Raw genomic sequence first — 72,089 nt, 5'->3', positions numbered from 1 at the left:
GTTACACAGAATACAAATTTCGAAACCCCAGGGCGGTTGAGTGTGCCAATATTTTAGGAGTAAAAAACTTGAACAATTTTGGATGAGGATCCAAGTAACATAACCTAACAAAAGAAAATCTCTTGCAGCGGACCTCAGTGTGTTGTCTAATAAAAATAGACATAAATGTATTTGAGTATAATTTAAAATTTTACATTCACTTTTTTTTTTAAAAAAAGATAAAACTATAAAGGCAATAGCAATACTCTTTTCAAAGCCAGATATTTCATCGGCATAGTAAAATATAGTAAACAACTTCTGGTGAAAGGGAAAGTGTCCTGCCAAAACAGTATAAAAAGCCTTTATCTCAACAACTTATGGATTCGTATACCTGAACTTGAACAGGCTCAACGAAATACTACAAGAATGGCAGCACACTCTCCTGGCCAAGTAAGTTGTCTTTTTCATTTACCTTACTGACTTGTTAAGATAACATTGACAATTCTAGATTGCTGGAAGGTTTTCCAACGACAGGTTAAATCTCCACTGTACTACCAAATCATTACCAATCATTTAGGTTTACATTTGTCTCTGTAATTGTTTCATTAATGATTTAATAAGTTTGCTATGTCCCGTGTTTAAATATTTCTGCTTAAGCTACTAAAATTTATCATCAAGCAGAATGTGACATTTGTTTGTAGATTTATCATTCATGAATAAAATCATGTTAGCTAACTGTTCATCAAATCTTTCATTTAAACATTACACACATATCTATAATAATTAATAATTAATAACCTTTATTTAAAGAGACAAAACATGGATTCGAAGTATTTCGTTACACAGAATACAAATTTCAAAACCCTAGGACGATTGAGTGTCAATTTTGTTCTAAGGGCGAAAAACGTGTGTCCTTCTATCCAAAATTGCTCAAAATTTTGGCTCATATAAAAACATTGACACTGCCAATCATCCTGGGGTTTCGAAAGTTGGATTCTGTGTAACAAAATACGTCGAAACCATACCTTGGGGTTCCGTGCACAGAACTTCCATTTTCTGTATGTGTGTGTGGTTGTGTTATTTTAAATTAAAAACATACTTCACCAATTTTCCTCTATCCTTAAAGAGTTTGGAGATATAGTCATCCCTTTTTAACAATTTCAACCCCGACTATTTTTCTTCCCTTTTTCTCACTTTATAGGGAAAATATGAATAAAGAAACCTTAAATACATTTTTAGTTATTTTACATTAAAAGTTTAAATACCAAATTCCATGTCTCTAACTTGAACAGATTTCGAAATATGATATCCAATTATAATAACTGTAACCCTATCCCTTTTCTGCCCTTGTAGAGCAAACATAAAAGGACTGTGACATTCGTGTCTAATTATTTTAAATTGGAAGTTCAAATATTGAATTTCACGTCTCTAACGTAAAGCGATTCGGAAATATGGACAGTTTAAGGTTATAATTGCCACCGAATTTCCAAAAATCCTTCCTTAGTGGGACCTTACATCACAAAACCTATGTCCTATCCAAATCCTATCCAAATATCAAGTTTCTAGCTTAAGTGATTTAGCCTGGGTTTTGATCAATCAACCAGTCAGTCAATCGTAATTTCTTTTCTATAGAGAGATTAATTATTCCAATAACTTTCCGTACATTGTTTGTCCGGATTATTCTAGTATCGATTGAACTATTTGTTTTACATTGTTTGAATATTGATTGCACAACTACCTTTCCTTCCAATACTTGAGTACTGATCGACCGAATATTTTTTTTTCTGTTGTTCAAATATTGATTGCCCGAATAAATATTATTTTTACTTTGTTCAAATACTGATTATTCGAATAACTTTCTTTTTATTGTTTGAATATTCATTGTTGAGCATCTTTTCTTGTATCGAATATTGATTACTCCATACAAGGATCTTATAAAATAGAGGATCTGCCCTTACAAAAAATCTTGAAGCCATACGTCACAGTTTCGCCACCCCTACTCTGCCCACTCCGCCCAATAAGATAGCAATGTTTTGAGCCAACAATCATGGCGGAAACGAAAGTAGCCAATCAGACGATGGCAGATACGAGAGTAGCCAATCAGACATGCCGATGCTCGGTTGCTTTTTGGCTTCATCGATTTAATAGGATGAAGATACATATGGGCAGATCCTCTATTTATAACATCCTTGACTCCATAGGACGTTCATAAAAATCGATCAATCATTTGTTTTATGTATGTGTCAAGAAACAAAGAGGAGTCGACAAGAAAAAAAAAATGTAATAGGAGCGAAGCTCCTTTTAAATCGACTTAGGCGTTTGTTTATTCGAATACTCGCGTGAATCATTCATAACCAATTTTGATATGGTGATTAGAAAGCGTGCCATGAGTGTCGTAAGGGGTCGCATGTCCAGATCGGACATAACATTAAGAGTCTCCATCCCGGTGAAATTAAAATACCGCTAATTTTACAGTAATTATGCGATATCTTCAAATAGATAAAATGATAATCGAAATGTGGAACAAGAGCGCCTTAGACAATATTATTTTACATCAGAAACCGTTATCACGACTCACTTATCTGCTTTAGATTTCGAGCCATTTTGAAAATCGGCATTTATTTTAACGTTTCTAAACAGCTGAAAACGGAAAGCCACTAGGTGACTTGTGATAACGGTACCTCATGCAAAATAATATTATCTAGGGCGCTCTTGTTCCATATTTCAATTATCTTTTATCTATTTGAAGATATCACATAATTACTGTAAAATTAGCGGTATTTTAATTTCGTCGGGATGAAGACTCTTAAGGAATAAACATCGAATAATGGGATGCCCATAAACTTAACATTGGAAAAGCATTTGGCGCGTGAATTCTCATTGTAAACAATGGAAAACAGAATTTTCAGCATTAGAAATAGGGCGAAGCCCTTTTCATTTTTTTACGAACATGGTAATCAGTAGGTCCACGTCTCATATAGCCTCGTGCTGAACGGGACTTTAAACTCAAAATCAACTCATCAGCTGAACAATTTTTCAAAGTTATTATGTTTTTTGCTGATATGCCAAGTTGAACTATTTGCATATCGTGTTCGTTCACGGAAACAATTGATGCATTTAAAAAAATCTATGAATAGTCAATAAAGGCGATCACTTCGCTCCAAATTTGCAATTAATGCATATCTAGTTAAATTTATTGTAATACGTACAACGTATCTGTAGCAATATGGTTGTTATATTGAACTTTTCTTTTACCCAAGAGTTAATAATATTTTTTAAAGAAAATTGTATTCTATAGTGGCAACTCTGCGAGAATAGTTTTCGTTCTTTGGAAGATGAATCTGGTGTTTATGCTGCTTGTTAAGACTTATCGTCAATATTTTTCCTTCTATCGCCAGTCTCCCTCTCTCTCTCTCTCTCTCTCTCTCTCTTTCTTTCTTTCTTTCTTTCTTTCTTTCTTGTGGAGTGGAAACTTGTGAATAAGGGATTTTACTTTACTGACTCCCTATCGCTTCGTTTTTGTCTGCCTTTTTGAGCTAATGACGAAACTTGTGCCGCTAGGGAATTCTGGGAGTTTCCTTATGGCTACCATGGAAACTGAGGTGTAACTGCAAGAAACACGTGGAACCATTCACTACAGCCGCTCTTTAATAAACTGAGAAACACACTTCAATGCATTCCTTTGCGTTAACTTGATTTGGAGCTGCTAAAGAATTGCCCATCACTAAGTGCTGTTTAGTCACGTTAATCAGGTTTATCCAACTTGCTTGAGCTTTGTGCTCGTATTTGAGTTTTCTGACCATGTGCACAAACCATTAACATTTAGTATACAATATAGAGTAGAAAAACACAACCGATGAATACCCTATCTTTTCTTTTCAGTGCAGTGTATCCACAGTCCCAGCTCTGGAGTGGGTTGAAAAATAGTACCAAATTGAAACAAAAAGTGCTGAATTCATTATTTTACACCAGTGGAATACGTGGCTCTATAACACAAAACTAGAAGAGGAAACGTTCTAGAACACTACCCCTTCCCCTCTCTCCCAGGAGCTCAAATCAAGAAAGTATTCCTTCTAAAAGTTACTTTTTAAAACATCCAAATAGGAGGACCCCGAACAACCGTAGAAGTAGATAAAAATTTCTCGTAAGTAGAAAGTATAACAGAGGCCACAAATTAAAAGGGAAAACAGTTATCATCTTCGGTATGTATTGCAAGGAAACCAACGTCACCTCTATTTTAAAGTGGCCAATAAACCAAAACGGTATTATGGCTATATATGAAAACATGTATACAACGAGGAACAAATCAATCATCTCCGAGTTCGTGTGTAAACAGTAAGTTACAATAAAATATTAAAATGTAGATTTGCACCTTATTCTCACTCATTTCACGACCGAAGGAGGATAATAGAAAACAGAATTTTCAAGAAGAATATAAGGTAAGTAAACTGACATTTATAAGAAATGTAAAACCGGTCGAGTGTCCTAGAACCTTCTCTGAAAGACATAACAACACATTATTATGCGGCACACATACACTTCTGAAAATGTACAAGTGTTTGTTAAATGGTGGCTGAACTGGGTAGAATTGTACCAATTCTTTCACAAAAGGGGCTGAAAATGCCAGTGTGGTACTAACGGGCCGATAGATGACAAAAAGGGCTTAATTTGGTACATTTGTACCAAGTGTGGCAACACTGCTTCAGTGCAAACTTTCCCAATATTTTGATAGTTCGTTTGTCTGAAGTTAACCCTAGAAAGTCCGTGCTAGCATCTCCTACGTGAATGATCAAGGGAGGGTGATAAAATTTATCCGCGGTGATTTTAAGTAGCTTTCAGAGTATATTTGTTCAATTTGAGTTGAGTTGATTTTGAGTTTAACGTCCCGTTCAGCAGCGAGGCTATATGAGACGTGGACCTATTGATTAACGTGAAATCCAAACCACATGAGCTCCCGCCGGGAATTGAACCCAGGTCTCCACGCAAATACGCTAACCGCTTAGCCACGAAGGAGCTCTTTGTTCAATTTGAGTTAACGTGTTGAACTAAATTTTTAAAAAAAATCTTTCCAAGGAATTGTGCTTTTTATTTGTAAAAAAAAAAATACTTGTTAAATACAGTGTGTACAATTGGTTATATATTACACCAAATTTCTTATAATACTATGCAGAAAACCAGTATTATAACTAACACTCGACAAGTTCTATGAAAGCCTAAGTGTTTATATAAAGGAGAAAAGTAACATTTTTGAAAGTAATACAAGTCTTATATATATATATATATATATATATATATATATATATATATATATATATATATATATATATATATATATATATATATATATATATATATATATATATATATATATATATATATATAAATTAAAGGAACTTTGAGGAAAATAAATATGGATAGCACCTATGACCAAGCAGAGGTCAAATCGGCCCCCGCAACATGAATTATTATTATTTTTACAAACAATGCGGTATATTCCAGTTAAGAAAAACGAAAATGAACCTTTATCAAAAGGAACAATAATATGAAAAATAGAGACTCCTGAATACATATTAATTCATATAAACTAAATAAAAAAGAACTCGCGGCAAAATTGACCTCCCTTGGTTTTTCTAGGGTAAATGTCCCTTTTCAATTCTGAGCTTACATGAAGTGCTTAGTGTTATCTAAACCATATATATTGTTACCGTTAATCAAATCCGGATCTTCTAAACGAAAAGCAAAACCGCTTCTATTTAGTTACGGGAGCTCCAAAAAATTACGTATTGACACAAATTATGTATCAGTTTAATGATATTATCCACTTAAATTTATTGAAATGGCAATAAATCTTTTACAGTGCAATAAAATTAATCAACGTAGGTGATCTTGCGATTTCCCTCAGCTCCCAGTTAAAGTTACCCCAAACTTTTCTCCTCGCAATCTTACTACGTCTCCAAAACTTCGTGTATTGCCCTGAATCTGGAGTGTTTACTACCACAGTTAACCCTTTAAGCGTCATATGGTGTGACCTTTATTATTTCTATATTACATAAATACTATACATGGCGGACCAAAAGTGGTCAGTTACTACTTAAAATCAAGGATGTAATGGAAGTATACGTGACTATACGGCATATACTCACCTAGTATTTTTATAATTCAGCGTATACCCTCTTTACATCAGGAATGTAATGGATTGTATAAGGTGGTACACGGTATGCTTTTGAAAATGATCGGGTGTATACCTATCTAAAGTTCCACCAATACGTTACTGCCTCAGGTAGAATATATTATCTGCAAACGCAATTCACATAGCCTATAAAGTTATTGTTATAGATTGAGAAGAGCTTTTATTTATCCTTGACATACTGTGTGCTATTTCCCGATAGAGATTGACCACTTTGAATAGTTAAAACCCAAGTTTTGCCGAAGATATCAACCCGGAAGATACAGTAAAATATAACGTCGTGCTACTGTGGATTGCTCTTCCGTCCCCTTTTTCACTTTGATTTCGAAAGGTGAATTCCCTCATGGTAATTTGGTTATTGGTTTAATTCCCGACGAGAGTTCATATTGGTTGGATTTCACTTTAAGCTCCAGGTCCAAGTCTCATATAGCCCTGGTGCCAGAGGCGAACCTCTCATCGTTTTTCTATTAACATAGAAAAATTTATGTATCTGAAGTTATCCTGCTAGTATTGTTGCTGTAATTTCTCTCTTAACCAAAAACACTAGTTCTGACTCCTTTAAATCAGTTTTTCCATGTACTACTTACGCTTATGGGCACGCTATTCACGCGGTTAGTATTAAACAAAGGGAGAAAAGGGTCTGAGCTGTTTCAGTGTGGACTTAGTATCGTCTCGCATTGACACGTGTGGCGAACAACATGAAAACCCAGCTTGAATGTCGGTGGTATGGGCCAAGAATCGTAGGCCCTCATCACATGATTGCACCCGACCTCTTCCAAACGAAAAGGTTTGAAGCTTGCTTGTTGCCAAAATTGTCTGTAGAGGTTGTTGATTCCGCACTTAGAGTTGTTTTGTCCCTTGACCTTGCTCTCTTGTCTTACTTCTGCTGAATGGATTCAAAATCAATCGTGTGTCCACCTTTGAATTTAGACGTGCATCTTCTTAGTGTCTTTTGTGCTATTTTCCCTCTGTGTTTTCGTGAGGTTGTGGGAAAATGAATAAAGTAAGCATGTTGTTAGAAAGTATTACGAGCGTTTTCAATAGGTGAATCCTCAGAACTTTTCAACTTTTAAACATTCCTTCCCGGAAAATGACTTAACAGTTGTATCTCGTCCCTATCCGATACTGAACAAACAAAACCCCAAATCGGAACTCTCGGCCGCATTCAGCAATGATATTCTTTGCGCAATTAATAACACCAGTGATTTATTACTATTTCTGTGTGACAATGACTTAACAGATACATTTTCTGAGGTGTCAAAACTGGTGGACATACTATTGACAACGCCTGTAGCTACTCAAGAATCAGAACGTTGTTTCAGTACATTAAAAAGGGTGAAGACTTGTCGAAGGAATTCGATGAGCCAAGACAGACTTAATGCACTTACAATATTGTCTACACACAAAGATTATGCTACCACAATAAAGGAATTTAACACAAAAATGATCGAGAAATTCTCCAGCCTTAAGCATAAAAGAGCGTAGTGTATATATACACTCATGTTCAAAATGATTGTCGCATATCTATAACTGTCTTCTTGTAAGAATATAATTTGATTATGATTTTGCAGGGTTTATAATACTAAGTGTACAATTGGGAACTGTATATTTGTCACAAATTTCATAGGAAAAGAATTATAAATACGAAAATTAGAATGAGTAAGACAAAATGTTGCTGAATGGACAAGAAAGATTTTCTTTCGTTATAGTGTTCTTTTTACTGCTGTTTTGACATGTAATTTACCATATAAATGTCTTTGCCGATTATACACATACTAACATTATAAGAAATACCGGGCGAAATCGTTATCAAATTATATTCCTACAACAACATAGTTATAGACATGCTACAATAATTTTGGACATGAGTGTACAGATAAATTAGATTCTCACCATTTATTACAGAAAATATTTTGTTACGTTGTTGCCCTATGATTATGCTCAATGTATTAGTGTGATAAGTTTTTCTGACTGCAGTTTGTAGTTTTTTAAGCAATTCACTTAATAACCAAATAATAATAATAATAATAATAATAATAATAATAATAATAATAATAATAATAATAATAATAATAATAATAATAATAATAATAATAATATGTTAGTAGTAGTATTAATAGTAACCATCAAATATTTGTCTTGAGGCTTGGCCTACCCTACCTTTTATTCCACGAGCCGACACTGCTTGGTGCTAAAAATGAACATAAAGATCGAAACCAATCAACAACTATCAGAATTTTGATTTTTCGACAAAAATCATCCCTCCTAACTTCGAAGTTAGTCTGTAAAATTCCCTTCATTCAGGGACGTGTCGATTGCGGGTGTATGCACTCCTTATCGACTATAAATATATTAGTTTCCACTAAATTTAAACATTGTCACATCAATATTAGTAATATTCCACTACAAATTTATTTCGCGATATTAATAGTAGCTATACAGTCGTATAAATGTCTTGCATAAATTTAATAAGCGGAACACAGCCGGTGAACCGAACTCAGAACCGAACCAAACTGGCGTGCAGTCAAGGATGTTATAAAATAGAGGATCTGCCCATATGTATCTTCATCTTATTAACTGAATGAAGCCAAAAGACAACCGAGCATCCCGTCTCCAAAAGACAACTCCCGTTTCCGCCATCATCTGATTGGCTACTTTCGTTTCCGCCATGATTGTTGGCTCAAAACATTGCGATCCTATTGGGCAGAGTGGGCAGAGTAGGGGTGGCGAAACTGTGACGTATGGCTTCAAGATTTTCTTGTAAGGGCAGATCCTCTATTTTATAAGATCCTTGTGCAAAGTTGGGAAACACTGCCTCTGTTACCGGGCTACTTTCCAAAGACACCAATCCTGGGGGAGCCAAGGAGAGCCCCTCAATGAGATGATTCAAGATGTTATGTCGATGTCGTTTCATTAATTTATGCTGTACATGGTTATTTTTATATGTATAATAAGCACAACTATTAGTAACTAACTTATTAAGATTGAATTAATCAAATTGCTGACAATATTGCATTAAAGCACAAGTTTGATTGAGAGACGCTTGTGTCGGTTCCAAGGTTCCATACATGAAATTGAAAAAGATTATTCATTTCAATGAAAATAGAGACGTGAATGACCGTCGTTCAAGGATCCTTCATCATACTGTATAAGCAAAGAAATGGACATTCTCCAACGATGAATCTCAAGTTCACGATCATATTAAAAGGAATTTAGAATCATGTTGAAATATAATAATTACACAAAATTCCTTTGAGATAAGTCTTTCCTCCGAAATACATATATTCGTAAAACAATCTGTATGCATGAAAATTATGAGAACAAGAAGTGAGCTCTCGTTAGTTCTTGCGAGTCAACCATGGTAGACGTCGGCACGGGCATGGGCTAAACCCGCGGGCCGTACTCGGGCCTACAAAGCATATATCACTTTGGGCTATGGCCGTAATTTTTAAATATACAACCATATTTCTCGGGTATTTTCGGGCCTAACTTTGTAAATATACTGTACAACGATGTTTATTGGACCATTCTTTCTTAAGAGCTTTTAAAACACAACTGCAAAATTAAACCTCTTATTGCTGTAAATACAAATACAATTTTGAGTTAATTATTAAGTTTCTGTAATTTGAGCTTATTTTGGGCTCATTTCACACGAGCTGGGGTCGGGCTCGGGCCTAAACGCTAAAACATATTTCGGATTCGGGTCAGGCCTCACACTATAAACCCACGGCCAGGCCGGGTACCGGGCAAAAAAATCCGGCCCGTGCAGACCTCTAAACCACGGCAGGCAAGAAAGCAACGGAAGAATAACAAAAATACGAAGTTATGTATCGCTCTCATAGAAAATACTAACATGATGTTCGTATTATTTTCTTGCTGTAGTTTTTAATTTTTTAATATCACTTAATCTATAGGTAAACGGAGAATTAAAACAAGAAAAACGTTTTTATTGTTACAATGAGGCAAAAGCCGACATGACCTGAATGATCGAGGTAATCGGTGATAATTGCTGTGATGTTATAAACAATTGTATAGTTACCTTCTGAATAATTGTTTTATCTTTGTATTAGTTTTACCGACGTAGAGTCATACACAACAAAGGCTGTGTGAGCATGTAAAACGTGCATATTGAATTATCATCTTAAAAATTCACTTCGCCAGCACCAGACGTTGTAAATTAAGCTTTCCAAAATTACCATTATTTTGAAGTACTGGAGAAAAGTAATATATATATATATATATATATATATATATATATATATATATGCTTTATAGCTATTTAAAGAAGACAAAATACGTAAATATATATTTTGTATTTGTCGCACATTATAATAACGTATCTTTATTTGACCTACTTTGTTAGTTGGGTGAAATATCGAATCATGGATTCAGTTTTCCTCTCCACAAAACCGATTTTTTTTTTTTATTGTTTCTAACATTAAAATATAGCACATGGAATGGAGCAGGATTCAGTCTGAAAAATTTCACTAAATAAGACTCCAATGTTGACTGATTGTAGTTTTTTTGTTCCGGGGGGGAAGGGCACTGCTGGTACTATTCTACTTATCATTATATTATGGATGTATTATTTTGGTCTCCTCTGGTGGGGAACGCTCAGAGCTCCGAAGGTACAATGCCCCCCTAAAAACATGTATGGAAGAAACACTGATTAGGACAGACAAGAATTGAGAAAGAAAGCTTTCAGGAAATTGATTAGAAAGGTCGGCCTAAAGGCTAATAACTTATTTAAATGTCTTATGTTTTTCCCCATGTTAAATATTAATGACATTATTTGCTCATGTGAACATCCTTGATTAATTAATAAGAACACCACAGCCAAAACCAATTTACTCTTATTAAAAACAAGGCGAAGGAGTTTTGGGAGTTGTCCATTGTCTATGTATTGAAAATACCATACAAAAATTCGTTTGGCAGGATTTAGAAGAACGTTCTAAGTCAGACTGATCACTTAAGAAGATTCAAACATCAGACCTTGTAATTCAATTATGTAACATAATCATTCATTTGTACAATACGAAGCAAAAAACCTGCAACATGAAAGTTTAAGTTCATTGTGAAACTACGCCAACAACATAGGCAACCAACCTAACGTCTTTGTGGCACTAATCACGCCAGGATAACCTTCGGCTTCGCCCCCCTGCACACTTCGTTTGGAGCAAGAAATGCATAGACCACGTGACTACAAACCACAAATTTCTCACAAGATGGAGTAATAGATTGAGGTTCTTCTCATTTCTCTTCTCATTTTACATCCTCAGTTTTAAAGAGAGAGAAAGAGAAAAAGGTCAACGTGATAAAAACTAAATAAAGAGGAATATGTGAAATATAAAGGAAAAGAAAACGTGCGCATATATTGACAAATGACACATGCACTTCAAAGGAGACCATCTCAAATTTTGTTATGAACCATATATAATAACTGTGAGAATCAGCAAACCACAAAGACATAATTACACACAGTAAGTGTTATACAACACATATTTATTTAAACAAATAAAAATGCTTGCAGAAAGCTGAAGATGTCTTTAAAATCTCAACCTTAACTGAAACAAGAGATTACTTCTCTATTGTTCTTCTTCGTAGCATCCATCTAAATGGAGAAATGAGAAAGAGATAACATCTTAAGAGATTCGCACGTATACAATATCGGAAACTGCTAAATGGAAAAAAGTACCGTCTTTGGCTGGGATTCGAACCCATAGTGTTAGAAATCCAACACTCTACCGATGTAGCTAGTCTGACATTAATACCCTGTTCCTCCATCATTACCTATGAAAGATGGAATGGAGTCTGCAGAAAACTACGTCTAACATGTCCACGACAGACCGCCTATAACCTATGTCTAATTGGTACTTAAAAAAGCTAGTTCTACACGTGCATAGAAAAGTAAAATCAAATGAGTAGTTAGTACACATCACTTTGTCTGTCTCACTCTATCTCTGACTATAGAAATAGAGGAAGAAGAAAAAAATATAGAGGTTGAGAATACAGAAGAACAAGCAAAAATATAAGTTGCAGGAAAATGAATATCAAGGAGAGAGAGAGAGACATAGAGACAGAGAGAAAAATAGAGGGAACGGAGCAAATGATTTAATATACATCGGAAAAGAAGATTCACAACTGTGCTATACATTTAATGTATTGAATACTCTGCAGGCCCGTATCCACGGGGGGCTAGGGGGGCCGCCCCCCATAACTTTGGCTGGCCCCAATAAAGGTTTCACGATAGGCTTGCAAATAAACTATAATATGGTGATGAAGTATAATATGATTGGGTCGGGCTCCCCCTAACTTCGGCCGCCCCCCCCCCTAAATTTGTGGGCTGGCTACGGGCCTGATACTCTGTTTCTTCTAAATTGCTTGCTAGATGACAAATATTAATTTGTAAAAACGTAGCAAATGCCCGCGTTGTCTTGTTTTCTTACTATTTCAGTAATAGTGGAAAACGTGGTTTATGCAACATAATAAATTACTAATTTTCCCACAACAACCATGTAGATGTTGTTGATGATTTTGAGTTTAACGTCCGTTCAGCAGCGAGATTATATGAGACGTTGACCTACTTATTAACGTGGGATCCGAACCATATGAGCTGCTGCCGGGAATCGAAGCAACCATGTACTGTTGGTAAGAAATTTCTAAGCAAAAGAAAAAACTGATCAGCAAAATACATAAAACGATAATCCTGCAAACTATTACTTAAAGAGAATTTATTGTAAAATCAATACATCCATGTGGCGGTATATAGTCGTAAAGTGATTAGAAAACTTAATATTAAACTGTCGATCACATTGTTTTACTTATTTGAATTCAATGTCGTATAGATTCGGTTTTAGCTCTAGATTTCAGCGTTCTCACTTCGATTCTTAACTTGTTGGAAATATGCATTAATCGAAATTATAAAAACATACGAAATTTAACTAGCTAAAAGAAGAGAATAACATAAAAATCCGGATTAGAGTACGTCGTCGCCAACATGTGCTTTTATTTCAGGGAGCATAAAGTCGGGAAGATCAACATTTTTTTTACCATTAAATCGGCCTATAATTCGATGGATACCACCTAACCTGCAGTCTCGCATATCCATCCCCAACAGTGAATCGTCACATGACCCATTCGCGCTGAACGGGCCATATATTGTGGATCAAACCGTCTTCCAGATGGGCGATACACACGTGTTGGCCCAAAATTTCCAGTGGAAAATATTTTTTCATCTGTAAAGACAACAGTGTCCCAGTGACAAGTAATATTTAGCTCTGCAAACGCCAGTCTATCGACTTTGTGATCTTCTGTCAATCTCTCCTTAACAGCAGCCCGGAAGGACCTTAAGCCTGCGGCCCGAATTCGCCGTCGGACTGTAGTTACATAACCTGGAAAGGCGATAGACTGTTGCAGTTTTCGGGCACACATGAAAGGCTGTCGACAGCATTGATCAACTAATCGTTGGTCTTGTGTCGGTGAGGACACTCGTGGCCGACCACTTCCAGATTTTCGAGTTAGGCTTCCAGTTTCCTCATATTTTTTCCACCACCTGAACGCTGTTGCACGATGCACGCCTAATCGAGCGCCTGCTTCAGGAACACTCAATCCCGCATGTTCAATTAGAGCGATAACACTCTCGCGTACAGAATGATCATATTGCGCCATCCTTACACACCAAAGTAAAAGTGCTAGAACGTCTTTGAATATAGGATAATGCAACATATTGCTATACATGACGTCGTATTATGAAAGGCATGCGTAGAAGAAGTAGATGTGCCTGTAATCAACTGTTGTTGCACGCAAAAATACTCACTCACTGTTAGTAACAAAATATTTTCCATTTTTTTAAATCCAATACATTAGAATATAGTAGCAGTTACTATTTTTTAAGAACATAACTTCCATCGAGTGGTGGGCATAAACAAAAACTCGTAACTATGCAACAGTTAACTTCCATCAAAACCCACGAAGCACTTTACAGATTTAATCTGATTTATTTGTGCAATTTAGATACATATAAGATTACAACTTGTCCGGGAAATTTGTTTATACTCGTCTAAAACAGTTCTATTCTATTATTCGCCACTCGTATACATTATATGACAAACAACAAAACAGAAACAAGTAAAGTGCAAATACTATAGACAATATTTATCAAAACGTACTAGAGGATTAAGATATAGCCGAGCGGTTTAGTAGAGTAGTCCACTACCTCCGCCTTCTCGTGTTCAAACCCACCTGAGGTTTGTGTCTATTCTCTGTTTTTTTTTTTTTTCTTGTGCTTTCACAACGAACGTTTTTTCTATAATTTCTATAAGCTATGACTTGCAAACCCTAAAGAAAATACACATGTTTATTGTAATACTCTAATCCGGATTTTTATGTTATTCTCTTCTTTTAGCTAGTTAAATTTCGTATGTTTTTATAATTTCGATTAATGCATATTTCCAACAAGTTAAGAATCGAAGTGAGAACGCTGAAATCTAGAGCTAAAACCGAATCTATACGACATTGAATTCAAATAAGTAAAACAATGTGATCGACAGTTTAATATTAAGTTTTCTAATCACTTTACGACTATATACCGCCACATGGATGTATTGATTTTACAATAAATTCTCTTTAAGTAATAGTTTGCAGGACTATCGTTTTATGTATTTTGCTGATCAGTTTTTTCTTTTGCTTAGAAATTTCTTACCAACAGTACATGGTTGCTTCGATTCCCGGCAGCAGCTCATATGGTTCGAATTCCACGTTAATAAGTAGGTCAACGTCTCATATAATCTCGCTGCTGAACGGACGTTAAACTCAAAATCATCAACAACATCTACATGGTTGTTGTGGGAAAATTAGTAATTTATTATGTTGCATAAACCACGTTTTCCATTATTACTGAAATAGTAAGAAAACAAGACAACGCGGGCATTTGCTACGTTTTTACAAATTAATATTTGTCATCTAGCAAGCAATTTAGAAGAAACAGAGTATCAGGCCCGTAGCCAGCCCACAAATTTAGGGGGGGCGGCCGAAGTTAGGGGGAGCCCGACCCAATCATATTATACTTCATCACCATATTATAGTTTATTTGCAAGCCTATCGTGAAACCTTTATTGGGGCCAGCCAAAGTTATGGGGGGGCGGCCCCCCTAGCCCCCCGTGGATACGGGCCTGCAGAGTATTCAATACATTAAATGTATAGCACAGTTGTGAATCTTCTTTTCCGATGTATATTAAATCATTTGCTCCGTTCCCTCTATTTTTCTCTCTGTCTCTATGTCTCTCTCTCTCTCCTTGATATTCATTTTCCTGCAACTTATATTTTTGCTTGTTCTTCTGTATTCTCAACCTCTATTTTTTTTCTTCTTCCTCTATTTCTATAGTCAGAGATAGAGTGAGACAGACAAAGTGATGTGTACTAACTACTCATTTGATTTTACTTTTCTATGCACGTGTAGAACTAGCTTTTTTAAGTACCAATTAGACATAGGATATAGGCGGCCTGTCGTGGACATGTTAAACGTAGTTTTCTGCAGACTCCATTCCATCTTTCATAGGTAATGATGGAGGAACAGGGTATTAATGTCAGACTAGCTACATCGGATTGTACAATACGAAGCAAAAAACCTGCAACATGAAAGTTTAAGTTCATTGTGAAACTACGCCAACAACATAGGCAACCAACCTAACGTCTTTGTGGCACTGATCACGCCAGGATAACCTTCGGCTTCGTCCCCCTGCACACTTCGTTTGGAGCAAGAAATGCATAGACCACGTGACTACAAACCACAAATTTCTCACAAGATGGAGTAATAGATTGAGGTTCTTCTCATTTCTCTTCTCATTTTACATCCTCAGTTTCAAAGAGAGAGAAAGAGAAAAAGGTCAACGTGATAAAAACTAAATAAAGAGGAATATGTGAAATATAAAGGAAAAGAAAACGTGCGCATATATTGACAAATGACACATGCACTTCAAAGGAGACCATCTCAAATTTTGTTATGAACCATATATAATAACTGTGAGAATCAGCAAACCATAAAGACATAATTACAGACAGTAAGTGTTATACAACACATGTTTATTTAAACAAATAAAAATGCTTGCAGAAAGCTGAAAATGTCTTTAAAATCTCAACCTTAACTGAAACAAGAGATTACTTCTCTATTGTTTTTCTTCGTAGCATCCATCTACATGGAGAAATGAGAAAGAGATAACATCTTAAGAGATTCGCACGTATACAATATCGGAAACTGCTAAATGGAAATAAGTACCGTCTTTGGCTGGGATTCGAACCCAGAACCATAGTGTTAGAAATCCAACACTCTACCAATGTAGCTAGTCTGACAGTAGTACCCTGTTCCTCCATCATTACCTATGAAAGATGCAATGGAGTCTGCAGAAAACTACGTCTAACATGTCCACGACAGACCGCCTATAACCTATGTCTAATTGGTACTTAAAAAAGCTAGTTCTACACGTGCATAGAAAAGTAAAATCAAATGAGTAGTTAGTACACATCACTTTGTCTGTCTCACTCTATCTCTGACTATAGAAATAGAGGAAGAAGAAAAAAAATATAGAGGTGAGAACACAGGAAGAACAAGCAAAAATATAAGTTGCAGGAAAATGAATATCAAGGAGAGAGAGAGAGACATAGAGACAGAGAGAAAAATAGAGGGAACGGAACAAATGATTTAATATACATCGGAAAAGAAGATTCACAACTGTGCTATACATTTAATGTATTGAATACTCTGCAGGCCCGTATCCACGGGGAGGTAGGGGGGCCGCCCCCCCTAAACTTTGGCTGGCCCCAATAAAGGTTTCACGATAGGCTTGCAAATAAACTATAATATGGTGATGAAGTATAATATGATTGGGTCGGGCTCCCCCTAACTTCGGCCGCCCCCCCTAAATTTGTGGGCTGGCTACGGGCCTGATACTCTGTTTCTTCTAAATTGCTTGCTAGATGACAAATATTAATTTGTAAAAACGTAGCAAATGCCCGCGTTGTCTTGTTTTCTTACTATTTCAGTAATAGTGGAAAACGTGGTTTTATGCAACATAATAAATTACTAATTTTCCCACAACAACCATGTAGATGTTGTTGATGATTTTGAGTTTAACGTCCGTTCAGCAGCGAGATTATATGAGACGTTGACCTACTTATTAACGTGGAATCCGAACCATATGAGCTGCTGCCGGGAATCGAAGCAACCATGTACTGTTGGTAAGAAATTTCTAAGCAAAAGAAAAAACTGATCAGCAAAATACATAAAACGATAGTCCTGCAAACTATTACTTAAAGAGAATTTATTGTAAAATCAATACATCCATGTGGCGGTATATAGTCGTAAAGTGATTAGAAAACTTAATATTAAACTGTCGATCACATTGTTTTACTTATTTGAATTCAATGTCGTATAGATTCGGTTTTAGCTCTAGATTTCAGCGTTCTCACTTCGATTCTTAACTTGTTGGAAATATGCATTAATCGAAATTATAAAAATATACGAAATTTAACTAGCTAAAAGAAGAGAATAACATAAAAATCCGGATTAGAGTATTACAATAAACATGTGTATTTTCTTTAGGGTTTGCAAGTCATAGCTTATAGAAATTATAGAAAAAACGTTCGTTGTGAAAGCACAAGAAAAAAAAACAGAGAATAGACACAAACCTCAGGTGGGTTTGAACACGAGAAGGCGGAGGTAGTAGACTACTCTACTAAACCGCTCGGCTATATCTTAATCCTCTAGTACGTTTTGATAAATATTGTCTATAGTATTTGCACTTTACTTGTTTCTGTTTTGTTGTTTGTCATATAATGTATACGAGTGGCGAATAATAGAATAGAACTGTTTTAGACGAGTATAAACAAATTTTCCGGATAAGTTGTAATCTTATATGTATCTAAATTGCACAAATAAATTAGATTAAATCTGTAAAGTGCTTCGTGGGTTTTGATGGAAATTAACTGTTGCATCGTTACGAGTTTTTGTTTATGCCCACCACTCGATGGAAGTTATGTTCTTAAAAAATAGTAACTGCTACTATATTCTAATGTATTGGATTTAAAGAAATGGAAAATATTTTGTTACATACAGTGAGTGAGTATTTTTGCGTGCAACAACAGTTGATTACAGGCACATCTACTTCTTCTACGCATGCCTTTCATAATACGACGTCATGTATAGCAATATGTTGCATTATCCTATATTCAAAGACGTTCTAGCACTTTTACTTTGGTGTGTAAGGATGGCGCAATATGATCATTCTGTACGCGAGAGTGTTATCGCTCTAATTGAACATGCGGGATTGAGTGTTCCTGAAGCAGGCGCTCGATTAGGCGTGCATCGTGCAACAGCGTTCAGGTGGTGGAAAAAATATGAGGAAACTGGAAGCCTAACTCGAAAATCTGGAAGTGGTCGGCCACGAGTGTCCTCACCGACACAAGACCAACGATTAGTTGATCAATGCTGTCGACAGCCTTTCATGTGTGCCCGAAAACTGCAATAGTCTACCGCCTTTCCAGGTTATGTAACTACAGTCCGACGGCGAATTCGGGCCGCAGGCTTAAGGTCCTTCCGGGCTGCTGTTAAGGAGAGATTGACAGAAGATCACAAAGTCGATAGACTGGCGTTTGCAGAGCTAAATATTACTTGTCACTGGGACACTGTTGTCTTTACAGATGAAAAAATATTTTCCACTGGAAATTTTGGGCCAACACGTGTGTATCGCCCATCTGGAAGACGGTTTGATCCACAATATATGGCCCGTTCAGCGCGAATGGGTCATGTGACGATTCACTGTTGGGGATGGATATGCGAGACTGCAGGTTAGGTGGTATCCATCGAATTATAGGCCGATTTAATGGTAAAAAAAATGTTGATCTTCTCGACTTTATGCTCCCTGAAATAAAAGCACATGTTGGCGACGACGTACTCTAATCCGGATTTTTATGTTATTCTCTTCTTTTAGCTAGTTAAATTTCGTATGTTTTTATAATTTTGATTAATGCATATTTCCAACAAGTTAAGAATCGAAGTGAGAACGCTGAAATCTAGAGCTAAAACCGAATCTATACGACATTGAATTCAAATAAGTAAAACAATGTGATCGACAGTTTAATATTAAGTTTTCTAATCACTTTACGACTATATACCGCCACATGGATGTATTGATTTTACAATAAATTCTCTTTAAGTAATAGTTTGCAGGACTATCGTTTTATGTATTTTGCTGATCAGTTTTTTCTTTTGCTTAGAAATTTCTTACCAACAGTACATGGTTGCTTCGATTCCCGGCAGCAGCTCATATGGTTCGGATTCCACGTTAATAAGTAGGTCAACGTCTCATATAATCTCGCTGCTGAACGGACGTTAAACTCAAAATCATCAACAACATCTACATGGTTGTTGTGGGAAAATTAGTAATTTATTATGTTGCATAAAACCACGTTTTCCACTATTACTGAAATAGTAAGAAAACAAGACAACGCGGGCATTTGCTACGTTTTTACAAATTAATATTTGTCATCTAGCAAGCAATTTAGAAGAAACAGAGTATCAGGCCCGTAGCCAGCCCACAAATTTAGGGGGGGCGGCCGAAGTTAGGGGGAGCCCGACCCAATCATATTATACTTCATCACCATATTATAGTTTATTTGCAAGCCTATCGTGAAACCTTTATTGGGGCCAGCCAAAGTTTAGGGGGGCGGCCCCCCTACCTCCCCGTGGATACGGGCCTGCAGAGTATTCAATACATTAAACGTATAGCACAGTTGTGAATCTTCTTTTCCGATGTATATTAAATCATTTGCTCCGTTCCCTCTATTTTTCTCTCTGTCTCTATGTCTCTCTCTCTCTCCTTGATATTCATTTTCCTGCAACTTATATTTTTGCTTGTTCTTCCTGTGTTCTCACCTCTATATTTTTTTCTTCTTCCTCTATTTCTATAGTCAGAGATAGAGTGAGACAGACAAAGTGATGTGTACTAACTACTCATTTGATTTTACTTTTCTATGCATGTGTAGAACTAGCTTTTTTAAGTACCAATTAGACATAGGTCATAGGCGGTCTGTCGTGGACATGTTAGACGTAGTTTTCTGCAGACTCCATTCCATCTTTCATAGGTAATGATGGAGGAACAGGGTATTACTGTCAGACTAGCTACATCGGTAGAGTGTTGGATTTCTAACACTATGGTTCTGGGTTCGAATCCCAGCAAAAGACTGTGCTTTTTTCCATTTAGCAGTTTCCGATATTGTTTACGTGCGAATCTCTTAAGATGTTATCTCTTTCTCATTTCTCCATTTAGATGGATGCTACGAAGAAAAACAATAGAGAAGTAATCTCTTGTTTCAGTTAAGGTTGAGATTTTAAAGACATTTTCAGCTTTCTGCAAGCATTTTTATTTGTTTAAATAAATATGTGTTGTATAACACTTACTGTGTGTAATTATGTCTTTATGGTTTGCTGATTCTCACAGTTATTATATATGGTTCATAACAAAATTTGAGATGGTCTCCTTTGAAGTGCATGTGTCATTTGTCAATATATGCGCACGTTTTCTTTTCCTTTATATTTCACATATTCCTCTTTATTTAGTTTTTATCACGTTGACCTTTTTCTCTTTCTCTCTCTTTAAAACTGAGGATGTAAAATGAGAAGAGAAATGAGAAGAACCTCAATCTATTACTCCATCTTGTGAGAAATTTGTGGTTTGTAGTCACGTGGTCTATGCATTTCTTGCTCCAAACGAAGTGTGCAGGGGGGCGAAGCCGAAGGTTATCCTGGCGTGATTAGTGCCACAAAGACGTTAGGTTGGTTGCCTATGTTGTTGGCGTAGTTTCACAATGAACTTAAACTTTCATGTTGCAGGTTTTTTGCTTCGTATTGTACCTGATCAAGTTCTTTATACGGTGTTGTATTTAAAAAACATTCACATCAAAGTAAATGTATCGAACAAATAATACAAAGTTAAAATAATAATCCTGATACTGCAATGTGTATAAAATTGAAGGCCTTGTGAACACATAAACAAACATATTCGTTATTTTGCATAGTGCTTTACTACGAGGGAGGATCAGAAACTAAGGTTACAAAGCCGACATTTCTGGAGTTCTTCCTGTTATAGACGGGTAATTTTACTACATGGAGTTGGCAACTGTGTATTTTCAGCCATCCGCCACCTACGGTGCTAGTCATAGGTAAACTTAAATGGCGACTCGTTTGGGAAACTGGTCTTGCGAAGAAATCCGTTCAGTTATTCGATTTCTGTGGGTGAAACATGTAACCGCGGCTGAAATTCACCGGCAGCTGTAGAGTTTTACGACCAGGACTTACCACCGAGGGTGCCATTTTCCTTCATGACAACGTGCGCCCACATACAGCCCAGTAGACCACCACGCTGTTGAAGCGCTTTCTCTGAGACGTCATCGACCACCCTCCCTATAGCCCGGACCTCGCTCCAAGCGACTTTCAGCTGTTCCCGCACTTGAAGGAACACCTAGGAGGCCATCGCTTTGCTTGAGACGTGGAGGCAAACACTCTGTTACAACGTGGCTGAACACATAAGGATAGGATTTTTACCAGAAGGGAATCTTCAAACGATGCGACAAGTGCTTCAGCCGACATGGAGACTATGTCGAAATTAAATAATTTATACACCGTTCGCTGCAGGCTTTGCACCCTTACTTTCTGATCACTCCTCGTATAACATTTCACTTACATAGAAATATATACAAGGTACTTCAAAAACAATTTTGAAAAATTAATCCTAAGGTAAAAGCATTAAAAATATGATAGACCATCATGGGTACGAATACGTTGTTTCCAAGCTATATAGCTCATCGCATTTATGCACTCTTGTTTTCGCGTAAGAATTGAAGTCCCAATGTTTTTTGATGGTATTTTTGAATACCTTGTACATTAATGTGGATTGTAAACTCATAATTTTAATTTTTAACTATTAGAAAATGATTTTACAAAAAATTAAAAAAAAAATAGTTTTCTGTGGCATACGCCCTGTGTTCTCATGGCTTGTCTTTGTAGGGAGGAAAATCCTCATAAAAGGAAAATGTCTTATCACTACGATATAAGAGTTTGTTTACCAACATTCTTTTTACAAAAGGTTTTATGCATTTGTTCAAACGAAAAATGAGTTGTTCTTCCAGCTTCGTTCTTCCTCTTTTCGGAACGAATCTGCTTCTCAAAGCAACATCAAGCGAGGAATCTTTTTTAATCTTAAACTCAAACATTGAACATTAAAGCACGGCTAGTCATTTCCCAGATTGAAGAAAATTCATTCATCCCCTTAAAGGAAAAAAAAACTTCTTCCTTCTTTGCGGAACCACCTCAACAAATGGCGCCATTTTAACCAATCTTCTTGACTTGCTGTCGTTAAACGATACGATGCGATGCGATGCGACGTTGAAGGAGTGAGGGAACAAGAGGATAGGAAGACCTCAATATTTGACCCCTTACAAAGAATTCTTCTTCTTCTTTCTAACTTTACGTCTTAAAGAAAAAAGATGACATTCCTTAATTCTGGGTAAGAGAAGCCGTCTTCATTGGTTGTTATATATTGTATACTGTAACAGCGTCTTCAATGACACCCGTGGCCCCTCAAAAAAATCGCATTCGGTGGAAGATGGGATAGAGAGAGATGGGATATGGGATAGATTGGGTAACAGATGATGCTCTTATGTAATAATGAAAGTCGGATCTCTGAATTGATCACCGCAAGGCATCGATTTCGTAAAAGCGAAAGAAAAATACGGTTGTCTTCATATACTACTCATAAACTGTACTCTGAGTATATATGTATCGTATACTTTAAAGGGAGTTTATTTTTCAGTGTATAAGTGCAGTCTGTTCATGGAATCGTTAGCATCTATGTCTTTCAGAAGCTGCAGAGCCATCTATGTTCTCTTAGAGGGATCAAGCAAGAGGAATGTCTAGGGAAGGACATTACACAGGCAAAAGGATAATTGTAATTTCTCAAAGAGTCTTATTAGGGCTGTCGCGTGGGTTGTAAGCGCCTGGAACGAGAATTCTCAGGCCTCCCCCCCCCCCGCCCAGTGTGTTATGAAAAACAACCGGAGTTTATTCTGTACTCCTTGATTTAAATATGGAATGTAAGATCATAATGTAAGATAAAAGAAGTTCATATTATGTGAAGTTTTTAAAGCGAATGGCTTTTGTATTTAAAAGAAAAGTTAATGAAAACATGGTTTTGAATTATTGAAATCGTAAATCGAGTGTTATTCTTGCTTATTTTGAATTTGATACACATCAACATAGTAATAGCATAGGATATACAAATAACAATACAAATATTACATTCTAATATAAAAAGAAATCTTCTCATAGAGGGCTGGAGAGAGTTCCAGTTGAATAACCCTAGACGATGTTTTACTTTACTGGTGATTTTCAAGTTCAATACTCTATCGGGAGTCCCTCAAGGATCTAATCTAGGTCTCCTGTCGTTTCTTATTATTATTAATGATATTCCTCTGTGTATTAAAACTTCTCGTTTTTTTTTTCTGACGATCTCAAATTATCCTTCAAAGTAAGTTCAATTCGTGACTACGTGAAACTTCAACAGGATCTACAGAGAGTTCAAATATGGTGTGATAAGAATAAATTAGTCCTGAATGTGTCCAAATGTAAATCTGTTTCTTTTACGAGGAAAGAATGAAATGAAAATGAAATGAAATCTTTAAGTTTAATGTCCTACAGTTGTGCCGATTAGGCTAAAGGAGACGGTGATAATGAGAAATGAGTGAAATAGTGGAATGAAGAAAGTGGGAGGAAACGGGAGAACCCCGAGAAAAACCCACGAGCACGGTGTTTGTCCACCATAAAGTCCACACGGCGCGAGCTGGGATCGAACCAGGGACCACCAAGCACCGGAGGTGAACGCTCTACCACTGAGCCACCGCGCCATTAGTCTACTTTTTGACCATGAGAATATTTTACTTTGCATTGAAATCAACGATTTTATATTCCCAGTAGCTCTTGTGAAGAGGTAAGGTACGTCAGTAAATTAAGTACAAAGTACATTTCTTTATTATATCGTCTCTCTTTTAATGCTGGGGAACAAAGGAACACGGGGCTCAGCAGTAGAACGCTTAAATCTGGTGCGTGAGGTCCTTGATTCAATCCCTGGCCAAGTAAGTTTATGGTGAACAACATCTTGCCCATGGGTTTTCTCGGGTATTCCCGTTTCCTCCCAAATTCTCATTCCACCCATTCTTTCGTTATCACTTGCCTTAATCATGTGTCTCCATTAGCTTAAAAGGACATAATCGTGGGACGTTAAACTCAAAGATTTCAATTAATTTTTTTCCTAATGCTTTGTGTTTTTCCCCTACGAGCCCCTTTATGTTATGTAATATAGCATTGTATGCCACCATTTTTACACTAGTGGTATATGCATCTTATTATTGATGTTCCAATGACGTCAGTTCACGGGTCATCTTTACGTATGTTAACATACAGCACTGTACGTCGTGCTTTCAGCAGACATTCTTGCCTGCAATGATTATCACATTCTGATTTTCCTATTTGTAACAGCTTCCATTTAGCTGTCTGATGGATTTCCCGATAACCACTCTGGAGCTAGCACGTCTTATGCGGTTTTTGACACCCGATATATACATATTACAAGTGGCTTGAAAATAAGATGATCTTAGCCCTACATGTTCGGTTAGACTTAACATTCTGTCTGTCTTTAATACTGTTTATAAAGAGTTTAAAATTTAAAACGCAATCAATAAATGAAGAAACATCTATATCATAGCCTGATCGTTAAACATTTTCCTTTTTGTTAAGCTTTCTGATCCACTGGAGATTTAAAGTTCCATGACCTGCTGACACTGCAATGTTTCGCTCTTGAATATCTTTTACATCACAAGTACAATCATAAGATGCTCATAAAACATCAAAGAACCCACGTGACTGAAATTTTCTCTTCTTATACGACCTCTGTTAGAATGTTAACAGAAAGTAAAATACATATAACAAGGAAAATATTATTCTTCATTTTAATGGAATGAAATATATTATTATTTGTAGTTTTAGTGTACTTGTTTGATGAGGTATATACCGTTTGCAGATGATATGGTGCTTGTTGCAGAATCTGAAGAGAAAATCAATAGGACTTTAGAAAACTTGTGGAAGGGCTGTGAAGAATATGGGTTGAAAATAAATCTTAGAAAGACAAATGCATTGTGTTGTATGGGTCAGAAACATAGACATTATGCAAAAATTATGAAAAACGACTGAAAGTTTTCGAAATATGAGTATGGAGAAAAATGGAGAGAATTAGCTGGGTCGAGCAGTCAACGAATATGAGAATGTTAGAAATGATGGGAGAGAACAGAACAATATTAGATGTTATTAAGAAGAGGAAGAAAAACTCGTTGAGACATTGGCTAAGAAGGAACTGTGTCATGAGGAATGTTTTAGAGAGCATGATGACAGGAAGGACAGGGAGGGGACGAAGGACATTACAATTAATGGACGATATCAAAACAGAAAAATCATGCGTGAAGGCGAAGAGGTTAGCGGAAGAACGTGGGCACGAAAATGAGCTGCCAACAATGCCAGAATACCTATGATGATGATTTTTTTGTTTTAATCGCAGAATGTAAAGAACGCATATGTTCATTGTTTATTAGGAATGGATGAAAGGTGCATCTTCTATGAACGTAAGAGTACATTATATCCCAAAAGTCTTGTCTCGTTACTGTTTGATTGTAAAATCGAAGTGTTAATTGTCCCTCTGTTTGTGTTCGGTAAGTTATCTTTTTATCGAGTTAATTAAGAAGGTATTACTGCAAAAATACATGTTCAATTTAATTGCTGGTATCTGTGCTTTAGATTGATCAAAATAGGGGCATTAAAGTAAACAACACTGTACTATAGTATTCAGTATATTTAGGATCAGGAATTAGATTTCTGGGCTTCCGGCATCTATGTTCATGTTAGCCGAGCCCGTCACGTATGAGGGATGACGGCCCTCGGCCATCAATTATATCTGACGAAAGGGAAGGAAACTGGAGGAAATGGTCGCAGCATTTGCCTGGTGTGAATGAGGAAAACCTCACTCAGCATAGCTGGCCAGCAAAAACTTTCATACTTTTTTTTTTTACCGAGTGTCCTAATCGGGAATCGCTCCCGGGACCGATCGCATCAAAAACAGAGCATTAGCGATTACGCTATGCGAGACTACTCAGTGTATTTACAGTACGGTAAGGACCTGCACGGGCCGGCCTTGGGCGGGCCGACACTGATTTCTCTTCAGGTCGGGCCGGACTGGGGCCGATTAATTACAATTCTTTAATAATTATTGAATTTCGTTAAACGATAATTAGAATAAAGGCAAACATTGAAGAAATGTGCCCGTAAAAATGTTACAAAATGAAACTTTTAAAATTTATAGGGCCCGGGCCGGACTTGGGTCAAGAATTTTAAAAAAACTTATCGGGCCGGTCCGGGCTCGGGCCGAAAATCTCCCAATCTTTTCGGGCCAGGGCTGGGCTGGGCCTAGGTACATTCGGGCTGGATTGGACTCGGGTCGAAAAATTCGGCCCGTGCAAGTCTCTACAGTACGGTAATAAAAGTTATACAATGAACATCAACAATAATTATTTTACATGAAGTAGCTATTATGTGCATCAAGGAGTGTATATTCTCGACTTCTCTTGAGTCTCCCTCTCCCCTCCCCCTCTTTGGATAAAAATCTAAGAGCGTTTCAAGGTACCTTTATGAATAATTTTACTGAATTTCTGCACCTTTTGAATCTTGAAAGATACGTAAAACAATTTCTCTTTGTTAACTGTAAGAATATGGTGGAGGAAAAAAAGCATATGTTGGAATGAAATATGCAATAAGAACTATCACTTTGAACAAATTTGATGTTGCAATTATTTCAGTGCTTCTGTGATTGAATTCCAGATGGCGCAGAGAATCCTCGTCAAATAAGATTTCATTCGCTAACGAAAAAGAAATGCACGGAGAAGTTGGCAAAATGGAAGCATGACAAAAGGGTCAGAGAAGTTGAAAGGGAAGAAATGGAATTGATTCAATATCAGTTCGGTTCTACTGAAAATAAATGCAACGTTTCCTGAAAAGAAACTTCTATTCGAATCATAAATATTAATTTAATTTAAGATAGTAGCAAAGGCGCCACATCCATTCGTACAGGATACAACTTTACTCTTACCAAGCTAAAGAGAATTAAATAAGAGTTTTTAACCTAAAGCAGTAAAACCATGTAAGTTTTTTCACATATGAAACTATGGAGGACTTCCGAACAATGGAGATTTCAATTTTGAAACAGAAAACATCGAAGCGATAAATGCACACATGAGATCTCTTCTTGGAGCGCTGAATTCATATATATGGCAAGACATAGAGCTTATATATATATAAGCTTTATATTTTGCCGTTTTTGCTCTTATACAGACAGACAGATGAGCCAGCCAGACAGTAATTCTACAAGTCTTCCTGTACTTATGTTCCGCATACTCTACTTGATTCCATAAGAAGGGCTGCAGGCTAGGAGAAAATATACTAAAATGCGATATTTCAGGAGCTCTACTTCAAAATCTATCAGTACTCGCTTGATGTTTAAATACCGCATTATAAAATAAATCATTTTTTAAAATAAAATTCATTGTAACAGTGTCTAAAAATATTATCTGAGACTGATAATGTATGAATATTTAAACACGCTGAGTCTTGTAGCTTTAATGGACCCTACGTTCCAAATAACAGGCCTTCTGATCTACTTCATTACCTTCAAAGTAATGTCATTAAGTTGAGTAAGGTCATTGAGTAAAGAATTTTCATAAATAAATAAATAAATATTGCAACATGGTGTACATGAGTTTTAACATACTTTGAGTACCCTACATCACTTCCAAACTTAGTGAAGCAGTTGCAAAATTAGTTCTTTTTTTATTTCAGGCAAGAGCACGCGCAATACCGACAGGACGTCTATAGAGTCTGACCCCGGGCCATTTTTGCGAAAACGGTTGGGTAGATGGAAACATCGGCGCACACGTATCCCATTATTTTTCGAGGCGCACATGTTAAATGGAAAAGTATTGCCCCAGGGTCCCCCAGAGGGTCCAAGACAGGGTGCACCTCACAATTATCAAAGGTAATGGGGTGAAGTAGTATATTGTTTGAAAAGAATTGTGAAAAAAAAAGAAACAAGCTTCAACAAGTCCTGAGTCTGTATGTGCACCCTATGCAAAATGGTGATCACAAACTCTTTCATGACAATTGTGTTGACATTTTGACTGCTTATCATTTTGTACAGGGTATGCATACAGACTCGGACTTGCTGTAACTTGTTTCTTTTCACAATACCTCTCCAATGATACAGTACTTGACTCCCCTTACTATTTGAAAATTTTGGTTGAACCCTGTCTGGGACACTCCTGGGGACCTTAGGACATCATTTTTTCATTCAAAATGTGTACCCCTAAAAATTGTGGGACACGTTTTCCAGTGGTGCCCACCCCCCCTTATGTCTATGACGCACCCCCCCCCAATTGTCTATCCGTAGGTGTTCTTCCATGAAAAATCTTCTTTTCGATTAATTTTACCCCCCCCTCATCAAACATATTTATATAGATTTTAACCCCCCCCAAAATTTCAATGACGCAGTTTGCGTCATAGCCCCCCCCTGTGGGCACCCCTGCGTTTTCGTTGATTTTTTCATCCAAGCAAACCCTTTTCCTCATAAATGGCTCGGGGCGAGGCTTCATAGATGCCCTGTAGTTATGGCACGTGCTCTACTCTGGCCTGCTCTTGCGGACGTTTATACCATCTTGCAGAAAAATGGACATCACTGCTTGTTTCCGGGATACTAACATTACACATGCTTTCCTTTTTGTGCGTATTCACCTGTTCGAGCCCAAGTACTTTCCTTGTGAGTAATTAAGATTTCTTACTTGTTTGTATGTGACACAAACTTTCTAAATATCAACAATGAACAAATTGATACGAGTTTCCCAAGATACATAACAACTCGGTTAATCAACTGAAACAAAAATTTGAGTAACAAAATTCTTTTAGTGTTTCATGAGCCTCGACATTTTCTTAAGGGCCTGATATTATTATTATTGTTATTTTTCATTCATTTCACTTATATTTAAAAAAATAAGTAATATAGTTATGATGGATGTCTTATTGGAATGCAATAAACTCGCGTTCAACTTGATTCGTCCGTTACTTATTGGTGATTCTCTGCTGACCATGATTCCATTTGTTATTTATATCACAGGTGTTGCCATATTTTTATGGCAAATTGTTAACACTGGCCGACCTATCCTTCAGTCCTTGGTAATGGAAATTATGGCTCAGGTAAGCGACTTTACTCATGAATTTCATGTAAAACCACATTAGTTATACAAGTAGAGTTATTGAAATAATTAACAGTTTCAAGTGTACTTCACGTGAAGGAATTTGGTTTATGTAGCGTGATTTGTTTTCAATCAATATTGAAACCAGAAGTGGTAGTAGATTTCTACCACTTCCGGTTTTGTTAGAGAGATTAGAGTGGAGATGGAATATATTCACGGAATACTTAATTGGTTGTAGAAAACCGCTTCTCGCTACCTACTACAGTCTTCACTCTACAGTGATCAACGTTGAAACCGGAAGTAGTCGATTTTTCTGCCTCTTCCGGTTTGAGTAGCGGTTATAAGAGAAGATGGTATCTATTCTTAGAACACTAACTAGATTCAAGAAAGCAGGTTTTTCAATATCTCTTATCGATTTTACAATTTGATTTCTATCACTTTCGAAGAATTAACCTCTTAACATAGAACCTCGTGAATACTCGGGTGTTTCACTTTATTGAAAATACCGAGTATACTCGTGTGAACTTTGGTTTACCCGTACATGTTTTAAAAGGACGACTATATTCGTTTTTCTATGTTTCTGTATCTTTCCATCAGATAGTGTTTTTGAAGTTGTAGTTTACGTGTTTCAGGTCTTTTTCACACAGCCAGTACAAAGAAACAACATATACAGAATATCTCATGTTTAGTATACACTTATATGACTAATGATTACGTTTTAGGACTAATGACAGAGTCCATAAATTATAAATAATTGTCTAAGTATACTTAGTTAGTCTTTCTGTACTGTTTTGTGTGTTTTATCATTATTCAAATGCATTTTCTTGCTTATTTTCACAAATTCCATATTTAATATTGGTCTCACTTTGCTAGCATGACTATATTCGGATTGTACCTTAAGGTTTTTCATATGTATGTATCTCATTGGTACACCAGATACTTGATATCATGTCTCGAGAAATACCAGTGATTTCTTCCTCAGTCTTCTGATTCATTTCAGCAATAATTGTAGAAGGTATTCCGTAAACTTTGCTGTTAAGATACTTCAGCACAGATAAATCACAAATATTGAGTTCAAGGTATCTTAGTTTATCTAAAATAGGGTGACCATACTTACTGATTTTCTCAGTACAGTACTGTTTTTCAAAGTGCTGTCCTGCGTGTTGTGTCTAGAAAATCGAGAAATGTCTTTTTTGATGTCCTGAGTTAATTTATTTCCAATATCTTAATATTTCATTCTTTATTCACAGTATTTTCAATCACAGATACTCTTTTCCTGAATGATGAACCGCTGTGTTTTCTAACACTCCTAAATTGATTAGGGATGGAGAACAATCAACAAATTATTATTATAATATTTTTTCTTTTTGCAATACATTGTTTTTAGTGAGAAGGGCTTGTTGAGATATCGATAAGGTAGGAAAGGGTTCTTTTTTAACTTACGACAGTGATGCTAACCAAGTTAAGTAGAAGTTCCCTCGTGCCGGTCTAAATTTTCTCTAATTCCTTAAAATAATATATATCACGCTTCGAGAATCGGTTAAAAAAAAAAAAAAAAACTTTAGCAAAACACGAAGTTTCACTGTACGTTTATAAAAATAAAGCACTTTGTCATTCATCAAAGCATTTGGAGTTGTGTTGAATTCTTTCAATACTTTTGTTCGGTGCTTTTCTTTTTAACAAAAATGAATGATTAACTTAAGGTTAACGTTAACCCTTTTGTGAGCAATGGGAAGCATAGTTCCCGCTAAGGGAGCCTAGGTATGCTCTTATTTGCTGCACTGGGAAGCGATATTCCCATTAGTCAAAGTCTTTTCACTATGAAAATGGTAATTGCTCTCGATAAATGATTTTGTTTGTTTTGAGTGTGTGCTGGGAGCTTAGAGAAAGTATTGTCCCATCCCTCGTAGAAAAATTCGCCCACGAAAGGGTTAAATGAAATGAGGACATGCCTATTTCCGACGCAGGAAAGTATTATATACTTTTATAATTATGCCCTACTCTTCGCTTGTTAGAATCTGTTCACCCTAATCTAAATAATAATTGAGTATAACGTCTCTTTCAGCACCGAGGTTATATAAGCCGTGGACCTACAGCATAACATGGAATCCGAATCACATGACATCCTCCGGTAATTGAATCCGTCAGAGTATCTCTCAAGTCATAGAGTTTCACTACTGCTTCAAATGATCCGTTTTCCAGTGAACACACGTTCTACCCTACTCCAGTGTTTTGTTATTAAATGGCAAATCTTATCAATGATGTCGCATGGGTCCCAAACAAATGTCGACTCTATGGAGTTGCTAATCATAGGTTTAAAATTTTCCGTTTCCATGCGCCATCCTGCACTATGAATATAAGATGAACTAAAATTACTCTCCTTAAAAAAAAAAAAAAAAAAAAAAAAAAAATCTCCCCACCTGTTCTAACGCTCTCTTCGTCAACAAAGTAATCCTTAGTTTTAAACTATACTAAAAACAAATTTAACTACACATGTTTTGTTTTCTGACCAGTGCTATTATCTTTTATTTTAGTAACGAACTATAGCAAAAATATAGGAATCGGTTGGGTTACAGTACATGACGGTAAGTGCAATGTCAGAGTGGATCACGTAAGGCTCAGGCACAACACAGTGACCCAAACTTAAAATTGGCATACTTGACCTACGACCGATTTTTTGTGTTACCTACTTCCTTAATCATGTTCTATGCACGTGAAATAGCAATATAGAGTCCATTCGCTTGTTCTATTGTAAAATATCTGGCTATTATTTATTTTCAGGAGCTGGTGTTTGTATGGATGTTAAGTCAATCCATTAGACTCTGGATGTGGAGTGTCGCCATTGTAGATTCCTTGACTGAGTCATATGCAGAGAAAGTAAGTTATTTATAATTCTATACTTCATATTAGAACTACACTAATAACCATCAACTTGGTTTAACATTATCCGTGTCATATGTAATTTGTAACTGTGTGTCCTAAAGCGCGATACAAGCATGCAGCCACGGAAGCTTGTTTGAGACCCATGAATATATAAACAAAACTGGAATTTATTTATTTAATAATCACCAGATACAGCTTAGAGGCTATTTTATACTGGATATCTAACAACAATAACAACAATGGAAAGGATTTGGGAAGGTATTGGCCAGGGCCTGTTTAGTAGGTACCATCCCGGCATTTGCCTGGTAGGACTGAGGAAAACCCTGAAAAAACCCTGTCAGGATGGTGGGCAGCGGGGATCGAACCCACGACCTCCCGAATGTGAAACTAAAGCTCTACCACTTGAACTACTTTGCTCTACCACTTAATCTACTTCGCTCTATCACTTGATTTTCGGTAACGCTAGTCATTTTACTATAAGTCATAGTATATCAAATTAAGTACTGTATTTTAAAAAAGTAATATACATTTCTTATAGGAAAACGGTTCCTATTGATCCGAACAGTAGCTACATCCATTCGAAAACCATGGCCGATGACATCACGCTACTAGAAATCGCTTTTTCGAGAAAACGGTAATAGGATTAAATGAGTTACAACTCTTGCTCAAGTGAGTCAGGGAAAGTAGGATTAGCTCTCACATTGATGCAGTGAAATGCACTTTTCTTTTGTTTTGAACATCCCGTGTTTCCTTCCTTCATATGTAATATTTATATGTACCTTCATCACACATTTTTAATGACAGCTTTTTTTTTTTTTTTTTTTTTTTTTTTTTTTTTACCCAAATAGTTCAGAAGAGTGTCCACCTTGTCTGTTCTAATTGATGTAATATTTACTGCAACCATAGAAGCTTTGCTAACAGAACAGCTTCGCCAGGGTGGGACATGGAGACTTTCAGCGAGGGTAGAGAGTGGATTAGCATTTCCGTTTCTTGTGATATTGACGTTTCTTTGTAGTTATCCATTAAGTGATGATTGTTTCTTTGCACCCTGTAATCAATTTCCTCCTCTCTTGTTCATATCCTTCATTGAAAGAAATGCAAAATGGCTCTGTTATGATCCTGATCGTCGCAGTTGATGTTACCTGTTAATATATAGTTCTATAAGATTGTTTTACTCGTGTTGGGAGAATCTAAAATTGTATTCGTTGATCAATGTACTGAACTATTTGTTGCATGAACTTGTTTGGATTAAATGCTTCTCTTGTTGATGTGAATATGTGTACTTTTAAAAACTTTTGTGAAATAAGCAGGATTATAGAGAATTTGATTATCTTCCAGAAAAGCTGTTGCAGTCGAAACTTAAGCAATCTACATGGTGATCAGTTGTTTTCTTGAGCTTCTTCATGGCTAAGCGGTTAGCGTACATGCCTTTGGCGCGAGAGACCCGGGTTCAATTCCCGGCAGGAGCTCAAGTGGTTAGGAGTCAACGTTAATCAGTAGGTCTACGTCTCATATAGCCTCTCTGCTGAAAGGGATGTTAAACTCAAAATCAACTCATCTGTTGCTTTCTTGGCGAGTTGGATAGTGATTTCCGTTTTCGCATTGCCTGGTTTGGAGATTGATCTTCTACCACCTTTTCTTATGTAGATGTATTGGTATATCTTCTTGTGAGACGTTTTGTAGGAGTTTTTTTCTGCATTTGCTTAAAGTTTTGGATTTGCTGTTACGGTGGGCTATATTTCTACATTTCGAGTCTTCATATGACCACTCATTTTTTAGGCTGTTTCGTAATATATATAATCATTTGACATTGGAAGTCATGAATTTCCCCACATCTGTAATACACTAGTTTGCTTTTGGATCGAGGCGATGATGTTTCTACTGATACAATGTGCAAAATTCTGTTACTTTGTGAAATGCACTCTGAATGATAAGGTTATTTGAAGTAAGAATGCTCACTTGTTTTAGATCGCTAAAAAACAAGTGGATAATTATATTCGGCAACGGACTAATTCTGAAACTTAATGCCTTATTAACACATAGGTTTAACTGAATGAGTGTGCTGAATAGGTACACATTCCACAAAACAGATAAGTTAAACTCGGATATAGCTGTTTGGTTATCTACATGTACCTGCACTCCTTGAGATGCACAAGGAACACATTCATTAATTGTAGGTTCTCTACATTCAGGTCTGTGGAAAAATGAATGGAAAATAAAACATATTCCTGGAATGTGTTCATATCTTCATCCAATGTTGGAAACCTGACATTTCTGGTGTATGTTCCTCTTTTCAAACTCACCTATTTAATGAATACTTGTAGTGCAGTCCTTCCACTGACACAAGTGAACTTTCTTCCTGCTTATTCGGTTCTTCTGGTTTAGAAATAATTCTTCTTCTTCAGTGAAATATTCATATTAGCCGAATTCATATGTTCTGACTGTTGAGGAATCTATTTTTCTTCGATCTTCTTAAGCTGGACTTGAAGGGTTTACTGGTATATTTCGTAAGTTTCTCGCCAGATTTCTGGGTCTTTAACGTTGACGTATTGTATCAGCAGATTAGAAAATCTTATTTAAGGATTTATTTTTTTGTGTTCTGATGGTTAATTATTATGTTTCTGGTTCTTCTATATATATATATTGATATTATTGGAACAGTGATAGGTTCTTGTTGATTTTGATTGCAAAATTGTGTGTTGTGTGTCTTCTTCTTGTGTTTGAGATAGTTCCATCATTTTTCTTATTTCCTTTTTCTTTATCTAAACATCAAATATATCATCTTTTCCATTTTGTACTTTCAGAGTGCCCGGCTATGTGATAATTTCTTCATTGATCTTGAACTAGAAACAATGCTTAATAATGGGGATGTAGTTCAACCCATAAATACTGTGCAATAGAGAAGTCGATAGGTTTATATCTGACCGATTTAGCAAGTCTGCTTTTGCTTATATGGCTGAGCCAGAATAATGAAACCCAGCCTCGAGGATTGTATGATCTTAGTTCGCTACTTGCTGAGTATCGTATTGCTTTTAGTAAAATACCACCGAAAGCATGTTCTAATTGGAAAGCTGATTCACGCACATTTTTTGTACAAGCGAGTAGCTAAATATTGCCGGAAAAATGATTTGACCATCGTAGTGACCACAGGTAAAGAAATCATATCCAGGCAAATACAAATGCAGGTTACACAAAAACATGAACCAAGAAAAGAGGTTCGTGGGTGACTGTACTTAGAACTAATGTCAAGATTTTGCAGTACAAATGCAGATTATTTTCCGGTAGAATGAAACTCATGTCTATATGTTATTTACTATTTAATTGACATGATAGTTTGGAAATACTTTCATTTGTTTCAGTTGTCTGAATGGTTTGTGGGCACAAATTTCATTCTGCCTTCTTCGACTGTCTCCTCATACACTATGAGGTCACGACTCAGCTGGCTTCCGCTGCCCTTTCAGCTGCTGTTCTTCCCACAGACGATCAAAATTCTTTTATGTTTTGGACTATCGCTGTTGCCAGTTGCGATACTCTACATGACTCGTGGAAGGAGGCATCGACAGCCCGTATTTTGGTAAGCAATTCTCCATTTAAGTACGTTATCGCATCTGGGTTAATGAAGTTCTTATTTCACTCGTTTAATTTAAAGAAATGTTTTCATGATGTTAGTATTTTGTCTAAATGTATAGGATCTAATTCGGAGTCCACATATTTATACAACAGAACTTTGGTTTCAACGTTATTTTTCTTAAATATAGTATCATAACAGTTCCAAAGACGCTAAAAAGAAACTTACAAATAGAAAATAGCAGGCGATTCCATTATATATAGTGAAATACTGTACAGCGAAAATTAACTAGTTGTAGATACAGTATATGTATACATGAGAAAATAAAGAAAATGGATGTTCAAAACAGTCACCTATATATAAATTGAAGGGACTCAAGTTTGAATTATGCTAAGGGTCAGTATTTATGGTGTTTCAAGGCGGAGCTCCTTGCTCCCTTTAAACGCAGTTAGCAAATAAGAGGGCTGCGCTGTTGCCACGTCTTTGTACACATTCAAACCAGTTTTATGCATGAAAGAAGTTATCCACCATTTACTATGTATTTTAGCTGCTCACCTGCTGGTATTGTTCTGAGTCCGTTTAGCTCTTTACAATACGGCAACATCATGACACACCTTAGTTTTATTGGCCAAGCCCACACGCTATCAGCTGTGTCACACATTTTAGCAAGGTTTAAGCATCGAATTCTTCAATATATCTTGTCATCTTTTTAAACAGCACAAGTGCTGCCATTTTCCGATGAACTAGCACTTCTAGGTGCAATAAAACGTGAGGGAAGTATCTTAACAGGTGGGATTCTGTTAAAATGAAAAGTGGTATTTCTTCAGTAGGTAAGGTTTTTCGCTTAGTTCACATAGACACTCGAGTGCTAGTTTGAGATGGTAAGCATGCTCAGAGTACCTCTCCAGAGTTGACCCCGGGCTTTACTATGGTGGGTGCCTAATAACTTATGCCCATACCGTCTCTCATTCGAGAATGGAGTGTATAATCAGGATACACCTAATTCACGGAAGACCAGAGGTGAGATGATACGGTAAGCAAGTTCAGATCACCTCCTCTGGGTTGACTCCAGACTTCAGTACGGTGGATAGCTGATAACTTATGATCCCACCACAATCTATTGGAGGATGGAGTGGATAACCAGGTACACCTGATCCGGGGAAGATTATTATCCTATTACCAGTTAGCATTGGTTGGAATGATTTGTTGAGATATCAATAAATAATCAATGAAAGTAACGATATAGTCAATAAAAACAATAGTCATTCTATATATATGTGGACTAGAAACGTAGTGCATAAGTACAATAATTGATGGTAGGACTTCTACTCAGGTTAATGTTACCAGAAAGCATATGCTCACAAGCTATTTGCTTTTGTCAAAGGTAATAGGAAATGCTTGGTAAAAATTTCAAATAGTCTGCGTAAAGCTTTGTTCATAGCAAAGAAATAATTAATACAAATTTTCACTGTTGTTACTAGATATTTATTATACCCTAGAAGACGATGTCTTGATGTAGACATAACACGCTAAAAGTGGTAGACAAATTATTTTAAAACTATCTGGTTTTGCTGTGCAAACGAAAAGAATCCGGATCAAACTAACAAGTACTATATGGCAAACACCACACACACCACAATGGTGTTTGGATCAGTCCACCTCGACTAGAATTGGCTTCAAGAAGGACATCTTAGAGTTTATATCACATCCTTGGGGGAATTTGGAAGTGTTCAGTTTTCTTGTATATGGATCTGTGCTTTTCACCCCAAAGGAGACAAAAATGTTCAATTTGACAACATTAGCACAATACTATTATTTGCGCCATATGAATTCCAACACACTACATACCGACCTTGGTACCTCCTATGTATACTTCTCCACCCGCTTAATTACGCAAAGGTTTTATTCTAGTAATCATTTGTACATTATCTTCAAGTTACATCAAACTCTACTAAAATATGAAAACGACATTTTTGTCCTACTTAAAATCAAAATTTGACTTCCTCTTTGCAACAGCTCTTTTACTAAGCATTTTCCCATACCACACTCACCATATTAATGAATATTCCCAATTACGGATTAAACAAAGTACTGCATTTTTTCCCGTGTGCGCATTTTCACCATAGTAACCCTATACAAAAATGATATAAATATGTTCTTTAAGTATGCTTTTATTATCATGTAAAACCAATCAATCGAAGAAAAATTAACGATAGTAATGGCTTAAAAAAGCGTTTAGCAAAAAAAAAAAACATATGTTGTGAGTCGAGTAAAAAGTTAGGAAAACTCCCATAAAATGTTTCGTGATAATTATTTTAGTGTGAATATTATGAAGGAAAATGAAAGAAAATGGGGTTTCTCCATTTCCTTAATAATTGTAGCTTGATCATTTACTCTTATTTGCAATGGCTCCTTTAGCTTATGAGAAAAAACCACGAGAAGTAAAACATTTTATTTAAGATAAATCAATTTATGTACAAATAGGTTATGTAAACTACTCATCACGAGTCTACGCTACGGCTTCTCAACCGCATCTTCTTGAATTATTGTGAAAATTAAAATAAAAATGCTTATTTTGTAGGTTTAATCCTCCCCAGTGGGATCGCTCTGAACTGGGATCTGCAGGCTTCTATCTCGTCCGTCCGTTTCTACATGAGCAGGTTCGACGACACAGCAGAAGAAGGCTCCACCAAAGAGCGACCGTTCGAGCCTCCACTGGCAATATTACTAACTTAAAAGTAATGAAATTGCGGCCTACTGTATCAGCATAAGTTGTATTTGTAACGATAAAAAGAGAAATTGAAATAAAATAGCTTATAAGCATTCATGTGTATATTTGTAAAACTTCTTTTAGGTAGAGCTAGGTTTAATAAAATCAGAGCCCGGAATCGACTCCCACTACCAGTTTATTTATTAAATCCTCTATAACAACAGTATATACAGAAAATACTTTATAACACTTTCTGTAATTTGTAAAGTAGAAATTAGGTAGTCCTTGACCATGAGGCCCGGGACAGGATCTCTACAGAGCCCCGAATCAGACTAAGCAGAGTGGCGTAGGAAACCCCAAAGCTTAAAGCAGTGAGAAGGATAAAAGTCACAAAGGCAGGCTAAGCAACTGAGCTTGGGATTCCGACAGAGCCCCGAATCAGGCTAAGCAGGGTGGTGTAGGAAATCCCAAAGCTTAAAGCAGTGAGAAGGATAAAAGTCACAGAGGCAGGCTAAGCAACTGAGCTTGGGATTCCGACAGAGCCCCGAATCAGGCTAAGCAGAGTGGCATAGGAAACCGCAAAGCTTAAAGCAGTGAGAAGGATAAAATTCACAGAGGCAGGCTAAGCAACTGAGCTTGGGATTCCGACAGAGCCCCGAATCAGGCTAAGCAGAGTGGTGTAGGAAACCCCAAAGCTTAAAGCAGTGAGAAGGATAAAAGTCACAAAGGCAGGCTAAGCAACTGAGCTTGGGATTCCGACAGAGCCCCGAATCAGGCTAAGCAGAGTGGTGTAGGAAACCCCAAAGCTTAAAGCAGTGAGTAGGATAAAAGTCACAGAGGCAGGCTAAGCAACTGAGCTTGGGATTCCGACAGAGGCCCGAATCAGGCTAAGCAGAGTAGTGTAGGAAACCACAAAGCTTAAAGCAGTGAGAAGGGTAAAAGTCACAGAGGCAGGCTAAGCAACTGAGCTTGGGATTCCGACAGAGGCCCGTATCAGGCTAAGCAGAGTAGTGTAGGAAACCACAAAGCTTAAAGCAGTGAGAAGGATAAAAGTCACAGAGGCAGGCTAAGCAACTGAGCTTGGGATTCCGACAAAGCGTCCAAGCAGACTAAGCCAGGAGGAAAGGGATAACCAAGAGTTCCAAAGCAAACTGGAGGCTTTGGGGATACGTTACTTCTAGTGCTCCAAGGCAAGCAAGAGAAGGGGGACCAGAGAACTGGTTGCTGTCCAATATATAGGCGTCCCAGAGCAGCGGTAGCGCTGCTGTTGTCCTGTCATCATGTGATTTGTAGAAGGAGCTTGTGGTCCGTCGTCTGCTACTCGTAGTAATCCCACGTGGTGTGTAAATCCATGTGGTGATGTTTACAAACAGGAGCATATGGCATTGTTTGTACACAGAAGCACGTGGTACATTACAATATTTTTTCTTTGGTTTTTGATGCTGGAATTAAATCAGAAGTACAGAGGGGATGCCACACCAAGAGATGGATTAAGTTTTACTCTTAGGACAACGGTTACAAAAAATCATGTTACATTAATGAAATAATGGTTCAGAATACCTTTCAATAGATGATCTTCATTTAAAATTCTATGACAATCCTATGGTTGAAATGAAGCATTTGAGTTTTGTGTTTTGCCTCCTTGAGCAACACCGAGGTTACACAGAACAGGGCCTACTATTTGCGTGCTATGCCATAACCGAGGCTTAAATAAAGCTTAGTTGGCTGGTACACAGATCATTACGCAACATCAACCTTTACCGTATAGGTCGTTTCTCGTCACACTGTGTCACGTCCACGAGAGCTGATATACCATTGGTTCTGGTTTGAAATTAAACAAAAGCTTCAGAGTGTGGTAATGGATTTTCGAGAGAAGTCAGTTCTTAGAAACATGTCAAAACATGGTAGGTTTGCTTACTCGGATACTATACTACTATTTATATTTTTTGTAGTTTATAAAGATATGCAGTATGTGTAAATAATTACTGTTTAGGGGATCTCTCTGACAAACCCTTCTCTTTACCCTAAAGGCTACGCCAGTATTTTCAAATTCTATTACATTATCTTCTACAAATATTAATTACTGTAAACGCGGGCTACTTGAGCCTTGCAAGTTACCTTGAGCCCAAAACGGAAAAATGTTATTTGGTTCTATGTGGGCTCTCAACATCAGTAGAGCTACGTGGTTAAGTGCTTGGCTTGTAGGCAACAGTACTAGGTAGACCCGGGAGTCTAGGAAGGTTTGTAAGTCGTAGCTAGTGGCAGGACTGATTATGCAATCTACAGCAAATTTTGTTGTGGATTTCACGCTGCACACTTCCATCTAGACAGATATTAGGAATAGCCTAAAACTGTAGATAAGTGCATATCTTTCATATTTACTTTAGTATCAAAACCAATTGACGACTGTTCATGTCCTACATAATTCATTAATTGAACAATTTGTGGTTAAGTACAACTAGTACACATTATGTGCAAAAACGGGTTATTGAGCCCAACAGCAAACACCAGGGAAAAGTCCAAAAAAGGAGAGCATCTTCAAAAACAACCAAGACCCCATTCGAAAACGAAAGCAAGCATTGGAAGACACACATCAGAAGATGACGCATTCAGCTTGAAATCAGGAGGTGACAGCGACATCAGCATCAACAATTCTGATGAGGAACATGTAGGACACTTGACTATGAATTGTGGCCAGACCGAAACCAAATCAGCACCAACTCTGGCACCTGTAACGAAAGATGACCTCGAAATAGGCAAGTTTGTTCTGGTAAAATGGAAAGGGAAGGAAAATCCAGGAGTTGTACTCGCTATAAAAGCAGAAAGTGTTCGAGTTGACTGCATAGAACCTATACAAAAAGCTTGCAGGTGGCCAAAGACAAGGATGTCTTGGTGTATAAATGTTAAGATGTGGTAATGAAAATAGAACCCCCAAAATTAATCAAGAAAGATTTGCTTACTTTAACTGGACAGTAAATACTGTTAAATGCCTACTAATGTTTGTACAATGCCTCACAAATTGTGCTCAACATTACTTTTTAAAATGCGTATTTGTCATTGAAATCAACGTTTGGATGTCTGTGCGTATCCATAAATTATGTTAATCTAATAACCATCAACCTATCTGCTCCCAAACTGCCTTCAAATGGTATTATTTATTGGACTTACAGTTTGGGCTCAAGTAACCCAACCGTAAGGTTAACTTGAGCCCAGATAAAAAAAAACACTAATATAAAATATTTACTAGTTCACAAACATTGGGAATTGTATGTTAACCTATCCATAATAAACTGTGGTTTCACAATATAAGATCACTATGTGAAAGAAAAAATTGTTGTGCACAATTCACACAAAATGTTAGAAATTTCAAAATCTGGGCTCAAGTAGCCCTCGTTTACGGGTATATAATTCCCTAGAATTGATCTTTTTTCTAAATCAAATTATTAGAAGTCCATGTGGAATAGAGTCAAATACCTATTACATTACTTCGTCAATCAACACACAGTACGTATTTTTTTTTAATCTTCCCTAATTTGACCACTGTATCCAGAGAAAAATAATTGAAAAGTGTGCTGTTCTCATGTGTAATTAACTTTTGTGATTCATGTATCTTAATAACATCACCCAATCTTTCTTCTAGAATAGCAAGAAAACTTTACGTATCAAAGACGATGCAATAATAATTCTCCAATTGTAGATCTTACTTAACTCGTTTCTCGGCTTGAGTATCAACGTAGTTATGTTTTGTTTCCAAGTAGTAGATACTTTCCCAGTAATAAACAATATATTATAAAAATTTACACATTCAATACATAACATCCAACTTTTTAATATGATCCTTTCCTAGCCCATTAAAACCTGGTCCCTATCCACTTGAGATATCTACTGTTTGAAGCGTTATTGGACTCTCAAATAACTTAATTGTCTCTTCGTCCATTTCTTGGTTATAAAATTCAACACTACAGTTTCTAGCTGTTCCACATAAGTCATTGTAATATTAACGTACAGAATGGGCCATAATTGTGTATGAATGTTTCAAAGACTGCGGTAAACAAACCAGCAACATAATTTGAACGTAAAATTGAACATGAACGCATTACTCTAATACAGTGTTTCCCAACCGTTTTCAACTTGCGGCACACTTCAGGGTAACTTGAATTCTCGCGGCACACATATTATTATTATTATTATTTGAAAATATAAAATACTGTAGTATTTTTTTCTGATTACTGACATCCTTCTCACAGAGAAGAAAGCTCGACCATTGTTTTTTCCCCGTGGTAAATCATTATGCTTATTTTTCATTCTAATTTAAAAATAGAAAACAATTGAAATGAAATATTGGACTCAGGTTTTTAAAACTAAGCTTTCTTTGTCGCAAACTGTATCCAACCTTTCATTAAGGAGAAAGATTACTAAATAACGAACGAACAAACGAATCTCTTTTACTTTTAAAACACAAATATAGGTAATTCGTATGCGTGTTTACTTTGCCGGAAGGATTGAATAATATTTTAAAATTTCAAGTTACGAAATAGTCTGCAACAATAAAGAAGCAATAATGGTCATAACAATAATAAATACTTTTTTTTTTAAATTAGAAATGTACAGAAAAATGTTCTACATTTCTTGTTCTACAGAAAAGTAACGCAGTATAAAACTTTAAATTTTAGATTCATAGTAGTAATTTGAAATACAAATATACTTTTTTCTCTATGTCTTGCAATTTGATTGCTATAGAATTAATTATTTTGTTTCAATTTCCTTGCGGCACACCAGCGACCCATTCACAGCACACCGGTTGGGAAACGCTGCTCTAATACATTTCCTTACTTGGATTTTAATTTCTGCCTTCATTTCATGGTGCACCAATGCACTATCCAGATTGATACATGCCTGGCGATGAAGAGCAAAGTTGTCACAAGAAGCTTGCCAGACCCGCACTGGTATCCTCTGAAACTTTTCTAAGATAGCTTCCTGGAGTTTGGCCAATGTTGGTACACTGTAAAATGTCCCATAAGATAAAAGTCAGATGCTGGAAAATCGGGAGATCGAGTTGGCCATTCCACGTCAACCAATGCAATGGTTCGAAAATGTTTCGTTCATTCTGTCTGGCATACACTAATGGTTCCAAGTCCAGTGACCGTTATCCCCACTCTCAGGTTACACAATGTTGGCATATCAAAACTTTTTATCCAGAATTACAAATACTACAGTCAGTCAAACATCACATACATAATTATGTGTCACCCTGTATATATTCTGGTGTTTTCTTACCTATATCAGACACTCTATTTTCAAAGAGATACTTCACTAGTATTTCAAAACTATAATTAAATATTTGAAGTATACGAAAATACTTGTTACAATTACTCATATTTTTTTATTTTTATATTCAGTCAGCTAAATTCACTTTAACATCTCTAGTACCTAATATTTTCATTAATTTTTCATACCACATATCAATTTCATCATTGAGATTCCCCGCGTCCTGCAGCGTACTAGTAATAATTGAATCTAATTCCAATACCTCGATACTCTTTTCTCCAAGTATCATTGATTTACAGTAATCAATCATCTCTTCCATTCTCTCATTCTGTATGCAACTCCTTTGGGTACATTCTCTTGTGGTAGAACCTCCTGAACTACGTACTAGCTTCAGTTGTTGAATATAAATTATTCTACATTCATTATTAACCTCAAATCGTTAATAATACATAATCAAAATCTCTTAACCTCTCTACATTCTGCCGTACTGCTGAATCATCAATACACACTTCAATTTGAACAGTTCTAATCCTATTCTCACCTGCTACATTAGATTTGTGTTTCCCATTATTAACATATGTTTGAAATGAAATGAAATCAAATATTTAAGTTTTACTTCCACGGTTATGTCGGTTAGGCTAAAGGATACAGTGATGATGAGGAATGAAGAAAGTGGAAGGAAACGGGAGAACTACGAGAAAACAAACAAATTCAATACAAACTTCACTTGAAGCGACCTGGGATCGAACCAAGGGCCCCATGCGCAAGAGATGAACGCCCTACCATTTTTTCTTAAGTTAACTGACTCACCGAACGTTGTGGAGTGCAGGGGAAGAAAAGAGAAATCTCCGTATTGACCTCATATGTAAATCTCTCTCTTACTACCCCTTTACTTACAGGAATGTTGTATCATCCAAATTTAAAGAAAATCAAAAGATATGCCAAATAAAATAATAGAAATTACTAAAATTTAGATAAAAGTCTGTAGAGCTAAGATAAAAAAAATCTTTTATATAATTTCTATAATGCCATTCCTGTAAGTGTGAGTTCCTTATTTAAAGTCCTGTAGCCCCTTTCGGACTTTCTTTGATATGTGGACTTACGCATGAATTATCTGCCACCTTGGTTTATCAAAAAATAGCTGTTTGATTACCTTACTAGTTTCGAACATCTGATATTAAAGAACATGGAATCCAGCAAGCCTGCAAGAAACAAACAAATTATTCTGGTACTTACCATACCAGCCGAAATTCCGTTAGGGAAGGTGATAACTCCATGTAGTTTAATAAACACTTTTATTTTTAACACAACACTTAATCACTTAAACCACAACACTTAATTTATATCGATATAATATATGCTCACAGTTGTGTGTATTCGTTTTCAGTATTGTTAGATTGGATCTCAAAATGCATATAGTCTAGAAAACTAAAACAGTTCATTTAACTTATTTTGAACACCAATGGTGCAACTTATCGTACTTAATTAAGTTCACTTTGAACATAAATATATGCACCTATCTTCCATTGCAACTAACTCTGTTGAATCTGTAGTGTTCATGATGAAAATAACTATTTTCACACGAGCAGCAACTTCACAGACCCGATCTAACCGCCAACTGCCTTGTTTTTCCTCAGATTTTCGGTTTTGTAAAAGGGGTTTGACGCACAAGAGTCGTGCTTCGCATCAAAGCTACTGGCTTTTCAATAGAGATAACCTTTTCTATTGTCTATCTACCAGCTAACGGAACTTTGCAAGGAAGTATGCTGATTTTTATTTACATTGATTTTATACGCAAATAATTCACTTCTTATAGATTATCACCTCGTTTCGAATCAAGCACTAAAATCTGCGTGTTTTGGCCTTTCATTAGATACCAAATATGTTATAGTCCCCTTCTGATATAACCTTAAAATTTTGCATATAAAATAGGCCGGTTAATAGTTTTTCACCACCTGACATTTTCTTTTCTTATGTTTGTCTAATCACTGGTGCCCTCTAGCGGAAAGAATTCAAAATGTCGCGGACCACCATAACACTTCGGAGTTTTCTGCTTCCGAGTGACAATTTTACAAATTATTAATATAGAATGAAATTAAACATACATCTACTTTACTTACAAGTATATACATATCTTTGCTACCATATATATATGTGGTATGGAGTTGTCATCCTCTATTAACTTTATTTGAAACAATTTCTTAGGGTAAGGATTCCCAGTCTTCGTCTGTCCCCAGCAGAAACCAAAACTCCACCCTCCAGTACCAGATAGTACTTTTTTTTCTCACAGCTGAAAGGAAGTTTTATGATATGATATATACGGGAGGACGGAAAAGGTAAAACAAACAATAAGGGTACGCGTACGTAGCTTTCCAAGACATAATTGATTCTTAAACACACTCATTCTTACATATTTTAATTATTATTATTTGATATTACAAACTGCTTCATCTGGTAAACCTGGAACGAATTCACAGCCTGTTTTGCTAGATTCGCTACGCCAGCTAGAATTCTTGTGAAATCGGCGGTTGTCCTTTGATTTTCACGCATCTTTGTCCTTTTGTTTTTATATCTATGTGTTAAATTTTGACACTAGACAAATATCCATATTTCTGTCGCCTTTTTGGTAGTGTTACAACTCAGGGTGTTTTATGTTTTTTTTAGTTCTATATAGTATTCTTATAGCTGCTTAACAGAAATAAAACAGTAATTTTTAGTTTCAACTCACAATATAATTGGCAAGGCTGACCAAGCATAGATGACTGACCTTTTGGAGCTTAGTTGTCTTCTACAAGTCTGCTTTAAAAATATATCTAATTCACTAGAGTCTATCTTTTTATATACGAAATCCAATATGTATCGTTACATTCTCGATATAAACTTGAATATTACCAATACTTAGGAAATAAAAGTAGATACGATTCTAAGTTAATTAATAATATAAATAATATATGAAAATAAAGAAAACCATTTCCATTTTGATATGCAAATTAATGAAAAGCCTAAATATACTACTATATAAAATTTATTAATAAAAACAATAAAGACTGCGTCTTACAATGTGTCTCAGTAACTTACTTGAACTAGGCCTACTTATTACTTAATTTTACTTGCTTTACTCGTTTACTTGAATTTTTTCCAATCACCTAGAACGACAGGGACACGAACACAGAGACATCGAGGACAGTTAAAATCACAAAGGCTCTCCCACCGGGAATTAAACCCCGGACCCCGTTCACCAGAGACGCACTTGCTAGCTACTAGACCAGTGGGAAGGGCACTCCACAGAGCCACCGCGGCCACCTAACATATGCTTAAATAGTACGGAGTGACCCAAAACAACCTCATACATTTGAAAAGCGAATAAAACAAAGAAAAAAGTACTGCAGATAGAAACTTGTTTATTTAAAAATATAAAATTGTATTGAAAGCAATTTGTAATTACATTGTTGTGTTTTTACACACTCTCTAGGAAGTCCAACAGCTGCAATATGCTTCCTTGCAGATCGTTCTGGGGACTGCAAAATAGTCTGTCGCATAGCTTCAATAATCAGACGTTGAAGTTGTTCGAAAGTTCTTGACCCAGTGCAAAGTAGTCTTACTTTCAGGAAGTTCTTTGCACTGTAACTAAAGAACTGCTGTTTTTAAAAAAACATTTCAATTGTGCACCCGCGATGAGCTGCTGGCCACACCATAATGACAACTGAAAACGGCAGAAGAAGTGAGCGGAAGTGATGACTCCCACTTCTCTTGCCTCTCCACTGAAAGAGCTACAATCGGCAAAAAAAAAAAATGTGATTTTATTGGGTATTATTTACAATAATTGTAGTCAATTGTTGTGTAATTTCAACACACAATAGAATATAATAATTACAAACTATTTTCAATATCACTTTGAATTTTTGAATAAACAAGTATCTATCTAAAATACTATTCCTTTTATTAACCTTTAAAATGTGTTAAGTTTTATTGGGACACCCTGTATTTTCCAATTCTATAATTTTTATTAAAAGCCAACTTTTCTCGCTTTCTTTTTCTTTAACGATCTCCTGAATATTTTTAGTATTTTTTTTTTCTCCTTTAAACCAATTAATTCTAACTCATCGATACAAATTTGAGCTTTCAAGTCCTGGATCTCTAACTTTAAAACCGAAATCTCTCCGTCTTTTCCCGCTATGTCACATTGTAATCTCTTGTTAACATCATTTAATTCCCCAATGCATTTTCTTTCTTTATTCAACCAGAATTCTATGGACTTAGTATTAGTCTCAAGTCATTCTTTTGTGGTTCAGTAACCTAAATCTTTTTTCCTTAATTCTTATAATTGTATATCCATATCTACACTAATTACTGCATTTTATTTATTCTTTTCCATATTTCGTTATTCTTTTCCAAATATGTAATTACTCTACTAACCCTAGTAGCAGAAAGGCTTTCGGAAAGTTGGCGCGTGCTTGGCTTTTGGCGTTGTACGCTTGCACTTGAAATGCATGCTTTCATACAATCTACCTTTTACTGTATTTGCAAGCGATGCTTTAGACCCTTTGCAGAGCGTCATAGCATCACTAGCCGTTCATTGGCTGTTGACTTGATATCACTTGTAAAACGCTTGTGTCAAACTTGAATGGAACACGGAATGCAACGTTGCCCCACTGTAACTTCGTTACTGGAATCCAGCTTGCGGAATGCTTGCACGTTTTCCAATCAAGCTGGTTGCAAGCTTGGTCCACTTGCAATTCAAGCTTACAGCAAGTGGTTTGCAAGTTGTCTCTGCAACTAGGGAAATCTTTACTTCAGTTCATCACCTAATGTAACAAGTCATGGTACAATTCTGACAAGCGACGTTGGAAATCAATTTCTTTATTTACATTCGTACTCTTTACTTCATCTATTGTGAGAGTTCTCACAAGTTAATAATTTTGCTTACATTCCTTCTTCTATACCCCTATCACAAATTTCTCATGTATCACCGTTTTTTTATATATATACACTGAGCACTATCCTGATTCATACCAATTATATGCTTATTTCTGGCTCATGAGGTCCATGGTTCGATTCTCGGTCAAGGAAGTTAGAAGTGGACAACATCGTGACCGTGGGTTTTCTCCGGGTACTCTCGTTTCCTCCCACATTTTTATCCTACCAATTCTTCCATCACCATTCACTTGTCTTAATCATTCGTCTCCTTTAGCCAAAAGCACATAATCGTGGGACGTTAAACTGAAATACTTCATTTTCATACCAATTATAAAATGATGTCCTATGATCCTACCATCCTCTTAATCGTCAACAATGCCATGTGACGCCTTGAAGACATGCTAATCTATTGTGCACCACCAAACGGACGTTTTTCAGCGTTCTATCAGGAAACAGTATGAAGAAGTTTATTCATATTTCCAAGTTCTATTTTAATCAAGAATTCTCTTTTCACCTTTTAACTTTTTTTTTTATTTCTCCCATTTTATTTTGGTTTGCTGCCACTCCCTAGGACGTTTCTTGACCTAATGAACTGCCAGGTCTCCCAATTTATGAAACGATATGTGACACTATTGGCATTAATTTTCACCCTGTTCAGCTGGGACCATATATAAAGGGACGTGACAATCAGCAGTGTGCGATTACTGTATTGAATCTAATCCCACACAGTCAGCACTCGAACAAAACACTATGTGCAATGGATGGAATCTATGTGTTTGGAAAAATCCCTTTTTCTCAAAGAACAGAAGTTGTAGATAGTCTAAACAATTCAATACTCCAAATTGGATTGTATAAACTGATAAGTCATCTAATCCTAACCTTTCTAATTGTTACCTTGAACTTGACCACTGAAATCCGCGTGAGTTTCTTTGGTCGTCATCACATATATCTACACAAAGTAATAACCAATTTGTATCCATAAAATAATAATAATAAATCAATAAATAATCAGAACTTCCTTAAGGTTTAAAGAGTAGCAACTCGTGTATCTTCAGAGACAGCAAACTTCATCTGCAACGATCAGCTACACTTCAGTTCTAAAAGCTTAAATCGTTAAATATTCTTTCTCAAATAAGAATAATTCTTTCTTACCGCAGAACAATAACACACTTTCTATATCTGTACTAGGGATGGGCAAAACCGGTTTTATAAAAACCGGAAACCGGTTTCTAGAAAAAACGATTTCAGTTTTCTCCAAAACCGATTCGGGGTTTCCAAAAACCGGTTCGCTTTTTTGTCGAAACCGGTTTCGGTTTTCTCCAAAAACCGGTTTGGGTTTTAACCGAAACTGGTTTCGGTTTTCTTCAAAAGCGGTTCCGTTTTCACCGAAACTGGTTTCCGTGAAAACTTTTGGAAAACACATAAAACTAATTCTGTGGAAACGGATTCGGTTTCCGGAGAACAACGAAATACTATTCTGGTCAAAAATAGAACAAATTTTGAAAAAACCGAAACAGGATCCGGTGAAAAACCGAACCGCTTTTCAAGAAAACCGATAATCGGTTTCGGTGAAAACCGAACCAGTTTTGAAGAAAACTGAAACCAGTTTCGGTGAGAAAACAGAAACCGGTTTTTGTGTCCACCACTAATCTGTACACACAGTACATTATAAAACCTAACAGAGTTTCTCACCGAAACTGGTTAGCGTGTACGCTCCTTTGACGTGGGAGAACCGGATTTGATTCCTGGCGGGAGCTCATGTGGTTCATAGACCTTAATCAGTAGGTCCATGTCTCATATAGCCTCGGTGCTGAACGGGACTTTAAACTCAAATTCAAATCAACTCATTATAAAACCTAACAGCATTAAAAATAGATTATGGCATCTAACTGTAATATTATGTATTATAATATAACCAAGGAAGCCAAATGTCTCCATAATACTATTTCTTTTCTTTTCATGGAGCATAATAGTAGAATACGTAATAGGTATTAGAGAAACATTTTACAACACTGAATGAAAAACGTGGGTTGCATGTGTAAAAATGTAGATTGCATGTGTAAATCCTGTACTTTTTGGGCTTAACGCACAGCTAACGTAGAACTGAAAAGTACATTTTACACGTACTTTCTGTATAAGTGTTCCGAATAAACGTACTTTTCGTAAGAACAAAAGAACTATATGCAGGTGGTCAGATCTCACATACAGATAGACGTATGTAATATATAGCTGACGTATGTAACATACGTATACGTGTGTAATATGCGGAAGACTGTTAGATATCAGACATCTTGCAACGGCATGATGTAACATCTATGCACATGTAGCATATGGATAACGTATGCTCCGTAGTGATTTCCGCAGTAAACATAAGGAATCCGTATATTTGTACAATATACCGCTGTCAGGATAACGGAGTTTTCTCACTAGATGTTAATTTGTACTAACAAACGTTGTACTGCATATTATTTACAATTCGTAATTTTGTGTTAAATTTAGTGACTTATTTTCACAAATGTTTTAAACTTCCAAATATGCTATGCGTAAGTATCGGAAGTCTTTCATAACGGCTTTATTCATCCGTCCGTCTGTCGACAGGAATCATTGCAAAAACGGTAAGAGATATCGAGAAGTGGTTTTCTGTAATTGATTCAGCGTCTAAGGAGAAGTGGTTCAAATTAGCTATTTTCGGTTTCAACACTTACCACCATAGAACGAAAATGGTAACAAGTAGTGAGATGCTGTTTCTTGCAAACGATTCAGTGCATGGGCTTTCTCGGGTTATTCCCGTTTCCTCCCACTTTCTTTATTCGATCATTTCCTTCATCCTGGTCATCTACGTCTCCTTTAACCTACAGGACATAATCAAGGGACGTCGTAAAAACTCATATATTATTTCATACTTTCATAAATATTATTAGATTTTTGTTGAAATTTTAAGTTTTTGGATGCTCCAAAGTTCACGAAACTAACCCCGTTAGTTGTCATTGCTTTCCTTATGCAGACTTTCTTTCCCTATAACCAGTTTAAAAACATCCTGTCGCCCTATCTTCACATTGAAATCCTCTAATACAGAAACAGAATTTTCATATGGTATCGCGAGACTTGGTCAAATACCCGTGATACTTTTTCTGAAACAGCGTCTTTTGTACCGTCATCCTTATCATCTGTTGGAACATTTACATTTTTTTGGGTATGGCGATATTTTGGGGCGCGAGGTTTTGGCAAGACGAGGTTTTGGCCCGGCGAGATTTTGGCCCGCGAGGTTTTGGCTAGGCGAGGTTTTGGCCCCGCGAGATTTTGGCCAGCGAGGTTTTGGGCGGCGAGGTTTTGGCCAGGCGGGGTTTTGGCCCGGCGAGATTTTGTCCGGCGAGGTTTTGGCCAGGCGAGGTTTCGGCCCGGCGAGATTTTGGGCCGCGAGGTTTTGGGAGGCGAGGTTTTGGCCAGGCGAGGTTTTGGTCCGCGAGGTTGTCGCCGCGAGGTTCTGGCCGCGAGGTTTTGTACCCAAACCGGTAAAAGATATCGGAAAGCTGTTTTCCGCAAAACAATTCAGCGTCTGAAAATAACATACCATGACTATTGGCAACACTCTATCATAACAGAAAGTGGTTGAAATTTTCTACTACGTCCGGTTTCAATGCTGATTTCCCCTGAGCAAAAACAGTAAGAGATATTGAGAAGCAGCTTTTTGCGATCAATTCAGCGTCCCAGAAGTAGCTACCATCACCTCCATTAAAGTGGTTTGAATTAACCGTTTCCATTTCAAGCATGTATAGCCATAGAATAAAACTGGTATTACATAGCGAAAATGGTTATCTACAATAAATGCAGGGTCTCAAGAGAATATATCATCACAACCAGCAAATTTTTATCATAACAGAAGTTACTTGAAATTTACTACTATGTCCGGTTTCAACACTGATTTCCAAAGAGCAAGAAAAGAAAGAAATATCGAGATGCAGTTTATGCAATATATTAAGTTTCTCAAGAATAGGTGCCATTTTTCTACTAACCGAAAGTGGTTCAAATTAACAATTCTGGTTCAAACATTTATCGCCATAAAATAGAAACAACGGAACGCAGACACTCAAAACTGCGTTGACAAAAGCTTGGATTGGCATCTATCATTAGCCAACTGGATCCAATCTCTACTTTGTATTCCTAAGTATTTCTGCGAGATCCATCTTAATATTGTCCTCCAATCTAGAACTAGGTCTTCCTAGTGGTCTTTTTTCGATTGAACTTGCAGTTATAACTTTGAAAGCGTTCGTATTTTCTTCCGTGTGAATTTGAACCTGTTTGCCATGCCTTCCACTCATGCTTTTGGATTGGGTTGTGCTATCACGTTTAGCATCATTGAAGGTCAGAAGTCATCTTATTTTGAAAATTAAATAGTTATAGGCATTTGTGTTTTGTGGTTTCAAACGCACACTTACTGGTCTTCCTTTTTAATTGCTTTCAACTTTGAAAGTTACTTCATGGCTTTTACACGGTAATCAGATTAATTTATGCATGAAATGTATTAATTAATGCTTTTCCATTCATTGTATTATAACTCTATGATTGTGTAGCTGGCAACAAATAGTCCTGAATATATCAAGCTTCTTCCCTACATGACCTGTCCATCTAAGCCTCCTAGATTTTGATGTCACTAATAATGTTTGGTAAACGGTATAAATTATGCAGTTCCTCGTTATCAAGTTTCCGCTACTTCCCATTCCTGTTCTTCTTGGGTTCGAATATTCATCCTGGGACCGCGGTGGCTCAGTGGTAGAGCATTCACCTCTGGTGCATGGAGTCGCGGGTTCAAACCCTGCTCCCGCCACGTGAACTTTGTGGTGGACAAACACAGTGTGCGTGGGTTTTCTTGGAGTTCTCCTGTTTCCTCCCACTTTCTTCATTCCACCGTTTCATTCATTTCTCATCTTCACCGTCTCCTTTAGTCTAGCCGGCATAACCGTGGGATGTAAAACTCAAAAATCTCATCGAATATTTATCCTATTATTTAGTTCTCAAATACTTACAGTGTACCGAAATTATCTAAACCCGCAAGGCTCTATCGAAAGCGAAAGTAGTTGAATTTACTAGTTTGAATCAGCATTTCTGGTTTCAGTGTTGATTTTGTGAGCACGGTAGTTTTATGGTAGAGTGCTTACCTTTGGTGTGTAGGGTCTCTGGTTCGATCCCTGGCTAAGTAAATTTGTGATGAACAACGTCGAGTCCGTGGATCTTCTCAGAACACTATCGTTTCCTCTCCCATTCTCATTCCATCAATTTTTCCATAATGGTTTACTTGCCTTAATCATCCGTCTCGCTTGTCAAACGGAATACATATCAAGGTAATAGAAAGCAAACAACACCGTAAATTTATTCTTACTCCATAGAACAGAGAAAATCAAGTACACGAAGAGAAAATCAAGTATTTTATAAAGCTCTCCCTTTTTCTCCTTTAGAGCGGAATTTTCGGAAACACTGAAACACCCTGTTCCCTTACCTTTAATGGAGAGTTTGTATGTCGAATTACATCTTTTCTCATGTCAGTGATTCGAGAGATACACTATTCTTGGAGAAAATTTTGATTTTCTTTAACCTTGATTAGAATAGATATTTTTTTAAAAAAGAAACTTTAATAGCCTTACTTTCCCGACAAAAGGAGTATTCCCTCCAAATTTTAAGTTTATACCTATATCAGTATAACCTTAAAATGAATGAATCATCCACTTTTATTGTTTCATATAATAGTGTAGATTACAACCGGAATTTATAATTGTATTAATTCAACTCTAGTGTTAAATTCCCATAGTTTGCAAATCTGCTTTATAAAAGACGCGAAACTCCCTTAATTTTCCTCTTTCGGGATGATCACCCTGGGATTAAAAATCCATAATTGAAAAGGAAAAACATTTTTTAAAGTGCAAGTCTGTCTTTCAACCACGAATCCAAACTCTGGAGATAAAAATCCAGAAAAATTACGGATAGATTTTGTCGGTATTGTATGAAAAGACCGCAAAGTGCATCCAGAAAATTGAGAACGTTTTTTCTCCGACGATAAATTTACTTAGGTTCAAGGATTTCAAACTTCTTTTTTTGAAAATTCTTAGCATTAATAAAGGGAAAATATTGACTAATTAAATCGAGACAGAAGTAGAAAATAAGACATAAGCCTTCGGCTGTATTTCTGAGGTAAAGGACTAATTTTTTTAATGGATATTAGGGAAATAGTTTGCTCGTGCCCAATTCTTTTAGACTTAGTTGCATTTCTTAATTTTGTCTCACAAAAAAAAGAAAAAGAAAAAAGAAAAACCTTCTTGGGTGCATTTTTCGAATCTACTGTTAATAAAGCAATGACACTGAATGATCCCACGAAACAAAATCCTCCTTTTTAGTGAATTTTTGAAAAGCATTGCAAGTTTCTAGAGTTATGTTTTAACTGTTTAGTCTTTGTTTAATATGTTTTAATTACGTTGTGGAAGGTGGGCTTTCCTCTTATTACAAAGGAAACCAAATATACGGGCCTCTCCGGCTCTATTCTTTAAATTAAACCATGTTGCGCTGCATTATTAGAACATTTTCTTGTGAAATACGAACAAAATTGTAAGTCGCTTTCGAAAGCTCCCTACTTTAAAAAAAAAAAAAAAAAAAAAAAAAAAAAACTACCCCTCCAAAGTAAACTGGCCTTTATAGGCTTTTCCATAAGAAATTACTTATAACACATGTTAGCGTTATTAATGGAATATTTGCTTATAAAATAACAAAAACCTGAGCCCATTTTACGAAACTGTGAAAAAAACGCATCTCCAAGATTAAACTATCTCTTGTGAGTATTCTTATGGAAGTGATTTATGTAACATTATAAAAATATTAGTGATATAATTATTTATGAAATATGAACACAATCGCCTGAATCTTCTTTGAGAGGGGGCCGCGGTGGCTCAGTGGTAGAGCGTTCACCTCTGGTGCTAGGGGTCCCGGGTTCGATCCCAGCCCCCGCCAAGTGAACTTTGTGGTGGACAAACACGGGTGCGTGGGTTTTCTCGGGGTTTCCCGTTTCCTCCCACTTCTTCCTTCCACCATTTCATTCATCACTCACTAGGGACGTAAAACTCAAAGATTTCATTTCATTTCATACTTTTTTGAGGATATCGTTCGGAGAAAAACTCATTTCCAAGTATAAACTAGCGGTCTTAGATTTCTCAAGACAAATGAGTTATACATATTGTTAGGTCATCAACGAAATATTTGTTTGGGAAATATTAACAAAACTGCCTGAATCGTTTTTCGTAAGCCGTAAAGTACCCTGCAGAGTAAACTACTCCTTCTCATTTTTCCCCAGAATATGGAAGTAGGGGGTTGTTACTAAAAATTAATTTATGAAATACAAACAAAGCCGTCAGAATAGTTTTTGTGGCAAATCGCATTTTTTATTTTCAGAAGTAAGAAGATCCTGGAGATCACATAAAATACATTTGTTCAAAATTTAGTTGAGATTCATTGAACGCTATGAACTCTGGGCGAATGTATATCAGGACGAACAGTTGGACAGATGTTGAAAATGCACTTGTATGGGGCATGAAACCTGTATATTCACTGAGATCTCGAATTCGATTTTTTCACCATCCTTTCTTATTTTCTTTTGTCGCTCCAGCTCCTCCGTGGCTAAGCGGTTAGCGTACGCGCCTTTAGGGTGGGAGACCCGAGTTCGATTCCCGGCGGGAGCTCATGTGGTTCGGATTCCACGTTAATCAGTAGGTCCACGTCTGATATAGCCTCGCTGCTGAACGGGGCGTTATACTCAAACTCAACTCAACTCAACTTCTTTTGTCGCTCGAAAGTAAAAGCTCAAAATGATTGAAATGAAATATACAGAACGCCTAGTCTTCTGCAACCAACCAAATTTCATTCATTTTTGGGTTGTATATGCAGCAGGCGCTTATACAAGTCTGTAGTCAGTATGGAAATCCATGAAATTTAAGTTTAAAAAGTTGACTCCAACAAACTAAAAAGTAAAGTAATAAAAGTTGTTTTAAAAATGGATAGCACGTAGTTTAGTAATAACTTGTTTCGTTGTACGTAAAGTAACGGTAAGAAAACAGTAATTTATGATTATAATATAAGAGGACTCATATGTTTGCTTCTCCGAAACCGAGGTTATTAAGTGTAGCTGCCTATAATCTAGAAACTAATGATTATTCACATAAAATGATACTTTGGTTATAAACAGAGGCTCAAATCTTTTGATGTATTTATTGACATTATGTACTATTATTATTTCTTCTGGCATTTTTTTGGTTCTGTGTTTGAGAGCAGATTATCTAAATGTTGTCATGCCTAATATAAATGGCCTTAATTGTGGATGAACTAATAAATAATTAATTAATATTTTAGAAACTCTCTAAAATTAATATTTTCTATTATAGTTCCTTACTTTTAGATAACACATTGCACTCGAAAATAATAAAATTATCACATTTTCAACACATTAAAATTTCAAATACGGAAAATTTAAGGTTTTTAAATACTTCACAATAAGATGTCGAAATAAATTTTCAGAAGTCATCTAGGAAATATTTAAAGGTTCCAAACTGGTATTCGTTTAAAAGAATCAAGGAAAACTGGGGGAAATGTTGACTGTGGTATTTGAACCTAGAACCTCTTAATTACGAAGTAGGCATTTTTACTATAACACGTTTAGCACTGTAAAAGTAAGAAATTACTTAGTTCTAAAAGAAGTAATATTACATGAATAAAGTCAAAACACTATTCTGAAAACAACGTGGTTTAGGAAACTTGGAAACTTAACGTGGAAAAGTTGAAAGTGCATTCAAACATCTGAACCATGATTTTTGCCACTGAATATCATTTCGTTTCCATGAGGAACTAGCTAAACTCTGCTAGCAGTTCTGCCCCTCTCCCACTAATGGACATTTCGGATAATGGTTCACCGTTAACCCATGTTTGGATCGATCAGTCAAAACTAAAGTATAAGACTATTCTTTATTCTTTGACTTGAGGGTGCAATAAAAAGACAACAAAGTTACTGGGAATGGTTTTTGGTCTTCCCGGAGACATCCTTGCATCACACTAAGCTTGGTTAATCGACATTCTTCACAGTGCGGAAACCATTGTCCATCGAATGCTTGATGAAGTTCTTTCCAATGCCTTTCAATAACTATCTGTCTTGGAGCTATTCTTTTTTATGTTACAACACAGAGATCCTTGATTTCGTGAAATCACCTTCTATGGCGATGCTTTATAGATCTCTTCTAGTCTTTTGGTATTGAAATCAAGAGTACTCTTGCTTTCTACATTGGTGTAGTTGCAATCAAGCGTCTTTGGTACACGGGGGTTCGTGGTTGGATTCCCAGTAAGGGAGCATTGAAATTTGAACGCATTAAGGTGCTTCGGATTTAAATTTAAACTATGGACCCACGTCTCATATAGCCGCGGTGCAAGGAATGTAAAAGCTCGAAGGTTGTTTTCGTTCTCCAATCTGGTGTATTTGGAGTGACTAGTTTTCAATAGCCTACAGTGAATTGTAAACATAAAGTTCTGCTTATACAGGTATAGGTAGAGCTAAATTATACACAGGAACATTTCTCCCAGTACCGAATTTTATTATTAAATTCTCACTATAAATGATGTAATACAAAATTACTTTAATATAAATAATTCACTACTGCTGGGTAAAAAGATGTATCCTAAGGCCCGAGGAACTTAGGGATGAATCTCTACGGAGCCCCGAGCAAGCTAGGTGGAGTGAATTTAGGATCCCCTATGCTCCACGCAAGCAGAGAGAGTTTAAAAGCCACGAAGCTACAAGTAACGTGAGTGGCTGATGTTATGAGTCTCACAGAGTTTCGAGCAAACTAAGTGGGCTGGAAAGGAGACCTAGAGCTCCGAGAAAGCTAAGGGCTTTGGGTTAGGTAGCTCCTAGAGCTCCCAGCAAGCTAAAGGATTGAAAGTGATCAGCCAAACCCTGTTAGTAGTTGCTAAGGTCCTCCTGGTCTTATAGCTGCTGCAGTGTGGCGGTGACTTTGGTGGTTTTTCGTTGTTACATGACCAGTAGTCCTCTTGTCGTCGCTGGTCTCTCTGCCGTCTGCTACTGTAGTAATTCGTAGTAGGAAGCATATGGTTACTGTTTATAAATATGAACACGTGTTGGTTGTTAGAAAACAGAACCATGTGCGACATATCACAATATTATTGTATTTAAGAGTAATTGCTCTTAAGAGAAATAACTTTTTGCTTATGGAGAGTAATTTTAACTAATTTCATTTATACTTAAAATATCTTTGTTTACAGATTGATAGCACTGAGACTAACAGCAACTTCCCCACAATTTCTTTATTATATGTTCATCTATTTCCTTTGTTGACATTGTGAAAACCGCCAAAGATCGAGACCAGTTCGTTTGTTGGTGGGTTGTCATACATACGTAGCATACTCAAGCTAGGTACCCAATTTGAAAAATAATTAATCCGATTTCTAAAAAGCTTGTGAGTTGGCAGAATGTCGGACAACAGTAATTTTAAAACTTTGAGCAACCTATGGGAAGAAAACCCAGGATAAAGTAAGAAAGCGCAACTCTAAAGACAGAGGTTATCACATTGTATGCACTCACAAGAGTGATGATAGCTTTAGTAAGGCAGATATGGTATCAGGAAATGATATACAAGTATTCCATGATAAATTTTGGGGTCTTGGTTGTTCATTTAAAGAATGCTTTTGCAAAGGAACATTGTAGTAAAGGCGGCAAAGGAACATTGTAGTAGAATGCTTTTTTCGAAGAAACAAAAGTGGATAAATGAATGCCAATGTCAGGAAGTGACAATGGACTGTAAACTATTCCATCCCAACAAGTACAACGATCATTCATGAGTATTCTGAGTGCGGAAAGGGCAAAAGTTGAAAACTGTGCTAGAGACATAATACTGTCTGCTAAGACTATGAAAGAGACAAGAGGTGGGGCTAGATACAGTGAAGTAAAAAGCGTTTTAAATGAAGAGATCTATCACACATTAAATCATTCAAATGCAGAGAAAAACATTATGTTAGAAACAACACTCCTGGTTGGTGTTCACTTTCAAAAAAATTTAACTGTAAAAATATGAAGATCCTTTTTGAACTTGTCCTATATCACAGTGTAACTTTTTTTAAAATACAGTATACACAAAGGAGGCTTGAAATTTGTTTTGAAAGAAGAGCCTTTGTTTCGTAAAAGTTTTGAAATGAAAAATAATTTTGAATTTGCTATATAAAAGGAATTTTACCCAAACATGAAAATGTTCTATTTCTATATTAACTATAATTTACTGTTATTAACAAATCATTAATGTATTACGACAGTCTTATCTTCCTAAAGTAAATAGTAGTGATTTTGAATATAATTATTTCCAAAAAAAAATTCTAAAATTATTATGTTTATTTCCAAAAAAATATTAAGGCCAATTTTATTTCCAAAACATGCTATGCCGCATTTTGAACATAAAAATAAATATTAAATGAGTATATATATATATATATATATATATATATATATATAGATGCAAGGGCTCGGAAAAAACCGGCTTTTTTGGAAAAAAAACTCGGTTTTTTCTGCTTTGCTTGGGAAATTTTGGGCTTTTTTCAAAATTCTGCTTTAAATCGATAAAGCAGACTTTGTTTCGCTTCTCTATAACACAGAAAGTCATTTAATTAGTGGTTGATGCCGATACTAATATAAAACCTCGAAAGTAAACCATGAATTTCGAAAAGATATTTTAAACAATTTTACTTCAACATTTTTACATTATGAATTCCAAAGGATTAACCAATGTATATAATAAACACATTTTAACCTCCTATATACAAAAGTAAGCAGAGCTGGCAAGAACCATGGTTGTTTCTGAAAATGCCAAAAACCCGTTTTGGGGGGACAGTTTAAACCAGGCTTTTTTGGGGTTTAAACCAGGTTTTTTGATTTAGATATTTTGCTTTATGTATTTATATTACATATTCACAGAAATAAGTTTGTTTCGCCTTGGTGTTATTATTCAACAACGGGGTTATGCTGGAAGAGGTCCCATAAGCTTAAAGAAGTCCGGTCAGTAAATTTCTTAAATTGAGAAACTCCCGCCCTAGCCATCGGGAAAATCCCGTCATTCTTTTAAATGTAAAACAATAATGGGAAAATCCTGTAAAATTTAATTTGCATGTAAAATTTAAAGGTCAAAATATTATAATCAGTACGCTAAAACTGAGTGACACACAATCATAGTCAACGTCTTACGAATAAAATCAGAAAAATAAACACACTGCTGAACAAGACTGCACTTATTTAATATAAAAACACATTTACACGTGACGTTTCGACTTCTATCCAAGATCCTCATCAGACGTGAGTCGGAACCTACTGCTTAACGTGGACTCCGAACCAAATGAGCTTCCACCGGGAATCGAATTCGGGTCTCCCACGCCGGAGACACGTACGCTAACCGCTTAGCCACGGAGGAGCTCAATATACACAAAAATATGCAACAAAGGAGTATGTATTGGAGAGTTTGATTATATGGACTGTGGCTCTCTACATCCACCCGTTTGTACATCTTTTATATTAGGTTGGTGCGAACGAAATGTCCAGTTTGACATCTGGTGGGGAACTCACCTCAGCAACACAATACAGGGATTCACTAAAGCCACGCGCCTAACATCATAAACTGTCTACATATCTAGCAAAGAGGGTGGCGTATACGAAGTGTGTTTTTTTCTTTAAACTGGGATATTCTGCATAGCAAACCGCGACAAACATTAACAGTGTATTTGGGCCGGACATGGCGAATGAACTCACTACTTGCCGATGATTCGTCAAATGTCGTTCCAGTGACACAGTTTTGCAAAATATGCTCTGATGGGCACCGACTTACATCATGTTCGGGTGGGCTTCTATGGAACATCATGGAAGCCTATGCCTTCAAAAGAGATTTCGTGCCATTGCAGAAATGTTAGGCATACGCATACCACTGTCGTCCGGTGGCTCCATGCCATTGCAAACAAGTTATGCATATTCTATACCACCATCGCTCGATGGCTCCATGCCATTGCAGACGAGTTAGACATACACCATACCGCTGTCGTTCGACGGCCCTATGCGATTGCAGACGAATTAGGCATATACCATTCCACAGCCGTTCGATGGCCCCATGCCATTGCAGACGAACTAGGCATACACCATACCACCGCCGTTCGGTGGCTCCATGCCCTTGCAGACGAGTTAGGCATTTTCACCATACCACCGCCATTTGATGGTCGCATGCCATTGCAGACGAGTTAAGAATGGGCCATATCACCGCTGTTTGGTGGCTCCATGCCCTTGAAGACGAGTTAGGCATACACCATATCACTGTCGTTCTGTGTCTTCGTGCAATTAGTGAGGAGCAGAAGTTGGACTTATGGGGACCACATAAGTTGACGCCGGCCAACAATAATCGCCATCTGGAAGTGTACAGTTCTTGGATTGTAAGCAATAACCGGGTAAGTTTCCTCTGTTGGATTAACACAGATTTTAAAAAATTGGATCTTCTATGACAATGGTAAATTATTATGCTAGTAGTTGGATCTTGATCAAAGTTTATGATAGTTTCCGATTGGTTGATTGAGGTTTAATTTGGACATCAGTATCGAAGCTATTTGTCCCCGTAACTTCTGATATGGTGATTAAAGGTGAGGTTACTCCATCAGTCTTTCTTTATTGAACCGAAAGTACCACTGGGTACCGTTACAGTGTGGAACACCATGAAATGCACCGCAACTTTGCCCGTAAGAATTTAGATATGTTCGAAAAGAACGAAGCATGTAGAAATGTTCTCAAAGGACTTGGCAGATTTTCCATGACTTACAGTATTGTAGCAAACATACTGTCAGAATGGACTGAATTATACGTTTATGCAAAATAATTTTATTATTAATAAAGTGGCAATTCTTCAAAGAAAAGAGAAAAACATCCAGACAGTATTGTTATTTCAGAAAAGACGAGTTATTCTAGGAACGCATGTTTAAATTCAATAACAGATACGCAGATGTCCTGCAAAACCATACTTTCTCTTGATGGATACAATTGAACATTCAGCCTAGTAAACACGGAAACTACTTGGTGTATAAAAAATAGCGGTTAGAAAGTTCAGTTTGCCATCCTTTGAAAATTCTTATCAGTTCGTGTCGAGTGTATGCCGCTCCCTCTGCGCAGGCATACACTCGTGTCGAGTGTAGCCTCTGTGGACCACGGCGCCCAGCATCACTGATGCTGAGTTCGACGCCCAGCTTCCCAGTCTCAGATGATGTCCAGTTCAAGGCGACCTCCAGGGAAGACGTCGGGTTTCGAGCCCAGATCCTAAAAGCAGAGACTTCTACCAGCGGGAACGAACCCAAAACTTCAGCGTCTAGAGCCAAGCAGCGACCGGAACGTCAAGACGACAGCGCCGCAGAGAAGAGGGATGATCTTCAGCGGGTTCGATCAAAAGACTTCGGCAGTCGACACCAAGCTTCTTCAAGCATAACAGTGCGTCGTTAATACAATAATTAGTGAAAGTGCCAACCCAGTTTCTGTGCCTGTGGACATCAGCAAGCTAAACGCACGTGAGTAAGCAAAAACATCGTTTAATTTTCTCTAAAGGTCCATTAATATCATCTTATCAAACCATCGTCATCCATTTTTGTAATAAAACTACAAAATCCAACACTTCATCTTTTTATTTAGAAAACCTGCATCATTCTGATGCCCACTTTATGAGTTATGAGTAAACTTTCTTATTTAAGCAATTAAATAGTCTTTTACGTAACAGGTAGATACATTATACATGGTACTACTAATTCAATTAATAATAGACTACTGTTATTTTATCTCCCCGTCTTTCAACGTATTACTATAGAATGGAACTCTTTCTCATCCACCATATTCTCCTGATTTCTCTCACACCCACTTCGCTGATGATCGGGTCTTTCAAAATGAGGTTGAGGACTTCTTTGCATCAAAGAATTTAAAGTTCTTTTGCCACCGGATACAATGTTGGTTGAGCAATGGCAAAACTACATGTCTGCAAAGAACGACTATTTGGATGAATCACGTATTTCAGTTCATGTGTTTGGCCTTTGGACATAACCCACTTTGGGGAGAATTTCATTTGCACAATCCTATTATTTTTCTCAAGGCCTTGTTTTCAAAGATTCTTAACTTGTGTTTGCCATAGGTAAAACAAATGACCACGCCTGTTGTTCTTAATGCAGTGCACTACACTTACTCCTTTGACAATTGGTGAATACATATTCTTTCTTTCTTAATTGCTAACGAGTATCTGGCTTAATTTAGTAGTTTCATTTACTTTACTTTTTCTCAGAATTCTATCGTCAGTTTTCATTTTCTTTTCTTTGCACTGTAGGAAAAGAAATCCCAAATTACGTTGGGTAAGAGTCTAGTTCTTAATAACGTTATGCAATAAGTCTTTCTTTGTTGGTTATTTAAAGTGTAATAAACATAAACGAAATAGACCAGAAATAAAAGAAGATTCACCGCGGAAAAAGTAATAACCTTTTCTCTTGTGTGCAAGTGCCTTGGTGAGATGAGGAGGCAAAATCGTACAAAGTGTTAAAATTAAAATTTCACATTTCTTCAAAGATTTACACTTTTCTTTTAGAGAAGAGAAATTGTGTTTAGCTAATTTTTCCTTGGAAATGCATTAGTATAAAAGGTGATCTAAAAATAACTAACTACTTTCACGAAAATGAAATAACTCAGTGACTTGTTAATCATTCGATAGTTCAAATAGTGCGTTAAGATGTTTCAAATAGAGCAATGTGGATAGTTTGTTCTTGTTCACATCTTCTACTCTCATCATAAGCAGTGGCGTATTTAGGGGGGGATTCCGGGCTTAAGCACACACACCCCGAAATCTTACATACTATAATAAAGTATATGAAATATCTTGCAGAATTTTCATATTTTCAGGCAAAGCCCCACCCCGAAGGTTAGCAAAGCCCCTCCCGAAACAAAATCGTAAATACACCACTGATCATAAGGAACCTTTTATGAAGAACAATAGCTTTTTTTGGTTTACCGGTGTACCTTACCGTCTGTATGCGAAATACTGTAGATCAGGGTTTCTCAATCTGGAGGTCGCGACCTCTTAGGGAGGTTGCGAGAGAGTTTCATGGGTCGTGAAGATAAGTGGAAGAGATAAATATAATTAGAATCTAATACCATAAAATATTTTAAATGTTGTTTTGAATTTTGTTCTGATAGGCATATTTTCTATTTTTATACATACTATTAGGAACGACAAAAAAAAAAAAAAAAAAGTCTACTGAACATTTTCAACAGTTGCGAAGTTGTTCAAAAATCAATTTAAATGAAAGAGGTATGAGATGAAACTAATGAGAACAGAAAAATACAAATGCAACAAAATCTGCATATTGAAATATAATTAAAATTGAAAGCTAATGAGGTACCTGAGCATGGTGTGATTTCACTCGTGCGGCAATATCCGGTTCAATCTTCGCGACGCACATTATCAAGTCATTTTCAACTGATAAGCGATTCCTTGTATTTGTTTTAATGCTCACCATGGAAGAATTAACTACTCTCGCACAGCCTCTCGAAAATTAAAATGCTCAATATTTTTTTTAAACAACTACCCAAGTTTTTTTTAAAAAAAATCAAAATCAGAAATCACTTTATTACTTTTTTTTTTTAATATATGACTCAAAATTAAGGGAGTTATGAAGTTTTAAATTTTTCAAATGGCCTCCATTTTGAAACAGTGTGACGGATCGGATTCTATATTTGTAATATGAATGAACTGACCAAATATAGTTTTAATCCATTCGCTTTCAGGGAAGTTACTCTATCCACTATACACAAGAAATGGATTCTACTATTATAGAAATAGATAAATATGCCTATTGAGATCTCCACAATAGGTATTTAAAAAATTCCACACAAGCTTATTGCAAAGCAGAAACTATAAGGGGGTCGCTGGCAAGATGATGTGACAAAGGGGGGGGGGGATGTCGTGATAGGAATTAGCTTGAGAACCACTGCTGTAGATTCAACAAGAATACAGAAAAGACGAACGGGAGGCGAGAATGATTGTTGGAATAAGCAGATACAGTAGCGCCAGCTACGGGAAAAACTAGATGTCATGTATACTCATAAAGTTCTCTTACATAACTATAAAAGTATCTTTGAAAAGTTGAAAGTTTGCTAAGATTTTTGTAGATTTTGCGAAGATCCAGAAAAAGAGAAAGGAAAAGTGAAACTGATTATTTTTCCACTTTCAAGTTTCAGTAGCTTTTGTAGAGCCTTTTCAGCTCTCTTTTGTTGGAGCCTTATTTGAACTTTGTACACTGAATATTCTTTAACGCTTCAGGTATTGAACAGCTTAGAAATTCGGAACGCAGGCATAGGATAATTAGGGAATGTAGATGTATTGGTCAAAGCAACGATAGAACAAAAATGTTAAATTTTAGCTTTACACTACATTTCGCCAAGTTGAAACCTAAAGTGACTGGGCAAGAACTTTATATGGATCGTTAAGAGGATAATTATACATGAGCCAACAAGTAAGTGTTAGGATAGGGGAAGAACTGACGGAAGAGAGTGCAATTGGAAGGGGAGTTCGACAAGGATGCTTCCTCTCGTCAACACTATTTAATGTCTATCTAGAAGAGATAGTGAAAAAGAGCCTACATGATGATGATGGTATTTCGGTAGGAGGTAGAATGATTAGATGCATAAGATTTGCAGATGATATGGCGCTTGTTGCAGAATCTGAAAAGAAAATCAATAAAATGTTAGAAAAAATGAGAAAGTGCTTTGAAGAATATGGGATGAAAATAAATGTTAGAAAGACAAAAGCCATGGTGATTGGAACGAAGGGGTCTGTGTCAAATATAAAAGTAGGAGGGGAGAAAATAGAACAAGTGAATGGTTTTCGATACCTGGGTAGTATTCTTAGTAATGACATGAAATGCGAATGAGAAATAAGAGCAAGGATAGGAATGGCGAAAGAAGCCTTTAAAAGAAAGAAAAGTCTGTTTTGTGGGACCTTGAACAAAGAGTTGAGAAAAAGACTCATAAAATGCTTCGTGTGGAGTGTTGTACTGTATGGGCCGGAAACGTGGACATTACGTAAAGGTGATGAAAATCGACTTGAAGCCTTCGAAATGTGCGTGTGGAGAAGAATGGAAAGAATTAGTTGGGTCGAGCGCAAAACGAATGAGAGAGTGTTAGAAATGGTGTGTGAGAAAAGAACACTTTTAGATATTATTAGGAAGAGGAAGAGAAACTGGTTGGGACATTGCCTAAGAAGAGATTGTATCATGAGGGACGTCCTAGAGGGTATGGTGGCGGGAAAGAGAGGGAGGGGGCGAAGGAGACTACAATTAATGGATGGTATTAAAACAGAAAGATCATACGCGAAGACGAAAAGGTTAGCGGAGGACCGTGGAGCATGGAAGCTTCTCAGCTCCGGCAAGTGACCTGCCAATAAAGGCAGAATACCTATGATGATGAAGAGGATAATTATGAAAGTTGCGAGAAAACGAGAGTTAAAATGTGTATACTCCATTTAAATAAATAGAAAAGTGAACACTAATTATTTTTTCCATTGTAATAGTTATTTATAACATCTGGATATGAATCTTTTAAACACTGAAAGAAGCATTAGCTAACTAACTAACTAACTGTATGGCAGGGATGCAAATAAGCAACAAAATTTTACTCGCCCAAGAAAAAAGCTACTACCCCACATCCCAGTCTTTACAGTTTGAAATAAATAATAGTGACTCGCTCGCACCGATGAACTACTCTCCCCGGGCGAGTGGGCGAGGGGTTATTTGCATCCCTGCTCTATAGCCTATGAAACCCGGAGGTTCAATGCCGCGTTCACAAAAGCTCTCCACTGATTTCTATCCTTAGCCAACTGGACCCAGTTTCTACTTTGTATTCCTATTTCTAAGAGATCTATCTTAATATTGTCCTTCCATCTGCGCCTAGGTCTTCCTAATGGTCGTTTTCCGATTGGTCTTCCAGTCAAGACTTTAAAAGCGATTCTACTTTCTTTCATCCTAGATACATGACCTGCCCACCTAAGCCTGCTAGACTTGATGATCCTAACAAGGTTTGGTAAATAAAGCATCAGCTAGAGATGATAAACATGTACAAAATGAGCAAAAGATGGACTTCAACCCTCGGTACGCAGAGCGCCTAATATCATGATTCAGAGAGAAGCTGAGCTCCTGCTGTTTTTTCATTGTTTAACCCCCGCTTTTTCACATGGACTGGCAAGATGTTCAAAGAGTGCTTAGTGTCTTAAGCGCTCTTTTAGGCATTCTTTAAGGATTCTGCGTGCAATGTGATGAGGAGAAAATGCTGACGGTCGGGTGAAAAAGTCTTACGTCTAGTTATCAAGTCAACATGGATGTTTGTCACCTACAGTAGTAGCGTACTCAGAGCATCAAATACTAAAGAAACACAGGAAAAATGGAAAGTATTCGGTTTGGAAAATTTAATGATTAAATCAATAAAATACTCTATTTTAAGGATAAAATTTGAGCACCTGGTATTCCCTTAGGATGCTTTCTTTAAGTTGGCATGATGAAAAACCTAGCTGGAAAAAATGAAATGCAATCTTTCAATTTAACTCCCACTATTATACCTAAAGGAAATGGATGGTTAAGGCAAGTGAATTATGATGAAAGATTTGGTGGAGTGAGAATGTGAAAGGAAACGAGACCACGAGAAAACCCTCAAGTAGAGAAATTTTGGAAAAGCAGAAATTATGGCTATTTTTTTGTATACTGAAAAGAAATCTTATTATTTCTTGAACTACATTATAATACAACATATCTGGAGAGTTTAGACGTAGACACCAGGAAGACACTCGCCCCCGTTGCCCCACTCTATTGTCGATACTGATAAAAAATCCTCATGCACAAGTCATGACTTACCAACAGGTTACTTCCCTGTATCGGAAAACTCTTCACAATATAGTAAAGTGTATTCTGTATCGAATTTTTGTCTTTATATTTCTCACATTGAATATCCCAAACACAGGATCACTTTTCAAATTGCATAATGAAAAGTTCTGTGCTGTGGTATAACGGACTATTTCAGGGCTTTAACTCCCTCCGCTTGAGAAAAACTATATGCAAAATGAACATTTGCCATATTAATATACAAATACAAATACCTGAAATTATATGAACTTGAGAGCGTTAACTCCTCTTGTCAAACTTGGTGCTTATGCAACTGCTTTTATGTGTATTTTATTCATATCTGTATCACTCAAAGCTTACTTGCGGAAATAACTTTTTACAATAAACAAAACGCTGTAACTCGGGACCACGAAATTAAATGAAATGAAATTTTTGAGTTTTACGTCCCACGGTTATGCCGGTTAGGCTAAAGGAGACGGTGATAATGAGTAATGAATGAAATGGTGGAATGAAGAAAGTGGGAGGAAACGGGAAAACCCCGAGAAAACCCACACACACGGTGTTTGTCCACCACAAAGTTCACTTGGCGGGAGCAGGGTTTGAACCCGAGACCCCTAGCACCAGAGGTGAACGCTCTACCACTGAGCCACCGCGGCCCCGTCGGGACCACGAGTTGTGACACAATGCAAAAAAGAGTGTTACGTGAGCCGAGGCAGACAATTCGCTCGTGTGAACGATTGCATGTGATACAATAGCTGAACTGTAGCTAAGTACTTTGTCTGCTATGAGCAGTGGCGTATTTACGATTTTGTTTCGGGAGGGGCTTTGCTAACTTTCGGGGGGGCGCTTTGCCTGGAAATGTGAAAATTCTGCAAGATATTTTATTTACTTTACTATACTAAGTAAGATTTCGGGGGGGCTTAAGCCCGGAAGTCACCCCCTTAAATACGCCACTGGCTATGAGTAATAATTACGGAGTGAATTCAGCATATCAGCAGGTGTCAGTCAGTCAGTTAGTGTGGGAAATGCCATTATTACCCTCAGTCATAGTAAATGGAATGAAATGAAATCTTTCAGTTTAACTTTATTATGTTCGTTAGGTTAAGGGAGACAAATGATCAAGGCAATTGAAAGATGATGGAAAAATTGGTGGAATGAGAATGTAGGAGGAAATGGGAGAATCCTGAGAAAACCCACGGACACGATGTTGGTCACCACAAACTTACCTGGCCGGGGATCGAACCAAGGATCCATGCACCAGAGATAAGCGCTAGACTATTGAGCCAGCGTGACCCCCACAACCATAGCAAAAAAAAAAATGATTAAGGAGTGCTTAACGTTCAAGCATTCTGTCAGTCCGTGTGAGCCGGGCGTTAGTTCTATTATGTATCATGGTGGATTAAAATATGTCTTCTTTTTCACCTCAACCGTAGGTTGGTGGGCAACATGGAAATATTAAAACCTTTCTCTCCTTTGGAGAGCTGTTTTATTCTTTGATAAAGGGCCTTTCTTTGTAACTGCATCTAGATATTCTATCCTTGGTCTTCCTCTTCCTTGTTTTCCTTCTTCCTTTCCCTTTATCAACACAGTGATCCCGTCGAAGTGCCGAATAAGATGGCCAAGCAACCCGAATAAAATGGGATGACCTGGATCTGAAAACCTGGTTCCGAAACCGGATCTTCTAGAAATGGATCCGTTCAGAGCCGAGAACCGGTTTCAGCCATCCCTAATCTACAGACCTAAATATTTTTTTTATTTTCAAATATTCATTTTAAAGTATACTTCACTTAATTTGAGATAAAATGCTATAGTTTAAGCCTAGGTTTTGTAACATTTACGTTGTAAAGGCATTTGGTGTATTAAAAATCAAACCAAACTCTTTCACGTGGCGTATACTGTTATTTGTTATTAAGTTATGTTAACACTTGGTAATAAGTTCTTATTAATTACAGGAGTCCATATTTTAAACCCTCCCCCAATATCTCCACCTTGCCGTGGTGGGGGACTTGCGTGCTCTAGTGATCCTAAAAACTATGCCGGAGATAGCTTCACTATCAGAGGGCTTCCCATGCCGGACAGGTCTTTAGGGGTAGTAGTCAGACGCAGAGAGAGATTATGGTAGTGGGCAGCAGCTCTACCATAACCACACTGAGGCTGAAGATGATTGACAACGGCAAGGCTCAGATGTGGACGAAAGCAGGCAGAGACAGGATGTCCTCTATGCTCCTGTTTCACTGCGAAGTGGAAGAACTTGGGACACCACCACCTTTCTCAGTCCCTAGAAAACAACATGGAGAGAAAAATTAGAAAAAGTAATGTTCAGGAATACGACACTACTGTTTCACAGAGGGTCGTCCCCGGCAGGGGAGGGAAACAAAGCAGAGCCTCCTCGGTCGTCATCAAAAGAAACCCCTGCAGGATAGGAACCTGGAATGTGCGATCGCTGCTAGAGTGAGCAAATAGAAGAAGTATTGATGAAAGTTCAAAACCAGGACAATTTAATCATCATGGGTGACTGTAATGCAGTAGTTGGCGAAGGCAAAGAAGAGAATGTAACTGGGAATTTCGGCCTAGGAGAAAGGAATGCGAGAAGCGCACGATTAGTTGAATAGTACAAAAGCCATAATTTGACTGTAACAAATATGCTCTTCGAACAACCACTAAGAAGAAGATACACATGGACAAGACCAGTAGACTAAGAAAGATACCAAATAGACTATATACTGATCCGACAAGCATTTAGAAATCAAGTGAAAAACAGTAAAAGTTACCCAGGTGCAGACGTTGACTCAGACCATAATTTAGTTTTGATGAAGAGTGAACTTCGGCTAAAGAACAAAAGAGTGGTCTCATCAAACAAAAGATGAAACACAATCAAATTAGGAAGAGATGAAAACACGAAAAGTGAATTTGCAACGGCGACAAAGAGACATCTAAGGTAACTTTAGCGGGTGATGACATGAACTCGAAATGGGAAGCCATGAAAGCAGGAATTACAAAAGCAGCCGACGAGAATCGGAAGGAAGAGTATCGAGAACCCCATATAAACCCTGGATAACAGCAGAAATATTGGAAATGATGGAGAAAAGAAGACAAGAAATAGAAGGTGCAGAAATCGCATCAACAGAGAAGTAAAGAATGTCAGAGAAAACTGGATAAACAACTTGTGCAAAGAAATTAAGGAAAATATAGTCAAAGGCAATGCAGCAACGACATACAGAAAG

At 36.8% G+C, this 72,089-nt stretch overlaps 1 protein-coding gene across 1 annotated transcript; it reads left to right on the top strand.

The window, feature by feature from the left end:
• The first annotated feature begins 29,213 nt into the window (after positions 1-29,213).
• On the top strand, positions 29,214-38,828 carry LOC145693973 (uncharacterized). The gene is made up of 4 exons (XM_081770133.1): positions 29,214-29,555; positions 32,336-32,431; positions 35,797-36,011; positions 38,587-38,828. Exons 1-4 carry the CDS (start codon positions 29,367-29,369, stop codon positions 38,774-38,776), a joined length of 690 nt encoding a protein of 229 aa, XP_081626259.1. The 5' UTR covers positions 29,214-29,366; the 3' UTR covers positions 38,777-38,828.
• Positions 38,829-72,089: the final 33,261 nt, after the last annotated feature.

The sequence above is a fragment of the Thermobia domestica genome, chromosome 9 (assembly GCF_964235325.1).
Source record: "Thermobia domestica chromosome 9, izTheDome1.hap1.1, whole genome shotgun sequence".
Taxonomy (NCBI): domain Eukaryota; kingdom Metazoa; phylum Arthropoda; class Insecta; order Zygentoma; family Lepismatidae; genus Thermobia; species Thermobia domestica.
This window is presented reverse-complemented; position numbering and strand designations above follow the sequence as displayed.

Bases quoted from the DNA above. Each gene is read 5' to 3' on its own strand.
- LOC145693973 (XM_081770133.1), top strand. From the start codon at position 29,367: ATGATGGATGTCTTATTGGAATGCAATAAACTCGCGTTCAACTTGATT. The intron at 29,556-32,335 runs GTAAGCGACTTT...ATTTATTTTCAG, and splicing joins TAATGGAAATTATGGCTCAG to GAGCTGGTGTTTGTATGGAT. The intron at 36,012-38,586 runs GTAAGCAATTCT...CTTATTTTGTAG, and splicing joins CATCGACAGCCCGTATTTTG to GTTTAATCCTCCCCAGTGGG.